The sequence below is a fragment of the Rhipicephalus microplus genome, chromosome 2, assembly GCF_043290135.1.
Source record: "Rhipicephalus microplus isolate Deutch F79 chromosome 2, USDA_Rmic, whole genome shotgun sequence".
NCBI lineage: Eukaryota > Metazoa > Arthropoda > Arachnida > Ixodida > Ixodidae > Rhipicephalus > Rhipicephalus microplus.
In genome coordinates this window covers 119,092,299-119,164,387 of record NC_134701.1, presented here as the reverse complement: position 1 = coordinate 119,164,387, position 72,089 = coordinate 119,092,299, and positions in this window count along the sequence as shown.

Below are 72,089 nucleotides of genomic sequence, written 5' to 3'. Positions count from 1 at the left end.
TCCCACTGACGCAGCAAACTGCATTTCACTACCTTGAATAAGGTAAGGTGAGAAGACCTCAAAAAGATGGAGTGGAAAACAAGTAAAATAAAGCCTAATAGCAAAAGGAGAAAAAGCTTATGATTTTTTGTTTACCATGTTTTCTGGCATGCGTAAATCGCAGTGGCGCAATCTCCTGTAAAATATACCTTCAGGATTGTCAATATCTCTTGCTCTTCATAAAAATACTAATGCATAGTGGGAAAGTACTTCTATGAAGTCTTCTTCCTATATTAAAATATTAATTGAAGTAATATTCCGGAAAAAAGGATTGACTCATTTGCCAGTTATTTGTATTTACTGCGATAATTGATTGATTGATATGTGGGGTTTAACGTCCCAAAACCACTATATGATTATGAGAGACGCCGTAGTGGAGGGCTCCGGAAATTTAGACCACCTGGGGTTCTTAAACGTGCACCCAAATCTGAGCACACGGGCCTGCAACATTTCCGCCTCCATCGGAAATGCAGCCGCCGCAGCCGGGATTCGAACCCGCGCCCTGCGGGTCAGCAGCCGAGTACCTTAGCCACTAGACCACCGCGGCGGGGCTTACTGCGATAATTGGAATTTCTCACCAGTAATGATTATCCTTACAATCACTCGTACTAGGTTATTCAATTGAACTTTAGAGCCCTCCGGAAGCGTTACTATCGTCATCATTGTCGTGCATCTACTTAAACTGCGCGGCTCTTATAAGAACAATGGACGTGTTCATGAGTCATTTGCCTGGTTTTTCACCTTGCGCACTCTGTCCTTCCTAAACTTGTGAACGCATAAGCTCAGTGTCATCGTGAATGAGCAATATGCTTACATTTTTCAGGACCTGTTGCATGATGTGTTTGCAACCACCTCACTAGCACAGTTTTAGAACACAAGGTTAGCCTGATAAAAAAGCGTGATTTTCAGCTCTATTGAACTAGATATGAATTTGTGGCTGCAGCTTGGAACCATTCAAAAAAGCGAGTAAAAGTAGCGGGTCAGGGCATTATAGGTGAATTTCGATGCCTGCTCTTTGAATTCGCATTATATATAGTCAAACAAAATGCCGGCAGTCTAAACTCACATGGCGTGGTTTATCAGTGATAGAATGACGCCTTATTGTGTTCGGCATGAAAGTGACTGGTGTTCTCGCTTGTCTAGGGCAGTCCTTTTAAGTGAACTACAGGCCAGTATAACGCCCATTCAGTGTAAGGAGAATTCAAGGTACGGTTCCCTTGCTCAACTCCCGTTTCCATACTATCACGGTTCCCGATGCAAAAGGCTTTGCGCTGCCGCAGTAATTTTCTTTTGTGATTCGAAATAATAGATTCATGTTTCAGAGTTGTGTGGTGCTTCTCATTTATTTGAAAATAGTCGTTATAGGTCATTTTCTTCTTTGGAAGTGCCGTGTCACTGATTTGAAGTTTAGTATTTTTCTGCATGGTTTTTCCATGTGGAACAGCTTTCTGGGACAATATTCACTAAAGCAAGTTCTGCCAGCGATTTTCTCAAATATTCTTGTGACAAGAAACTGCTCAGGTAGTCAGAAGCAATGGATAGGTCTCTCGCCTGCTGCACTAACAGCGTCATTGCTCTGATTTTTAAAATTGTTGTTGTTGTGACTCAGAGGGTTCGCAAGATTCAGACACTCAATTGGGCAGTTGATTGCGAACATCAACGTCTAATTCGCTTCTCTCTTGTATACCGTTTCTTTGGATAGTCGCAGAGGGCCTCCCCATTCAAGCGATGCATTCTGTGATGGGTAGAAAAGCATAGCCTGCGTCTCCTACGGAGCGAAAGCAACATAACCACATGCATCATATGCAAATAGATATAGTCTATCTATCTGTCTATCTATCTATATATCTATCTTTCTATCTATCTATCTATCTATCTATCTATCTATCTATCTATCTATCTATCTATCTATCTATCTATCCAAAACTTCGTAGTGGCCATGGTTGCCATAGGAAGGCATGACTGTATGATAAGCACGATTGTTTGGTCATGGCATAAAAAACGCAAAATTATTGGTGTATACGCAACGAATTTCTTTCCCACCATCAAGTGGGGCACATATCCATATCCCAGGACCCGCGAAATGTGGGCGTACAAAATGGCAACAACCACGATGCCCGACAAATGCGAAAAACATGGCTGATCTCTCTTTTTAGGAATCAATATAATACGAAAACGAAGTGTGTCCTCACAGAGGTAGCCAGAAATTAGAGACCATTACTTTTTGACATGTCGACGATTCACTACAGCTCGTAGATGCAAATACAAAATCCTTTAAGAACTATTGGAGTTAATTTATTCATGCCCGTGATTCTGTCCTTTGGAGCCTCTATTTCTGCGTTTGCCAGTGCTAAACAGTGCATCATTAGCTGAATGAAACGGAAAGACTAACAAATGAATATTATTATTTTTGTCAACATGCGCATAACGTCTCCCTTTTTATTTTTTAAGCTGGCTTCTGATCTAGCTTATCATCCATTACTAATACAAGAAGTTTATAGTATGTACAGATCAGTGATCATCAAAAATACATGCTAAAAGTTGTAGCATCTTCAATTTGTTAGGTCATTTACTCTAAAATACAATAATACTTTATAGGACCCCTCAATTATTGACCGATTCCCAACAGTGGGTATGAGCCACAAGTGAAGGGCAACAAGAACAAAAAGAAGGTAGTTGAGTTTGTTGTGCATTGTCTAGCCACAAGGTCGATGGGATGAATGCTACAGTAATAAATTGCAATGTTACCTGAAGCATGGAAAGCGGCTCAAAACTTGCAGTGGACATGCGACATATGGGACGAGCGCTGACAAACAGCTGTCGGAATTCTCGCTTCATGTGTGATCAGCGTGTTTCTTTGGCAAACGCGGCCCCAGTAGCGAGGAAATGAACGTTCGTGCTCTCTTTCACTACTGTAACTTCCAAGTCAATTTGCCGTGGAAGCACAGCTGGTACAAAACACCCGAATTCTGATATAAGCGCATGCGCCAGTGAGCTATCACGCTATGAAACTATATTAGCACTTTGACCACGTCATGTAGAGGTGCTCGCACACAGAGACGCGCGGGGGATACGGAACATTAACCTTTGGAGTGCTAGCGCTAAACGCGCGCCCCTCGAGCTACCTCACTTCAGATTACTAAAACTCGCTGAAGTTTCGGAGCTCTGAGGACCGCCAGCCGTAGACGGTGTATATTGCCACGTTCCATTTCCCAAGTTTTCGTTATCGTCCCAAACCACCACACGATTCTAAGCGCAAACCGCGATGCAGTTTTCGAGAAGGTTTCGATAAGATCACGCCCACTGTGCGACTGGTACAGATTGTTCTGGAACCTACGCCACCGCCAGCGATAACGCTAGAACATTCGATGGCAAGAGTATAAATGCCGACGCGCTTCGCCGCTTGTCAGTTGTTGACCGAAGGCCGACGCTCCGTTCGCCGCTATCAGTCCAAGACTGCTATCTGTGCGAGACTGCTGCTGTAGTTGGACTTTCCGTTTACCGGACACAGGTTCGCCCAAATAAACAGTTAAATCCCAACACGAAGGCTGCTGTCTTCGGCCAAGTTACGACCCCGTGACATATGGTGGAGGTGCTGCTTCGTTCATGTACCGGACGCCCCCGTCAAGCCGTGAACCCAGCCCACGTCGCGGCGAAGAAACCGACGCCAACCAAGAGCAGCGAACAAGCCGCTGACAGCAAGGTCTCCCACCGGAGTACAAGCTTCTACAAGACAAGGCGCGGAAAGCCAAGGCCATGACCTCTACTGCAGCGACTATGACAACCGGAGCGACCTAGCCCGCGATTGTCATTCATCAACCCAGGGAACCACCAACGTTTCATGGGTAATCGTTGAAGACTCGGAAACCTGGCTAGAAGCATACGACCGTGTGGCCGCCCTCAACCACTGGGATCAAAGAAAAGATCTGTCGTGTGTACTTCTACCTGGAATACACCGCAAGGACCTGGCTAGAGAATCGGGAGTCCACGCTCTGAACGTGGGATGTCTTCTGCGGCGCATTTCTGCAAACGTTCGCGAGCGTCGCTCGCAAAGAGAGGGCCGCTGCTCTACTAGAGAACCGGGTTCAGCAACCAAACGAAAAGGTTGAAATTTTTACAGAAGAGATGACCCGCCTATTTCGTCACGCTGACCCAGACATGCCTGAGGAGAAGAAAGTTCGTTTCCTCATGCGAGGGGTCAAACAGGAGCTCTTCGCGGGACTAATTAGGAATCCACCGAACACCGTCCAAGAATTTGTATCCGAGGCGACCACCATCGAAAAAAACCCTGGACATGCACACCAGACAGTATAATCGTCGCCTGACTCCAGAATGCGCTGCTGCTCAAGCCAGTGACTCCGACAACCTGCGTGAAACGATCCGAGCAATCGTGCGGGAAGAGCTGCGCAAACTGTTGCCTTCGGCGCAACCTCAAGTGGATTCGATCGCCGACATTTTGCGAGAAGAAGTTCGGCAATCGCTTCGAATTCCCCAAACACCGCTGCCCGAGCCAGAAACTATGAGCTACGCCACTGCAGTGCGCCACAACGCTCCTCCCCGTCCACGCCGAAACGCCGCCCCACCGCACTTCCGTCGCCAGACACCACCGCCGCCACCACCCCCACCAACGACCTACCGTTCGCAAGCGGGCCAGCGCAGTGCGCCGAAGAAAACGGACGTTTGGCACACCCCTGACCACCACCCACTGTGCTACCACTGCGGCGAGGCCGGGCACACTGACTGCCGTTGCCAGTACCGACAGATGGTACTGCGTGGCTTCGCCGTCGATGCACCACGTCCGCCGCCAAGGGAACGGCCACGTGACATCGCCGACTACCTGACAGGAACTCAATGGACACCACAAAGTCCTTCCCCTTCGCCGTCGCCCAGCCGCCGCATGTCGCCGCACCCCCGGCAGTACTCCGGCCCAACGCGGGGCCGGTCTCCTACCCCGTATCCGGGAAACTAAGGGCAGCAACCGGTGGAGGCGCGGTTGCTGTGCGACGAACTACCGAAGATCTTCCGACGACGACGACGGCGTGACGGAGCTTTCCGAACACAACGCCAACCAGGCAAAGCCCTGACGGCGAAAGCTCACTTACCGAAGGTGGCCTGACGACGCAACATGGAAGCAGCGGAACAAGCCGATGCAGCCGTGACCCGACGCCACGCCCTAACTGTAATGCGAGACGGCGAACTAGCGTCCTCGATGTTCTTATGGACGGCCACAGTGTGACCGCTCTCGTCGATACTGGAGCTGACTATTCTGTCATCAGTGGGTCGTTCGCCGCGAAGTTAAAGAAAGTTAGAACAGCTTGAAAAGGCCCTGAAATCCGCACAGCTGGAGGTCATCTCGTAACGCCTGCAGGAATCTGCACAGCGAGAGTCACCATTAACGGCCGTATTTATCCTACAGACTTCGTAGTCCTACAGCGTTGCTCGAGAGATGTCAACCTTGGCATGGACTTCTTATGCCTCCATGGTGCTGTCATCAACCTAAAAACAAAGTCGATAACGTTGTCCACAGAAGAAGCACTATCGCCGCGCACGCCGTCAGGACACCATGCCTTGAATGCGCTGGAAGAACAAGTCACCATTCCGCCTCGATCAAGCGTCATTATTTCAGTCAGCGCTCCTGAATCACCTGACTTGGAAGGCGTCGTTGAAGGCAGTCAGCATCTGTTGGTCACCCGAAATATTTGCGTCGCAAGAGGAATTGCAGAGCTGCGGGGAGGCAAAGCAACGGTTATGCTCACGAATTTCCGCAATGAGTACAAACATGTGAACAAAGGAACAACGGTCGCCTACATCGAAGAAATTGTCGAAGCCACCAGTGCTTTCGCCCTCGCCGATTCTGCGGAACCTGCTCAGAGGAACCAAGCCCCTCCCATAGCTTTCGACGTCAATCCCAGACTTCCGAACGGTAAGCAAGAACAGCTCAAGGCCCTGCTCCTGCAATACGAAGATTGCTTTTCGTCGTCATCGAAAATTCGGCAGACCCCAATCGCAAAACATCGCATCATAACCGAAGAAAATGCCAGACCATTCCGTCAGAGTCCGTACAGGGTTTTGACGCGAGAACGTGAGGCAATGAGAGACAAGTTGATGAAATGCTGCGGGATGACATTATCCAGCCGTCCAAGAGCCCATGGGCATCCCCCGTGGTGTTAGTGAAGAAAAAGGATGGGACCCTGATTTTCTGCGCCGATTATCGCCGCCTAAACAAAATCACAAGATAGGACGTGTATTCTCTCCCACGAATAGACGACGCACTTGATCGGCTCCGTAACGCCAAGTACTTTTCGTCAATGAACCTCAAGACTGGCTATTGGCAAATCGAAGTCGACGAAAGAGACCGAGAGAAGACGGCGTTTATAACACCGGACGGCCTCTTCGAGTTTAAGGTGATGCCCTTCGGCCTTTGCTCAGCGCCTGCAACTTTTCAATGCGTTATGGATACAGTACTGGCAGGATTGAATGCAGACTTGCCTTGTGTACTTGGACGACGTCGTCGTGTTTTCTTCGAGTTTCGACGAGCATCTTCGGCGCCTTGAAGCTGTACTTCAAGCCATCAAGACGTTCGGACTCACACTGAAGCCAGAAAAGTGCGGATTTGCGTATGAGGAGCTCTTGTTTCTGGGGCACGTTATCAGCAAGTCTGAAGTTCGTCCCGATCCACGGAAAACAGCCGCCACCGCCGACTTCCCGCCGCCCACTGACAAGAAGGCCGTGCGCGATTTCTGGGCCTGTGTGCCTATTATAGGCGGTTTGTGAAAAACTTTGCCCGCATCGCCGATCCTCTCACTAACCTTACCAAGGCCGACGTGAAATTCAAGTGTGAAACGCCACAGGAACATGCTTTCCAGGAGCTTAAACATCGCCTCCAGACGCCTCCGTTTTTGCCCATTTCGACGAATTCGCCAAGACAGAAATACATACTGACTCAAGCAGCGTTGGTCTTGGCGCCGTTCTTGTGCAGAGGGCTGACGGACTTGAAAGGGTTATTAGTTACGCTAGCCGATCGCTATCCAAAGCAGAAGCAAATTACTCCACAACAGAAAAGGAGTGCCTCGCCATCCTATGGGCTACGTCCAAATTTCGCCCCTACATCTACGGCAGACCCTTCAAAGTTGTGAGCGACTACCACACCTTGTGTTGGCTAGCCACCTTGAAGGACACTTCAGGTCGCCTCGCACGATGGAGCCTGAGACTTCAAGAATATGTCATTACTGTCATTTACAAGTCCGGCAAAAAACACTCCGACGCCGACTGTCTCTCTCGTGCGCCCGTCGACCAACCGCTACCCGACGACCCGGATGACGACTACTTCTTGGGAACGATAACTACAGACGATTTCGCTGAATGACAGCGGGCCGACCCGGAACTTAAAGCCCTAATAGAATACCTTGAAGGCAGGACCGCCGAAGTCCCGAAGGTATTCAAGCGCGCACTTGCGTCGTTCTTCCTACGAAACGGTCTTCTACAAAAGAAAAACTTTTCACCGCTTCGAGCTAAGTACCTCCTTGTGGTGCCTTCAGCACTGCGACCAGAACTCCTGCACGCCATGCACGACGATCCGACGGCAGGGCACCTCGGTGTTTCTCGCACGCTCTCGAGGATACAAGAAAGGTACTACTTGCCACGTCTTACCACCAACGTCACTCGTTATGTGAGGACATGTCGGGACTGTCAGCGACGCAAGACACCGCCGACAAGGCCAGCGGAACTTCTGCAGCCAATTGATCCACCTTGCCGACCTCTCCAGCAGATTGGTATGGACCTACTAGGGCCGTTCCCGACGTCGGGTTTCGGAAACAAGTGGATCGTGGTAGCTACCGACTACCTCACCCGCTACGCCGAGACAAAAGCCCTGTCAAAAGGCAGTGCATCCGAGGTAGCTAAGTTCTTCGTCGAAAATATCGTCCTACGTACGGCGCCCCGGAGGTCCTTATCACCGACACAGGAACGGCATTCACTGCCGACTTAACTCAAGCGATCTTGGCATACAGCCAAACAAACCACCGCCGGACGACAGCATACCACCCACAGACCAACGGCCTCACCGAGCGGCTTAACAAGACGATCGCCGACATGCTGTCAATGTACGTCGATGTCGAACACAAGACGTGGGACGCCATTCTTCCGTATGTGACCTTCGCATACAACACGTCGGTGCAGGAGACGACGCAGATATCTCCATACAAATTAGTCTACGGAAGGAGCCCGGCAGCGACGCTCGATGTCATGTTACCCAACGTCACCGACGAAGAAAGCCTCGATGTGAGCGAGTACCTTCAACGTGCCGAAGAAGCCCGACAACTTGCGCGTCTCCGTATCAAGAATCAACAGACGACAGACAGCCACCGTTACAACCTTCGACGACGCTTCGTGGAATAGCAGCCCGGTGAACGTGTTTGGGTGTGGACGCCGATACGCCGACGTGGACTAAGTGAAAAGCTTCTGCGACGCTACTTCGGACCGTACAGGGTGGTTCGACGTCTCGGCCCACTCGATTACGAGGTTGTCCCCGACGGCATCACGAACTCTCAACGACGCCGATCGCGACCTGAAGTCGTGCATGTCGCGCGCCTCAAGCCGTTTCATGCGCGTTAACAAACTAAAACAGTGTTTTTTGGTATTATTGTTTCATCGTAATTCATTCATTGTACTTTCTTGCATTACTATTGTACTTTCATCTTTAGTTAAAGAATCAGGACGATGCCTTTTTTCAGAGGGCAGCAATGCCACGTTCCATTTCCCAAGTTTTCGTTATCGTCCCAAACCACCACATGATTCTCAGCGCAAACCGCGCCTGCAGTTTTCGAGAAGGTTCCGGACTGTAGTAGATCATTTCGATAAGATCACGCCCACTGTGCGACTGGTACAGATTGTTCTGGAACCTACACCACCGCCAGCGATAACGTTAGAACATTCGATGGCAAGAGTATAAATGCCGACGCGCTTCGCCGCTTGTCAGTTGTTGACCGAAGGCCGACGCTCCGTTCGCCGCTATCAGTCCGAGACTGCTATCTGTGCGAGACTGCTGCTGTAGTTGGACTTTCCGTTTACCGAGCCCAGGTTCGCCCAAATAAACAGTTAAATCCCAACACGAAGGCTCCTATTTTCGGCTACGTCACGACCCCATGACAATATAGGTGACCGTTAATATATGGCTCGTCGTTATTGCATTGCAGAAACGTTGCTCTGTGGTTAGCGTCACACGCTGAGGGTCGCTAGTTGGATGCCTCACTGCCGAAGTTCTCCGTCTCCTTTTTTCTCTTACAATCTGCAAGTGAATAGTTCACAACAACATATCCGGGACGTAAATACGTCACGGAGCCGTCGTGGACCCCGTATTAAGAGAGGTGTGTTAAAGTGAAAAATAAAGGATCAGAGAAACAATTATGCTCAGGCGTTCTTTGGGACGAACAAGTATGCCACATTGACGCCACCCGAGGTCTTAAAACTACTCTGGAGAAAGATTTTACGCAGTAGTAATGTCGGTCAAGCGTCAATCCACCTCCTTAATTTTCCTCTGCTTCCCTTGGCAGTTCTGGTAGGGCTAGGTAGGAGAAAAGCCAACTGCTATCACCAGCCTCCAAGACGAGTCGACGTGTCTAGAACTTTCCACTAGGGGAAAATGTCATGCACCGTGCCATCAAGAGAAAGTCAGATTGTGGTCGCAGGGCTGCTTTCAGGACTTTGATAACAGTTGAAAACAAAACAATGTATATGTATGGCTACGACTGAGCAAGCTATGTTGAGGCATTGCGCACCCTCGGAGCAATTCACTAACGAGTGTCACGTATCTTAATCACATGACATCCTAATCTCAATTTAGATGTAACGGGCACTTCTTTTCAGATGTAGGGGGATCGTGACTGAAGAAAAATACTTGTTTACGCTACATTATACCTTCAGCTGCCATTAAAGTCAGTGTACTGGGCGTGCCAGGTTTAAGGACTCAATACGGGCACGACTGTTTAAAACAGTTCATTCAACCTGTAACGCAGTAATAAGTTAAAAAAATGCAGCATATAAAGCTACCCGGAGGCTGCTTTGGAAGCAACCGACTCCCACAAGGCGTGGGACCTTCCAAATTGACTATTTGAATGGCACGTTGTGAAAAAAAAGTGCAGATCTCACGTACTGCGGGAATGGGTATATGCGTAGCAATAATGAGGGACGTTGATATTTATTTATATGTCACTTTAATATCACCACAAAGTTACCAGGTGCATCAATGTAGTACAAAGCAAGCAAAAGTACAAATGGTTTGCGCACTCAGGTATAGGGATAAGATGCAGGTATGTTTTTTTTACTCGCGTAACAAGGGCATCACTAACTCTCGCAATATCGCCCCAAGCAGTGGTAGGCATGCAAAATAAGCCGTACACGACAGCCAGGTCATGATTATTATGTTTGCGCCTGGCATTTGTGTTCGTCGTCAATTCACGTCACGTAATAACAAATTTGGTATATGTGAAGCCAGTGAAGTGGCCGTGAGCGCACTAACAGCGTAGCATGTAGTCATATTTTACATAACATGCAAGTCATATTTACATGTTAGGACGTTAAATTTCCATTGTCATCGATTCACGTCACGTAACACCAACTTTGGTGTATGTGAAGCCAGCGAAACGGCCATGAACACACTATGAGTGTAGGAAGTAGTCTCAAGTTTAACATGACATGCATGTCATGATTGTCATGTCAGGACGTGATATTTTCATTGTGGGCCGTTTGCGTCACGTAATACCAAACTCGGTGTTTGTAAAGCAAGCGAAACAGCCATGAGCGTGCTATGAGCGTAGGATGTATTCACGTTTTACGTGACACCCAGGTCATTATTAGCATGTTTGGACGTGTCATTTACCTTCGTGGTCTGTTCACGTGACGTAACACCTAATTTGCTGTATGTGGAGCGAGTGAAACGGCCACGAACGCTTCATAAGCGCATGGCGTGTAGTCATGAATTATATGACATGCATGTCTTGATTCTACGTTAGCGCCTGCCACTTATGTTCGCCATGCAGTCATGTCGTACAATACCAGTTTGCAATACCTCATGTGAACGAAACCACTTCAAGGGCAGCTAGATCATGGCACATAAATGATGACATTCATGGGATACATATCATGATTTTCGTGTTATAACTACTAACTTATGCTCGTCATACACTCATGTTGTGCCATAACATTTTGGTATAGATTGCATTATTGAAGCAGCCAGGAGAGCAAAAAGTCGTAGGCGGCAAGATAGATAGATAGATAGATTCATAAATAGAATGATAGATAGATAGACAGATAGATAGATAGATAGATAGATAGATAGATAGAAAGATAAAGAGAGAGATAGATAGATAGATAGATAGATAGATAGATAGATAGATAGATAGATAGATAGATAGATAGATATGCTCAAGGTCGCCTAAGTTCGCTAAGAAATGCCACGTATTTAAAATGTGATTTCATTAGCTCTATAGCTTTTCATTTATGCCTAGGAGACTGTGAAGAAACAGTAATTTCAGCACTGTTTTTCGCCTCGTCCTCAATCTCTCCTTCCGGCCGACTTGACCGAAGGGTCGTAAAAGTTTCCGTCTTTTCCGTAGAGCGTGAGTTCATGCAGGCAATCTCTGTATGGAATACAACATGTGTAATGTAAGTTTCTAGGTCCAAGTACAAAGACATGCTGGGTAATTTTGAAAGACACTTGGTTGTTTCGCAGAAGGGTAAACTGCGGCAGGGCTTTGTCTTCGCAGGGGCGAGGAGGGGAGACGGCAAGGGGAGCAGCAGCGGCCTAACTCTAGCCTTGTGTCTGTGGTGGTTCCTGTGAAGAAACAGTGATTGCTGATCGTTTCTTCGCACAGAGCTGCAACTGACGATATTTCATTCTGCGGAGAGGGTCCACCCTTTTGCAGCTACTCTCGCACAATAGCTCAGATAATTTCACACAACTCGTTAGAGTCCATGGTGAGAACGGATACTGGTCTCAGAGTGAGGAGTGGTTTTACTAACCTGCGCGTATTTCTAGCATCTTCTGTGTCGTCGTTGCCTCCGACATGAATTCCAGGACTATGATGGATTCCTCATAATTTCAGCAGAGCATGACTCCTCCCATACCTTGATTGGCTGTTCGCATAATAAAGTGGACCTTTTCCTGGCATGACGGGGCCTGCATGATTCAACAGCCTGGTAGTCTCTTTCGTGGAGCACGACACGTTTTCTTTCGGCATCAGCACGTGGTCCTCGAGCAGTGCCTCGGTGCTTACCTTGCAGACGATGCTCCGTAAAATGGCGATAACCGTGTCCGAAAAGTGCCCCCCGTCATCAGGGTTTACTTTTGGTACTCCAACCAGGTTCAAACAACGTCTTGCAAGGCTTGGCTCAGTACTTCTAGGGGGCTTATGCATAATGAGCATAGCAGAACGTCTACCAGGCGCCACGTGATGACAGAAGTTGACGTGTTTGAGGAGAAACTTCAGTTATTTGAGCCTGTGCCGTCTAAATAGTACCTCAAACTACAGAAATTCGAACTGCACACTGATGGTGGCAAAAATGGTGTTAGCCATTGGTAATATGGTCTGCAATAAAACATTGCACGATTTGTAGAAGTGGCGTTGATGCTTGTGAAAGTTTCCGAAAAATAGTCTATTCACCTTCTGTACGTATTCTTTATAGAAAAAGCTTGGGACAATCTTGAAGCTTCTGAAGCATGGCGGTGAGATCTGTGCCGGGCGTTGCTGACAGTCTTTACGGAAGAAGTCCGAATACAGAAAAATAAACGCACATAGTCATGCAACTAAGACTTTGTGTGTGTTATCAAACACCATGATATTTAGTAAAGCCATTTTTCGCAAACTCGCATGACCATAACTTTTTAGCACATACCACATTTTTTTTCCTGCAGTGGGCATTTAGTGCTCATAATAGAGACGACTTCTACCTATCTCTTTCGAACATACGTATGTTTTGATGTGATGAAGACCCAACTTTGAAAACATGGAGGCGTTTTTGCGTGAAGTTCTTCATTCAGGACCTGCGAATTTTTTCAATTTGACTGGAGTTCATTGTAATGTATTTCAATTATTTTAAGTTGCCTTCAGCACTGGCCATGACAAAGAAACTGGACTATTCATGTCAATGATGATGGTGGGGAGCGAACGGTGAGATGATTCCGTGTTTACGTTTCAGCTATTGGTGACAAAGTTGTCCTAGAACGAGTGCAAAGTGTGACTCGTCTCTTGTTCAACAATTGAAATCGTAGTGCGAACATTTGAAACGCTAAATTGTACATTCATTCTTTGCAACACAATGCATCGTGGCTACCACACACTGTACGATTTCTCCAGAGTTGAATGACATAAATATATCTTGGTAAGCTTGTTTGGTAAGCTTGGCAAATCCGATACTCTGGATTCGACCCCAGGCGCCCACTTGCACACAGAGAGTCAGAATATCATTACACGTCCGCAAGGCTGCCAAAAAAGTTGCGGCTAAAACTCAACGTGTTCTTCGCATACATAACTTATTGTCATAAGTCATCAGCCAGCGCAAACCTTTATTGGGATACAGTCATCCGACAAGACACTTTTGTGTTACATTTCACTTGCTTTGTTCCGTAAAATGTTGGCGTTGCATGGCACGGAAATAACCTTCTACCTTCAGCGAGAGCATCACAGGGAGAGTTGTTGCAGCAACGTAAACAGTTTATAAATATTCCAGGGATACATCTATACGTAAAATTTAACTAATTCGCGCCGTATCTTCGTAGAAAAATATTTTCATGTCACCTTGAAGGTGAATGTCCTCTTTCAAGAAGATATGTATCGGGCGCCAGTATTTTCATGTGATAAGCTTTTTTGAAATAAAGCAATCGGCGTGTTCAGCGACGAAGCTAATAAACCACTTCTGTAGGCCGTATTTTAGGAAAGCATCGGCAAAAATGCCTTGAAGTGCTCTCGTCGTTTTCATTTTCAAATGTAATCAAAGCCGTATAGTTTCCATTGTCTTGCAGCGTTGTGAAACAATAGCGCAAGTGTATACTCTACTGAAATGTACACTATAGTGAAAGTATCATGAAAGTTTGACTTTCGTCCAGGTATTCGACTGCTCGAGCATTTTTCCAAAAGGAAGAAATTTATAAATTGATGAAAATTCACTCCATACGTATACATTCCTCCTATCGTTTATGCCTTGCATTTTATATACATTTCACAAATTTATGTCTGCAAGAGTGGTTCTCTTGATGTTACTTTTAGAGCTTTGATATAACAAAAAGTAAATAGCATTTACAAAAAGTGCATCTACATTAGAACAGTTGTTAGCATTTTCGTGTGTCATGTTTACATTTTGCACGAAATCTTTTAAAGACGGACAGCTGATCGCCTCCATGATTATAGACTTGTCATGACCATTTGAATAAGGTTTGGTGCTTTACAACGAGAACTTAGTCTTTTGAGTAACTCGCATTGCTACTTAGCAAAATCAATTATGACCAAGCCCTCGACTTAGAATTGTGCAGCCGATTATGTACTTGGTAGCTGTCGACGATCACACGCCTTTCGACATTCATTAGCATGATGGTTTAGTTGCTTTAGTCAAGCGCCAGAAATTTTTGCAGGAGGGTCACGGTTGTATCACTTCTAATGCATACGGAGAACCATCAAAACTAACAAAAACTATTTTCTCAGCTTTTTTCAAAAATCTTCTTCATTAGCAACCATTATAACAGATCGCAAAAAACAGTTGAATTCTGCAATTTTTTGTCAATAATAAGCGTAAAAGAAGAATGACGACACAGGTTTCAAACGTGGATCATTTTCAAGCACTAGGCGTAGACTTTACTATAACTAGAATAACCTAAAGGCATTTACTCAGAATGCGCGTTTTTACCGCATTACGATAAAAAACAAAGACGGATGCGCGAATGTTGCAGACAACACTAATTCTAATTGACAAAGCCAGATAACGGAAACAAACACACTTTTGTCCTAGTTCGTGAGCCGCCTTGCATCGAGCGACGCCATTGGTTAGAACGACTTCAGGAGGCGCGGAAGAGCAAGAACCTAATAAGCCTCCAGCCCACTTCTAAAACGAAAAAATACTAGTCTTCTTGTGACATAATAATCCTGCACACTCTCCACTGTGCAGTGCCACAGTACTCCCATAAAGTGCGAAGGAATTACTTGATCCTAATTGCAATGAGCTCTTCTTAAAGTTTACTTTGCCCTAAGAATGATAATATTTCACTGTCATTAGCGTAAATCTGCGTGGTAAAAGTTAGAAATATTCTGCTTTTGCCTCAAACTATGTTGAAGTTGCTCGGTTTTCTGATGCTTTTGTTTTTGTTTCATTTTTATAAAACTGCTCCCCTCAATCACTTTACCATAGGGGCCCACATTTATTGTTACCAAAGTGGACTGCTTGTTATCAGTTCTAGAGTTTACACAGAATGACGGCAAGTTTAATAAGTAGAATCAAACGTTTTAGTGAATAATAGTAAGAGAAAGAAAACGAAAGCGGGCACTTTGAAGGACTGATATGTACTAAATTTTTCAATGTATCATGCGTTGGTAATTATCGAGCGCAATACCCTTGTTTTTGTTAATCACACATTATCATATACTGGAAGGCACGTGTGGAAACATATTCATGCCTAAATATAATGAATCTCTTTAATGAATATTGCTGTAAATAGGTAGATATTGTTGTCAGTTATTGGCTACATAGCCGGTGCATGTGCCTTCAAAATGTTTGACATGCCGGTTAACTATTGCAAGAAGTTCTGTAGAAGAGGAATCACCATTAGGTTAGCTTAGTGTCCCACTGCTTATTAAGATGTTTTGTCGTATTTTTTTCTGGCAATGTGATTTTCCAAAACACCTTACGACTATGAGAGACTTTGCAAGAAAGGGCTCCCGAAATTTAGACCACTTTGGTTTCTTTCACGCGCACGCAAATCTGAACCCATAGGCGTACAGCATTTTCGCCTCCATTCAAAATGCAGCCGCCACAGGTGGTATTTCAACCCGCCATCTTTGGGTCAGTAGCCGAGTACCTTAGCACGGCTTCGGCGTCACTAACCGTATATCGTATATGTATACTTAGCCATATAAGTGAAAACACAAGAAAAAAGTCGGCCCCGTGTATGCATGTTATCTGCATATGTCGTTGAAAGAGGATATTCTTGCCTGCGGAGAGAGTGAACAAAACATTTATTTGATGTTCTGTGCAAGAAATTGGTGAATGGTATTCCGGAGGCTCTGCGTTATAATGCCGCGAGCATGCAGCGGATGCAAACGAGCGCATCAACTCACGTCATACGTGAGACATGAGCGCTATCTGGCACTTTTCTTGAAAAACGTGGTGCATGGCTATGAGACGGGTGTGCGCGCCCGTCTCAGAGGTTATAAGGTGTCGATCGCAAGGTGACGGGTAGGTACCACCACCGTCTCGTCTTAGCAAAGCGTTGGAAACACTTGCCTTTTCGTGCAAGCGTTGCATCATTAGGGCAGCGTGATAAGCGCTACGGTCTTTAGAATTATGTGTGCCTTTTCTAGTAAAAGACGCACCTACAGAATATCTACGTGTTGTGATGGTGCCTCAGATATGCGCATTATTGCTTTTTAATTGACAATCGCATAAGTATGAACGCTGAATCTTGAGCAACATCGGTGTGTGCTGCGGATGGGGTCGGCTGTTTGGAGTATCGGCTCGTTCATTCAGAGTACCCGATACCTTTAAGCGTGGACAGACCGACAGACAGACAGACAGACAGACACACAGACCAAAATTTTTGCGTCAAAGGTCCGCAAGAGGACTATCATCATTAAAAAAAATAATACAGAAAAAAACACCTGCCCGTGCAAGCGAATGTGGGACTCCGCAGGCGTGAGTGCGAGGCGTTAAACACTGAGTCACCGAGGAGCTCGTCTTTGAAATTTCAAATGGCAAGCTATTTATATCTACCACTTACCGCTGATGACGGGCATCGTGGGGGGGGGGAGGGCTCTCGTGTTTTCAGCTTTACCTGCAAGATGAGGCAATCAGCTCACGTCGCCACATTGTCACGACGCGGCGGCGCATGCTCTCATCTCCACGCGTACTTTGCCCTGCTGAAAAAAGGTGGTTTCACGCTCACTCACCGCTTTTATCTTACGGTGAGGAGGGTCGTAAGTCTTGGCTGGAGAGTTGCTTGTTGGGCAAGTTGGTACAGATTTAGTTTACTACAAGAGCTACAAAACGTTGAAATCGTAAGAAGCAGAGCCATGCTCCGTTTTTTACGATTTCGACTTTTTTTGGCTTTTGTAGTTTACTAAGTCTTGGCTGGCTTTGGGCGTTGAATGGAAAAGTTGTGTTGTATTTACCAGGTGCAGAAAGGTCACAACGATTGTTACACGGTCTCCGTTTCTGAAAAAGGCGTGCTACTCAGACACGCCGAAGTAACAATAGAGACGATTACTTGCGTTCATCTGTACCTGTGAGTACGTTCTGTGCGTAATTTGTGCTTGAAAATTGCGGGGCATGTTTTGATCTACCTGCCCCTCTACGTGTGACCTTCCAATTTGTTCTATCGCATTCCTTGCTTGGCCTTCCACTTGTTCTCGTTATTGACGTGCCCTCATAGCTTAGCAGAGGTACCTATGTACCTGAAGCAGCTGACAGTTAGAACGTTTTAAAACCCCAGGAAGTGTTTAAAAAGTTTGCGTTGTTATTGGTTTCAATAGTTATTTGGTTTTGGGGTCTTTGAAGTGGTGTGTTGCAAACAATAGGGAACGCTTGCCCATGTGCGACCAAGTAAGCAAGGTTGCATTTATACCACCAATTTCTGTTCGGACCAGCGTCAGTGCAACATATGCTGCTAAGGTTAACGGAATTTTGTTCGTCAAGTTGAATTCAATTTTCCATCCTGTAAACGCACATGTAAAATGATATAAAGAAAAATTGAGTGAAAGTGACAACGTAACATTGTTGACAAAGATGTACCAAGCACAGAATTGCAACTCCTAATCGGAACGTTGCGTTACACAGCCTTGTTGGAAATAATTATGTGACCTAAAGGTAAATTTGATTATGCGACTTAAAGTGAGGCATTTCTTATATCAGGCAATGAAAACATATGAGTGACATAAAAGAGACACGTGGTGACTCGAAACTAATGCTTCAACGTATATAAAAACTTGTACATATAATGCATTTACCAGGTGCTTGTTTTGTTTTATTGTTAACAATGTTAGGAAATGCAGGATTATATTGACAAAATGTTTTTTGTGTGAAATGACGCTTTCGTATGCGCACTCGCAGCTCGTAGGGCCTCTTCTGAATTATTCTCCAAAGCGATGACCACCCGATGGCATTATTTTACCGTTTGCCTTATACCATGTGATTGACACTTCCTTATTTTGAGAGCACAGCCTTTGTTGCGTAGCCACTGCTTCCCTTACTGGTTCTTGCCGTTTATCCTTGTCGTGTGGTCCACGATCCACACGACAGTTTTTTTTGCGACCCCGGTCAATGTCACATAGAAAAATAAGTCAGGGTTGATCAATTTTCCGGACGGGGCCTCTAACAACACCCAGTTTTGACATGCGTCTTGTGCCGGGTAGACGTGTGCATAAGTGGTCAAGGCGGTCGAGATATGAGGATTACTAAGCCTGACGAAACCTGTTGGTGGAGTGCTGGTGCTTCTTTTGGCAAGTGCATTAGGATGAACGTGTTTTTCTGTGTCTGTGAAGTGCTGCGAGGTGATGTGAAGTGGTCCGTTTACTGATTGCTCATGTAGCATACACCTGCAAGCTCTCCCGACGGGTCAATGCTGCATATCTAGCTGCCAACGATATTGACAATGTGCCGAAGGTTCCATTGTTTTCTTTAGCGTGTTCCCCGCGATTCGAAGGTATGTGTGTTTCCATACTACTTGATTTTGAGTTATTTTGATGGCACCACTTTTAGCACGTTCAGTTCTTTCTGTGACTTGGTGTCATATACGCTCCAGAACTCTTCGTGGAAGTCTTGGCCTTGAACACTTTTTCAGGTTAACGGCGCTGGCGTTCATCCGCGCAATAAGGCATGGCCCTAAGATAGTTTTATAGGAACTGCATAGATTTTGCATTTTTGAGGAGCGCATTTGCCAAGACATGGTTTGCTTGACTGGAACTGATGACAAAATGAAGATGATGCAGCTTCACGCTCCGCTCTGTCAGCCGCGTTTTAGGTTCCGCTGCTCGCACTGCAAACACAGTTTAATAAAGAAATAACCACTGCATGGAAATGCGTTATCTCAGTACAGGCATTATTCCTTCAGGTTAGGTAAACATTTCACTATTTGCGCATAGCAACCCGCACTTATCGTAATACCTCCGGTCCCTTTTTTAAATGACGGAAAGAGGGAGAGTGCATGGTTTGGTCTATCTGTAACGTATACTACGTATAATTTCTTACCGCTGCTGTGGTCATTTCTTTGCGATGTTATAATTTTGTACCAGTACCTTCAGCACGTTCACCTAATTTATTGTCTTTCAAATATGTGCTGCTGTTGTTTACCTGAATACGAATGCCTATGCACATCTAAATAAATTTCCTCTTTTGTAGCTTCTCAATAAGGCGCATTTGCAGCAGAAAGCCTGTGATAAAGCATGCTATTAAATCTTTTCTTACGTGTGTGAGCTTCATTTCAAACCGACACCACTTGAGGATGACTACCAAGTATACCGATCCACGAACATGCACCACAGAACAAACGCACTCATTCAGAAGAAAAGACTAGAGAAGTTTAGCAAATAAGAGGAACACTTAGTGCATCTTCTTTACTGTGTGTGTTTGTGTTTGTGTGTGTGTGTGTGCGTTTGTGTGTGTGTGTGTGTGTGTGTGTAAATAAAACTTAATAATAGGATCTACGTTACTTATTTCTCCTTTTTGTTGGGTAAGCAAACTTTACTCCTATAAATTGGTCACGTATTTGATAGCGCACAATAATTTCCTACGTCCAGTAATAAATGCTTTCATGTAAATGACCAAAGAATTTCAAGCAAAATACAATTGTTAAGCAAGTGACAATTCAGGCACAAAGGGTTTAAATAAGCTGTTGCATACATGTAAAGCTCGCTGTGAACGCCATCTTTTTGTAGCTGATATGTACCTGATATGTACCTGATATGTACCTGATATGTAGGTGGCATTACCCGGATGTCTTCCTTCTCATGTGTAAGTCACCACAACCACCACATTACCGTCAATGTCGATATGAGCCATTTTTTAGAGAACCACTTTCACGATTCGGAATAAGCAGCAATTAACACCGCGGAACACAAGCTCATCGGTTCTTTTTGAACGGCATGCTACGCAGACAATGTAGGCTACTTGGTTTTGCTTTGCAATTTTCGACGAGACAGGTGGACCCTGCCATCCGTGCCATCCAAGCACACTAGTCGCAGAAGCTGAGATGAACCATTGTATTTTGCAAGTTTAATTTCAAATAATGAGTGGCTCAACCAATGTGTTGCTTTTCGTAAGTGTTGAACCAGCAGACGTTCCATATATTCTAAAGGAAAATCACGTTCTATATGCGGCGCAACATAAATCATGCCGAGCGAAAGCAGCTCCTCGAAAGTTTCAATAGCATTTAGGCACCGCTGCCCAACAGGAGGGCTGGTTGGTCGCTGTGGTGACTCCTGTGTTCAACCACGGAAGCATGCCGTATTCCTTGGTTCATAGAGGCCAATGTCTCTTACTTCTGGCGCCTACCGGGTGATTGAGGGAATGGTGCTCTCCATCACCTTGCAGTGAATAATGCCTTAAATGCAGTACTTTCCAGAGCAGCTAAATAGGTTCAGGCACCATCGCTGCACAGGTGGCTTCGTCTCCGATGTGGTGGCTACCCCCGAGCAAGCCAAAACCACGGGATGTGTGGTCACGTTGGTGCTTTTGAACGTCGTAACTTAGCGTGACGGACTTCTCCACAAGGTTTATGGGGCCTCTCCGGACCAGCTCATGCTCAAGAGAAGATTTTAAAAAGATTCAGCTACGCCTTTCTGACTGATAAAACCATGCAGGTGCGTGTTGCGTAGGAGCTAAGCGGGCCAAGGAATCTCCTGCTTGGTGTTCCACACGGGCCGGTGCTAAGTCGATTCCTGTTTACTCTGGCTCTCGCAAAGCTTTTCCGTATCACTCCCTGTGAACTATCGCTTCCTTAATTGCTGTTCCAGTTATGCCGCCGATGTAGTGCTCTGGACCCTGGAACTGAGGAAGTCCGAACCTCCCTTCAGTGCTCGATGCAGTGGATGCTGGACGCAATGGTAGATGTTTTTGCAACATTGTTGTCATTGTCCTTACAGCGTAGACGGAAACCGTGCTGGTTCACCCACTGTCACCTGCTCGGCGCTACACCAAGCAGCCGAAGCTCGCCGGGCACGCACTATCCTGGAAAGAGGTGGTCAACTACCTAGTACTCACTAAATACCACCGGCTCACGTGGATTCCTGTGGTCAATGCAGCAACATAAAAGCTGCGCGGAGTGCATGGATTTCTGATCAGCGTGATTGTGGCCGCTCTACAAAGTCGGCACTCTACTTGAAATGAGCCGCATCTACGCCCGCACTGCTGCATGCCCTAACATTGGTCAATACTATACCATCCAGAAAGGAGCAGCTAGAGACTGCATAAAAATTCAATCACAAATATCATGGGGCTTCTAGAGCACTCACTTATCACCGCAACACTGGCAGACAGTGAAGATTGGCCTGTTTTTTCGGAGGATGCGCAAACAAGCCCCGAAGATTGGAGACCACCTTCAACGTGCTCCGGATGGAAGAGATGTGCTGTTGAGACTCCACAGCCTACCCTCATTGCAGATGAGGTGCCTTTTTCAGCTCTTAGAGCTGATGATAATTCACCCGCCTTTGGCAGTCACCAGCCTCCACCGCATCGTCGTACACCGGGTGCCCATTTGTAGATTGGTAGTTTGACCCAATGCGGACGCCGGCTGTTGCACTGGAACTTGCCGCTGCTTACAAGTACCACTAATAGCTCAATGAAAGGCTCGTGAAGTTTACTGACGGGTCAGGGCTGAGTTACGGCTCTGGTGCTGCAGTCAGCATCCTCCCCGCTAGGCCTAAAAGCCGACAATGCCAACACTCATTCTGGGTTAGCTCCATCGTGGCAGAGATAGAGGTCTTCACCTAGTTGCTGGCGTCCTTGCTGAGGATCTTTCTGAGCAACGAGTGATAGTCATTTGGGACTTCAAGCGACCGCTTCAGTTCCTCGTGAACGACCTTCCATCTGGGCTTTGTGCATATTTTTCCAGATCCAAGCTGTCCACATTTCCTGCTGCTAGAATTTAAAATTTGTTCCATCGGATGCCAGCACGCGTTGGAGTTTCAGGAAATGAGCAAGCGGACATTCTCGCTACAATCACCTACCACACTAGGGTGCTGCTTGCATGAGATGTTGCGGACTCTGAATGTTTTGAGGCAGTAGTTGAAGCAACTGCTCACAAGCCTCCATTTTGTAGCCAGAGTGTCCAAGCATCTCCCAGACAGCGGCATCGCTGAACAGGAGCACACCACTATGCTTCGCCTAAATACGAGGTGCTTGTGGACAGCGGCACGCTTGTACGCCAAGGAACGCTCCCCCTCACCAGTTTGCAAATGTTGCAGTGACACTAAAACAATTGAGCACCTTTACTGTGCTTGCTCAGCGTTGGCGCAAGAATGTTTCAGACTTACTACTGCCTATAGGCAACAGTGACTCCCTGTGACTACCACTGACAACTTCCGGTTTCCTTCGCTTTTGAACCTCCATGCTCTCCGCAACTGGAGGCAACTGCAATGACCAACTACCGTAAGGCGTCTGCAACATGATGGACCCTTACTTCTCCTTTGGTCTCCCCAAGGAATGCAGGAGACCCCTGCTGCATATCCTTGTACATTTTTACTGTTTTATTTATTCTGGTTTTACCATTATTTAACAGTTCCTCTTCAATTAGGATGCGCGTCGCTAACTATTGAGCACCAGAATTAAGCATCCATTTTATAATCGACACTACTGCTCAAGTGTATAGGACTTTACAGCGCCTACACCAACCTAATTTGGTGTTTCTGCTTAAACAGAAGCCTAATAATTTATAGTCGATCACTATTTGCCCTAATGTTGTTATTTTGGTGGCATTTTTGAATCGTTAATCATGTTACCAGGCCACACCACCTTTTCCTCAATCTATTGGTTTACATCTAGCTCTACAGTCAAACCAACACAAAGGAAACAACCGCAATAGCAGAAATGAAGTGAGACGAACCGGCCAGAATACAAAGGCGCGCTGATATAGTGCAAGCGGTGGCGAATACGAGACAGCTGCGAGCCTTAAAAAAGGACAGTGAAAAGCTTATTAGGAAAATCCCGATGTAAACCGACAACTTTTTTTCGGTTTTTGTAGCCTAAATTGTAAGGTATTCACCAAAAGTGCAGAAATGGGCTCTACACGGTTTGACTCGGTCAGTAGGAGGCATCCATTATTGCTACTTTTTTATTTGTCTGCTTATCTGCTCCTGCCCTGCCATTCTCCGGTATGTCGAAAAGAAAGACAACCAGGGACATCTTGATTCGACAGTGAACTCGTGACTTTCTGTGCTACCGCATATAGGCAGAGATATGTTTTGCTAACAATGCTGACAAAGAAAAACTGGAGGACTGATGCCCTCTTCAGCATAAACAATAGCAGTTCTGGTTTTCCTTTCGTAGGCGCAGTCTTCTGTGAAATCCTTAAAATATATGTGAATATTTATAGTGTCTGTCATTGTGGTTTTAGGTAACTAAAATGTTGTGGCCGCCCATCTTAAGCTCGTATATCATGCTTTTTGTACTCAAAAAACCCGGCTTGCAATACAGGCATATCATTTTGCGATGGTGAAAAAATGAGCTCTTCTTGTGGTGACACAAAGTTCTAATAAATTTTTGTTACGTACTCTGTTACTAGCATTAATTGCAGTATAATTTACTAGTAACTTCAACATTGTCTAACACAAGCCTTTTATTGTCGAAAGTCAGGTCTCTATTGAATTCTCGCTTTGTCCGTTTTATAATTTACAACTGCAGTACGGTTTATAAAATGGTGCTGTCACTGCTTCATCCGCAAGCAATAGCAATGAAATCAGTACGCTATAGTGTGATAAAACGAAGCGTGCACCAAAGTTACAAGAACTTTTGTTCGATGCTCTGCCCTTCCATGGTGGCCTAGTGGCTAAGGTACTCGGCTGCTGACCCGTAGGTTGTGGCATCGAATCCCGGCTGCGGCGGCTGCAATTCCAATCGAGGCAGAAATGCTTTAGGCCCATGTGCTCAGATTTCGGTGCACGTTAAAAAACCCCAGATAGTCAAAAATTTCGGAGCCCTCCACTACGGTGCCTCTCATGATCATATTGTTAAACCCCACATATCTATCAATCAATCCACGTTCTACGCCATGCATTGCTCACAGGTAATTCGCATGTGGCGCAAGATAAACAGTCGGCAGTGAGAACACAACAAAAAATTTCTGCCAGCTACCAAGTCATTTTCATTGTTTTAAATATACATTGCTACTCGACAAAACTCCGTCCGGTTCTTTTTTATACGACATGTTCGCGGACAAGTAAACACAACCTGTAGTATGTAGAACGCCTTCCCTCACCCTCCAAATCAAAATTTGTTGGGTAACTGCTTTATATCTCAGTTTTATTCCGGAAGGCCAACCAGGATCAATGTGTTTTCTTTAGTATCAAGCGTGTTTTTCATTATTCGTGTTTTTATTACCAATCTAATGTCGGCCATGTTGTTTAATATACGATCCCCGTGTTTTAACGAGCAAAGCTGGCAACGTGCAGGAGTGGTCTGAAATATGAAGGAACACGCTTCTGCTTTGAAACTAGCAGTGGCGCCACGTATGAGATGTGGCGAGAAAATGAAGGAACTATAAATTCAAAGAAAAAGGCCAAACAAAGAATAATGAAGGGGAGCTAGGGAGCTCTCGACAGAGAAATATTAAGGCTGAGTAGCTCCTGATTATAAGCTCAGTTGGAGAGATTCAGAGACGTGTACAAACACGAACAGTGCGGAATACTCATTCCATGTGTGCGCTGAAAAGCACCGATTTCTAGAGATAGTTTGAGTGCCGTATAAAATGTTTCAATGTGAAAATTATCTCAGAATAGTTTATGTGGCTGAAAAAAAATATGTTGCATAAACCACTACACACAGGGAATGAGGTATAGTATTGAAAATAACGAAGCGTACTCCTTCCAATAGTTAGCAAAAAATGTAGATTATTTTCTATAAGATGTCGGAGCGTCACCATCTTGAGCTGTCAAATGGAAGATTGTTTTTGTTTGTGTATTGCGACGTGTATTAGCGCCTGATAAGGCCATAAAACAACTTTTTCAACTCCAACTTTCTCGGGCGCACGTCCATTGCAGAGCACCACCTCAAAACCAAGGACACTTCCATTGTACGCCACCGACCATACCTTGTGGTTACCGCAGAGCACGAAATCATCAAGTGCAACGCCACTGACATGCTGAAAGGTATTATCATTTGGCTATCGTCAAGTTCTTGGTTGTCGCCCGTTGTGCTGGTCCAGAAGAAGGACGACTCGGTACAATGTTGCGTCGATTACCGTTCAATAACTAGGAGCCCATGCAAAGATGGATAATTGTAGCCAGGAATAGACAATGCCCTAGACTCTGTCTAGGTCAATAAATATTTCTCAAACCGCATTATCCGCTCAGGCAATTGGTAAATACCTATGCATGAATCGGACAAGGACAAGACGGCCTTTTGATGGCCTCTATGAGTTCAATTTATTTTCCTTCGGTTTGTGCAATGCCACGCAAGGTTGGAGCGTATCATTGACACCGTCTGTCGTTACCTTAAGGGGATAACCTGCTTATGTTATCTGGATGACATAGTAATTTTTATTCCAATTTACCACAGCATCTTGAGCAGCTCGACAAAGTTTCCACTTGTATTTCTAACGCTGCGCTGCAACTCTATACCAAAACATCAATTTGCTTAAAAGAACACTATAATGTTAGGCCATATAGTAAAGATGGCGATCGACCATATCCCGAAAAGATGAAGCCTTTAACGCGCTTTCCTCGGCCGCACAGTCAAAAGCAGCGATAAAGTTGTCTGGGCCTTGCGTCTTATTTCCGCCACTTTATTCGCGGCTTCGCCTTCACTGCGTCACCACTAAACAAGCTGCTGACGTCGGGAAAAACTTCGCTTCGACAATTGATTGTGACTCCACTTTTAACACCCTAAAGGCAGCGCTTACAAGTGACCCCGTCCTCTATCACTTCTCCGAGCACGCCCTTATCTGCCTGCACACCGGTGCTAGTGGCCGTTACACCGTTGCTGTTTTAGTACAGCATGATAAAACTGGTCGCGAAAGAGTAGTCACCAATTCTAGATACGCACTCACGGATACTGAACAGAAATACTCGTTTGACGAACAAGAATACCTGGCTGTAATTGGAAGCATACAGAAAATTCTGGCCATAGCTTCACAGATGCTATTTTGCTGTAACAAACAACCACCGTTCGTTATGCTGGTTATCATCGCTAAAGCATTTTTCCGGACGCCTCAGCCACTGGGTGTTTGGCTAAAACAATACACATTGACGTCGTCTACAAATCTATGAAAAAAGCACCGAGATGCCAGCGCCCTTTCTTGTCGCCCTTGCTCACTACCCTCTACGCCGAGAAAGCCTCTTTATTTCTCGTCACATGATAAAAAGGCATCGTAAGGGGACGGAAACTCCCTATACCTCTCATGTATTCGCTCTCGCATGCTGATACGCAGTGACAGCGGCGCTTTTAGCACTGGTGGTGGCCGCACATCTTGCTGGAAATAACTCATGAACAGAAAATTAATTTGATGACGTCACTTCTGAGGTCACCAAATGAGGGAAAGAATGAAAAATTAAGAGGAGGAGGATTGCCGCGGAAGCCCTCCTTTCCCACTTCGCATACGAGCGGAAGACGCTCATGCTTTCTTTCAGGTGTACAGGCCGCTTAGGTGACGCGGCCATTCGTAAAATTTTTATATTCTTTTCCAATTTCGTTCGTGTGTTCTGAAAAGGCGGAAGTTAAGCTGACTGATGTCCAAGTACAAGGCGGAACTTCATTGGCACAAGTGAAATGAACTTTTTTTACACACGTTTTGTATAAAAAAAGACATGCACGTAGTCTGAAAGTGTCAATCTATAAAATCAGATTTAACTTAGATCTGACATACGGATTTAATGAGGAAACTTTGAACCAAGAATATGCAAAAATTATCAACAATCGCGAGTACAACAGTTCGTATTTGACTAAATCACTTTTGTTATGACGGCGAAGGCAGTTTTCTCACAAGAAAAGGGTACCAAACGAGACAGAAGTTCAGAGGCACAGAGAGGCTAGTAGCTATCAGAAGTTTTTCGAGAAAAAACGTCACTGGAAACAGTGTTTCGGCAAGTTCACCTGTCCTCGTTAAGGCAATGGCGTTGCCGCGACGAAGAAAAGTTCACTTGACTAAACGTTGGTTCCTCCGACACTCTCTGTAATAATAATTTGAAGCATCTAGTCTACCACGTGATTTGAGTAACTGTATTAGAAGTAAAGACCCACAAATTTTCATAAAGCGGCTGCAAGAATTTCAAAAGCAGGAAGCAGCCTCTAATTACTTGACATCATTTGAACTACACGCCAAAAGGAAAGGAGCTTAAACTTATGTAGCTGCCCCGCCGTGGGGGTCTAATGGCGGTCTACTTGGCTGCTGATCCGCAAGTTGCGGGATCGAATCCTGGCTGCGGCAGCTGCATTTCTCATGAAGGTGAAAATGTAGGCCCATGTGCTGAGATTTGGGTGCACGTTAAAGAGCCCCAGGGGTTCAAAATTTCCGGAGCTCTTCACTACTACATCTTTCATAATCATATGGTAGTTTTCAGACGTTAAACCCCACATACCAACCGAACTCATGTAGCTGAGCCGACTCGAATTGAAGCCTTTCAATCAACGCATTTTCTGGACAGAGGCTTGGCTGCCGTCTTCACCTGTTATTCAAGTGACACTGCACTTTTCCCAGTCTAGTCAGACTTGCGGAGAACTGAGTTTACTGATATAATCTCATGCAAAATCAATACCTGCTCCAATAATTGTTCCAAGTTCTTGTGTTCACCCGTAGCCTATAGGAAGCGCTGAGAAATTTTCGCGGAACTAGAAATTACCGGGTAAGCACACTTTAGAGCCGTGGAAAACTTGTGTTGCCCGATTTAGCCATCTTTGAGAAATGTGTGGTTCCCTTGTTTGGCGTAGCTCACTGCGGCATCCGTTCTCTGCACACCACCACTTGCTGTCTTTACCTTTCGCGTTGTTGCATTTCACGTCAACCGAGCAATATAACCGAGCGCGATTTCACTTCTGATATCGCTGAGCGAATGGCGAGAAGGAAAGGAGGCAAGCACAAAGACAACGTTTGCTAAGAATTATGGTTACACTATGCTAAGAACACAAGCGAATCACAACCTGCGCTTCATCTGATTTAAAATTCACAAAATATGGAATACGAGAACACATATAAACAAAAGAAAAGTTCCTTACAAGGGTATATGCACTTTTATTTTAAAAACTTGAGAAAGCCAATAATTGCGACATTTCACATGAACGTCACTCTGTTCAACCGGATCTTAGGATGCCCGGCAACCACTACGAGAGAGCATTTTTTTTGAACCCGAAACTAGCTTCGAGTTTCCACGTCCACTGACGTTCCCGGAACTGACGCTTGCTGGCCCACTCTCTTCTAATCGCTACACTTTGTTGCCTCATGTCAAAAGCAAGATTCATACTCGAAGTGCACTTTTCAAGGCCTCAGCGGCAAGGCTACAGCACCTATTGCCATGTTGCACAAACAGCTGAGGTGATTCGAGATTGAAAACAACGTGCTACACTGATAATTTTATAATAACCATGAACATCGTTGAGTTTTCGCTCTTCCACATTCGCATCAGCTGGGCAATTGGGATGTACGAAAACGTACAGCCGCATTAGGAGCCGCTTCTTCTGGCCTGGTCTCTCCACCTCCTATAAGCAAAGTACGTCTATTCTTGCGCACTCTGGCTATGGCGAAAGTGACCAACTTCACCTGCTGCTGGCTTGTTACAACCGCTTCCATGTCCCGAGAAACCTTTTGCTGTTGTTGGAATATACCTAGTCACACCTCTTTCAGTAACATCTGCTGGATAGTGATGGATCGTGAGAGCTAGTGAGCACATCACGCCGTACGCGGAGACGGCTCCTCTACGCTGCAAGTGAGTGTCTGACGTGGCAGTCTTGTTTCTCGAAGCCATTGTCGTGCGTGTCTTCCTAAGAGATCGTGGCAATACTTACCTGTTCACAGTAATAAAAATTGCTCAAAAATTGTTGCATAGATCACAGGACAACATCAGCATATCATCCTCAGGCCACTGATATCACGTAGCGCTGAAACGATAACCATGTATATGGGGCCGGCTCAAGACAACTGGGACATAATTTCACCATTTGTGAGGTTCGCTCATAACATCGCCACCCAACGCACCACTGCGTGCTCACCCTTTTTTAACAATCTCAATCGACGCTTCCTTCTTCCACCCTTCGACCAACACTTCTACGACCGCGCCAGAACAGTTTGTTTGGAAACTTGAAAATTGTCGCGAGCTTCCTCGGCTCAGTACAGATGCCAGTTAACATGATCGAGAGCAGTGGTATGATATCTGGCATGGTGACGTCTCTTTTTGGCCTGGTGAAAATTTATCCTTTGTACGTCTACTCAAATTCAAGGCCTGTGTGAAAAGGTCCAGTCGCAAATCCTTGGTGCCTACATATTTACTGAACAAACGTCCCCTGTGGACTATCGTATCACTCCCGTTAATGTTTCTCGCGACCATCGTTGCCGTGCTTCGGAAATCGTCCACGCTTCGTGTCTAAAGCTTTTCGTGCGACGTCTCTCACAATTCTAAGTTGCGGCCTGGCTAGACGCTTCATCGCGTGGGGTATTGATTGTGAGCCCTATGCATATTATTGAACTTCTCGCTTGTATATACTCATTATCACCACTTGGCTTCAAGCAGAGGGGCTCTGGCTTGAGTGTGAATTGCTGAGGCCTGAAGGTTGTCTCAGTCTACATGGGTGTTTGTGTGTGTCTGAGCAATTATTTGTATTTCCACCTTGAATGCAGCCACTGAATACAGCCAGAGCTATGCCGCCCGCAACATTCTTGTGGCGACCGCAACATAGCAGCAAGTAACCATATTTAGGTATGCTTAACAGGTGCAGCACAAATTTTACGTCATTGAAGGGTATATAGTTTCAACATACCTTGGTGGTAACTAATGGAATATACGCAATCTTCTTCACGGAGTTCCGCTCAACCAGCACTCATAGCCACTCCTACGTTTACTTGGCCTCATTTTCACTGTGTGTGCTGAGATGGCACATCGCGTGACAATGTCACGTGCAAAAGAAGGCTGATGGGATTCGCCTGCCATATTGCGTTGACTATGAGTAGGTAGCGTGCCCGCCGTTACTTTCAAAAAGGCAAAATGTCCGAGCCTTCAATGTGCATGGGTGCAGTTATCGAGTCACGCTATTGTCTTTTTTTATGAATGTTATTCAGGAAGGCTCAATTTTATTTTCTCAGCATGTCCGTAAATTCTATCACGCAAAGCATCTGGAAACCCTTGCATGCCGGATTTGCGTTTTTTTCTGTTAAAATTTTTTTGAAAAAAGACAATAGTGTTGATGGCGTCATATTGCCGTAAGCTCACAGTTATGCATGAACGGTTCAACTAGAATCGATACTGCTGTGTTGGTGCGTATGATAACTTTTTTCTTAATAATTGCAGCATCATACAGCGACGTTGAGTGCAGGTTGTAATTGGCAAATATACGACGTTACATTTCTCGAACATACCAATAAGGAGGCCCTATCGGAAAAAAAAACGAATGGTGGACATGGTGTAAACCACCACCCACCATTATAGTGGATTAATGTAGAAGGTGAATGGTGGGAAACGTCCACCATGGCACATGGTGGGATATGGTGGGTGCTGCAGTGCCGGAAACGCTTGAGCGCGAAATGGTGTCAGAATCGCCGTGACGAGCTTCCACAAAAAATAAAAAAGGATTGTATAAAAAACGGTGTACAAAAACACCCTTCCCCCCAAAAAAAGACAAGTGGCCACGGAGGATCGTACGTGCAACCTGCGGATTCCCATTTGGAGACACTAACCACTTCGCCATACCAACATGAGGTCGGTTGTGTGTTAAATAGTTAGTTGAGATACGAACTTACGGTTCAACTTCAGTTATGTTTGTCGTGTACAAGACATAGACGAGATCTTCACCTGCTACTAAAATTGCACATTTATTAAACACAAGCGATTGCTGCCTTTAACGATTGCCACTGTTTTAATGGCACCAGTGCTATTTTGTCTTACGATTCACAACCGCAAGAAAAAAAAAACCAAGTGGACTGGGGAAGAGCAACAGTTTACCGGCGGGGTCTGCCAAGTTTATATCCGTTTCACGCTCGTTCTAAAGGGCGACATCTGCTCACGCTTTATGACGCTTCTAGGCTCATTCCATAGATACGCCTGCCTAATTTATTTGATTGAGTATTGGGATGTTTTTCGTGCAACGTAGAGGGAGGTCGTGCCAGCGCATTGCTGTACCTCTTTCGCTATAGCAACAACTACATAACAGCTTGGCAAAAACGAATGCAGTGTGCCGGAAACATTACGCTATCATATTTCTTACTCAAGCATACGAATTGCCACGTCTGAGTTCTCGCATAAAAGATAGAGAAGTGCCGGTGAGTGCGACTGGCGGCTGTCGGTGAGAAGAAACGTACGTTCTCTGGGAGTGCATGAATCACGTCGCATCGATGTTTGTTGCTTGTTGAGCGGACACCATACACAACGAAAAATGCTTTATTTAGGTTAATTGATGCCATGACTGCACTGTATTGTGATTCTTGATCGTCGAAATTGTGTATTATGAAACCCAGAAGCACGGATACCACAATTGTATGGGCTCGGTCGATAGGCCTAACCTTTGGTGGAAATCATGGTAGTAGAACATGTAGTGTACAGATCCCAGCTTGGTACACTATATATAATCCCTATATTATAAGCCCATTCATCATCTGCTTTCTGCTGCCCAGCATTATCGCAATTGTGGGCAGAGCTTCTCATTTTGGTACACCATGTGGCCCACCATAACAAGCAGCACCAATCATTTGCTTTGTGCTTCCCAGCATTATCGCAATGATGGGCAGAGTGTCCCATGATTGCCCACTATCTAGCCTCTACTTTCCACCATCATTAACACTTTACCCATCTTCTGTACACCATACCACCCTGTATGCCCCGGCATATCCACCATAATTTCGACTACGTCCCACCATATCCATCATGATTTCCCCCATGCCCACTATTATTTCCACAACGCCCACCATGTTTTCCAGTATCCTCCATGGCAATTTTTTCGATAGGGGGCTGTCTTAAACAGTGGCAAAGTCAGCGACACAAAGTTAACCCCGCCCAGAAATTTCTCAATTTCGCATTTCATATACACTCGCAAGCAAACAAACAGACACATGGAATCATCTATAAAGCACACTTCGGCTTGAACCACTTCAATTAAACAAAAAGCTCACTATTCTATTGTCACAAAACTGAATTGCCTGCCTAAATTCTCTATTCCCAATGGAAGCCAAATTTTCCTGCGATCCCTTTAGTAATAAACTGCGCGATTTCCCATAAACATGAAGATTCAAGAAAATTAAGCTGCATCAATTTAACTTAGGTGCGATCGAAAAAATAGAAAAATATTGATAATATTTCAGCAAATATTAGAGCAAGAGAAATGTTATCTTGCCTAACTTGGCCACGCGTGCAGAAAAGACGGAAGCATTGCGACAACAGTACCATGCTGTTACTGGTGAACTTTCTCCTGACATATTCAAGCTACGCCTTTCACTGAGTTCTCAGAAATATTTAGCAATAAATAAATATCCAGCCCCATGTTATTCCTGTGCGGTCTACGGGAACGGAACTTGCCCGTCAGTCAGTCAGTCAGTCAAGAACTTTAATATATGGTCCTGAGGAGTTTAAGCCACCAGGGTGCCCACGTGGGACATCCTAGCAGCCGCTACCGTAGGCGACGCCCGAGTCGGGGCGGGAACGTGGTGGCGTTCCGCCAGTTCTTGGGCCCTCTGGACTGCCTTAAGTTGGTTTCGGAGATTGGGGCTCCTGAGTGCCTCCTCCCAGTCGGACTCACTGGTGAGAGGTCCCTGAGGTAACGTAGCAGCTGTATTTCTTATGCGCAGACCAGCATTCCTCATGTTCGGACATGGCCGGGATATAACAAAGACAAGACCAGTGTTCTTCCTTGGCTTCATTGTCAGTTGTTTTTACCAGGCTGAGTCTCACAAAGAAGAATTATCTTATTGGGTGTAACTGTGTAACAAAGTCGTTTCATGTTCTTGTCTCGAAAGAACAGACGAATGGCATGCGCGTTGTCTGAAAAGTAGATATTTCATAGGCGCACTTGTTATTATGCGTATAGAACAAGAGAACAAGAAAATCTATAAAATAAACTAAGAAAATACATCTACCTTCATTATTTCTGAATGCACCATAACTGGAGACTATTTACAGACCGATAGACCGGCGGTTTACCTATACAATAAATTGTGCCTAATGTAAAAGTGGAAATTCTTGCATGAAGCCATCATATTTTAGTTTGGCTTCTCACCTTTTTTTCACCAAGTGTTAACATGGTTAAAACATTTCTACTTCAAAACAAGTGCTCAAACTCTCTACAAATAACGATGACTCCAGAGGCGTGGTAGATTGTGTTAACACACTCTGTGTGAATGAATTGTGGTTTCTAAGAATAAAGCTTGTTGCGGCAGCGTATAGTTACAGGACGCAGTTTTGTCGTGCATTCAGCTTCAGTACGAACGTGTCGGTATTAGAGCACTGCACGGGCAGATATTCCTGGCCCAACAGTGGCCTGGCCCGTCAACTTCATGCTCCAGTCCGCCTAGGTGTGAATGGTCTGGGCCCTACCCAGCACGACCCTGCCCGGCCCATTTCAGTCAGTTTTGCCTTGAACATAAACGAGGCACAGCCCACCTTTCGGTTATTGTGAAGATATCTTCTGCAGACAAAAGATATTCTAGGGAGTGCTTTGGAAATACTTTATTGTTACGACTTCTTCTGGTGTAGTTTATATCTTTTCGGTTATGTGAGCCCGCATCACTTTTAGGAAATACTTTCAAGGTATCTTAAACTATATTTGTAGTCATAACTGGCTGTCTCATGTACTTAGTGCTACCTACACAATCTGATTTTTGCATTTTAAAAAATTGCTACAACATATACCTACACAAGGTGGGAAAAATGGCAGTTACTTATAGTTTGAGTCTACATAAATTGCAAGCGAGCCGTGGCTCGCATGCAGGAGGCCGACACCACGGGCACATTTTTTTACGCCATGCAATAAAAAATCACTGCGTATCTATGGAGTGAGTGATGATCAGTGGGGCGAAGCCTTCGTCTATCCGTGCGTTTGTCCGTGCACTCGTTGGCCTGTCTTTTCACGTAACCGTTCACCCGTCCATCCGTCCATCCGGCTGTCTGTGCATGCGTGCTTTCGTCCGTTCTTCAGTGCATCCATCCATGCATCCGTCCGTGGAACTTTCCATCCGTCCTTCCATCCATGCGTGCATACGCGCGTTCGTCCATGCGTGTGTGCAAGAATGCATTCGTTTGTTCGTCTATCTGTCTGTGTCTGTCTGTTTGTCTGTGTGACCATCCGTACATGAGCCCGTCCCATTGCACGCAGTTCTATTGGACCAACGCCATCTAAGAAATGAGTCGAGAAATGGTGAAGAGACAGCGTCATCTATTCTACTAGTCAGTACGATCTGGCGGTTACTCATGACGCAGGACAAGGTTAGACTAAGACGATCTTTGCTCCTAAAACAACATGCTCTAGCGGTTTCTAGGAGATATACACCATGCTGGGCCGTGTTCCAAAATTAAAACTGCCATGTTTTATTTGTTGTTTGTATTCTTTATTTGAATTGTTTTATTTCTGCGTGCGCCTGTACTAAGACCTCATTGTTGTTCCCGGTCATGTTAAAGAAATAATTGATTGGGGATTATTGTTATCATTATTATTATTAATATAACGAGTGGCATGCGGGCGTATACATGGAGTCCACGATGGCAATAATACGGAAGTGAATGATGTCTTATATTTTAGATTGATGGCTGTGAATATTTATGTTGAATTACTTCGGTCCCAGTATCCACGTGCCCATTATTACTCCTGAAGAATTAACCATTTTTATGTGAAACTCAACTGCTTTGTTTAATTGCAATAAAGTGCAGCACTGTGTGCGCACTACTTCCAACGTCACTGGTGCGTGAAAACGAATTTTTAGACAGCATTTTTTGTCTCCCATGTATATTGTGTATTAGTATAAATCCCATGGTATAAAATAAACCTACTTTGGAGTACACTTCTTGTTTTCAATCCGCAGAAGATGCCAAAACATGCCATTCGTTGAAGAACGAATCATTTTAAAGCCTGCGTTGTAGATGAACGTTAACAAAACACCGAAGTGTTATACAGTTGCTACACGTATAATCTATCTTTATACTTCTGGAATATTTTTCTTGTATACTCCTTATTTGAAGTTGATTACTCATACCGTGAAATACTGTGGTGCAGTAACTATTCTTCCATTTCTGAAAACTCTTAACTATACATGTAAGTTATGTCAAATGAACGGGTGGCAAATCAAGAGTTGTGCGTGGCCTGCAGCTCGTCAAACGGAAAACGCACTGAACCATTCGGGAAGTGGTTTTGCGCGCTATACTCTTTGCATTGTGCCCAACAACCACATCCCTAAATTAGACCATGACTCCTGCAGAGAGCTTTCGAGTTAAACCTTGGCTATAGATTTGAACTCAATCGAGGCGATCTCTGTGAGAATACTTGAACAGATCAAGCAGTGGTGCCCTAATTAAAGCAGCGGGCACTCATTGACAACGCACTCCACCTCACGTTCAGAAGCTCTTTCCGAATTTCCCGCCCTTTCATTCAAAGTTCAGCCGGTGAGTGGGATGAACACGTCTGTACGACTGCTTCAAAGATCTCATTAGTCATCTCTTTTTTTCCAGTCGTATTTTTACTTCTGAAGAGCACGCTACATTCAAGATATTGGGTAGCGTTTCCCAAATGCATATGTTTCGTGCACACACTCGTTGCTTTGGCTACTGCTTGAACTAGTTCAAATTCGTGTTACACCTTTTTTCCTGTACGAGAATTGTTTGTGAATGGTCCTAGACACAGCAACTTTTGAGCAAGTATGCAAAGATATATCTCACCTCGAATAAAATTTTGCTACTATGGTTTAACAACTATATACAGTAACGACTCTGCATGCAGAAAAACAATGTTTATCGCATTGTTTTAGTGTAGGAGAACGGTGCGATGCATATGCAAAGAAATAAAGTGGCGATTTAAGGATTTGTTTTATTTGTTAGATACAATACCCATAATAACCAACAGATAATGACGCCAAGGAAAGTATACGGGATGCCAGTAGTGCTGGTATTACGAATTTGAAGAAAGTGGACGAAAGAATAGCTCTGTCCGATCAGGGACCGAACCTGCGTCCGAGAATTTACTAAATGAGCTACAGCGGCAGTGATCCTAGCATCTCGTTTATTGGGTATATGCTTGCACTAAAACTGAGAGTGATTGTCGGTGCCCCTGGCAGCCATAACGGCAAGTGCGGTACCCTCTTTTTCTGCCTAATGACGTTACGTAGCACTTAATTCTATCACGGGCTGGCTGCCGAGCAGTGCTCCTTCACACACAAAATGAAGGTATAAAGTTCGCGAGATCGAGGTCCTGGCAAGGAATGAACGGAATTGGTGAAAATCTAACGGCTCGTTTTTTTTTCATTAGACAAAATATTTGCGAAAACTCCCAGACCGTGATGCCACTTGACTTTGTGCTGACAAAAAAGTATATATACTGGATTTTATAAGTGGTAATTGTAACGTAATTTGAAGAAACAAAAGTTGACGAAAAGCTGCTTTCCAAAAGCAAGGACCGAGCTGCAACGGTGAAACAACGTGTCAGACGCTCTATCAACTAAGGCACTGCAGCGGTCATCCCCTTGGGAACTTTATATGAATTAGAGGGTACGACAAATACCGTGACTTCATTTGCTTTTTTGTCTATAGCTTTGGTGCCATTATTATAATATCGATGACGTATTGCAATACAATGTCATATGCGTGAAAATTATGAATTACTTTTTATGATCTACTTCTCTAGAACGACATTCTTTGTAGCGCAGAGCCATGGAGAATAAGGGCAATGTGGCTTTGTGGGCGGTGGAGGAGGACAGGAAAAACGGAAGGACTGGGAGGTAAGTGGGTGTACTTTATACTTAGCTTCTCACCAGCCACAGATAAAGAGGCTTTACGCCGACCAAGAGCACTGCGAGAGAAAAACGTAGGATACAGAAGACACATTTGCAAAGCCCGCAGTGAGTGACCATGTCGCAGCGAGTAGCGAGGCGGCATCTGGTGTTCTTGACCGAGTGGTCGCGAGTTCGGTTCCCGCGTAGACGGAACTTTTTGACGAATCGGTTGGTGTGCACCTTTTGACATCATTTTCGTGATGGCAATATGTCACTGAAGTTTCCGCAGAGTCCGTCATAAAACACTATGGTGTTAAGAGAAACGTGCTGTACACTCATCATCTTGACAATGACAGGCCTTGACTAAAACACACAATATAAATGCACTGAAAAATCAGGTAAAGGAGGCAAAGAGATTACTATCGTCGTAGGAGTATTTGTGTATTAGCTGTATGGATCGGGCGTGTAATGCTAAGGCGACAGATTTACAACCTGTCGGAGTGAAAGTGCCTTTCCGGCCACATTACTTTCTTCACTGTTGAATCACAGTTACTAGAATTAGTTACAACAAAAGCACTACAATAACGACCTCCACGTCTATACTGGCACTGTTATGACTTGCCTTTTATTGAGGTTTTATGAAAAAACAAGAATTAAAGTACTATTTCTTTGTTAGGAAAATAGTTTTATATTACAGGTTACACCCCAAGCATTGGCTCATTCTCACTGACATAAGTGCAGGCTCTGCATCAGCAGGTATTGAATTTCTAGATTCTTCTTTTTATGTCCCGCATATATTCATACGATAAATTAAAGGTCGTGATTTAATAAAAAGAACCAATAGCCTCATGTGTTGCCATTTCTATTGCTTAGTAACATTCATTTTTTAAGCTAATGCTTTCCGATTTCAGTATGCGAGTGTCTGCAAAGACTGAAAACATTATGGAGGTCTCATCAGAGGACCAAAATAATTGTTATGCAGGCCTAATGTCATTAACATGGTTCGTTTAACATAGAACATTTACTACGATGTCCGCTGGAGCATCATTTGGCCTCGGCAAGTGTGAGGCCCACGGGACTGCTTTATTCTATTCTATAGTAAAGTACCCAGCATGCATTCTCTTTAACGATTTTTTCTAAACACACACGGCATTCAAGTTGTGATATTCTCACTTCTCTAATGTCTGTGCGTTACGTATGATTGTTGTCGATGTAACACCGTATATTACAGTTTTATTTTACATTCGCTGTTCCCACTAATCATATTGCAGTTGCCATAACGGTGTCCTTCGTTTTATTTTCCACGACACCTTGTGAGTCTTGACTTGCTTGGTCCTGTTGTCAACATTTTACTGTTACCTATATGCTACATCCTATCAACTTTTTCACGGTGTTATGTCTGTAGCTGCGCCGTCAATGTGACCATATCTCCGTCATTAACGCTGCTACGGTGTTTTTAATTCGACACAGCCGTCATATATGCCAGCAGTGCTCGTCCGTCTTCTTGTGCATACAAACTTCTTGAGATAGGATTGCCTACGTTATATATATCACTTACAAACCGCATTTCTGTAGTCTACCACTCTTCATGTCGTAGTTTTTAGGTCGAAGCCTCTTATAGCGGCATTCGGTTATCCCTCGTAGCCGTTGTATTGTGTAACAAGTATAACATTTTGACCTCTAAGGTTGTGCTGGTGAGAGATTTCTTTTGTGCGTTGTTGAACAATAAAAATTAGTGCTCTATGTACATGCCAATGGCTGCTAATTGGGAATGAGAGACAGGAGCATTAGACTTTTAGTTAACGCGCACGCTGCACTCTCCATTAGCAGCCATTGGCATGTACATTGAGCACTATCTGACAAGAGAGGGTTGGTACGTTATACTCGCTGGGTGTAACCTTCTTAGTTTTAGAAAGGATTTGCGAGCGTTTAGCCGCAGTGCCATGAATACAATGAAATAGTATATACCATTAACTAGAGGTGGTTAAAGGTGCGAAGTAGATACGAAGCACAAGCCGTAAGAAAGTAAAAGCAAAATTCTCCTGTCTCTCATTTCCCATTAGCAGCCATTGGCATGTACAATGAGCGCTATCTGACAGGAAGAGGTTGCTACGTTACACTCGCTGGGTGTAACCTCCTTGGTTTTAGGAAGATTTAGCGAGCGTTAGGCTGCAGTGCCTTGAATACAGTGAACCAGTATATACCATGAACTCGAGGTTGTTAAAGGTGGGAAGTAGACCCGAAGCGCAAGCCGTAAGAAAGTGTGCGTGTGCTACCTCTCATTTAGTGCTTGGAATGTCCGCTGGATGGCGGTGCTTTTATATGGGAAATATATAATGAAAAGATGCGAGATGGTGGTACTTGGAGAGTTGAATAGATGGACGAACGGACACACAGACAGAAGCATTGATGGACGCATGAACGGACGCAGGGGTGGATGCATAGACGAACGCAGGGATGGACGCACGAACCGACGCACGCACGGACGGGCGGATGGACGCATGGGCGGTCACACAGATGGATGCATGGACGGACGGAAGCAAGAACGAATGGACGGACGAATGCTTCACCCCACTTTCCATCATTCACTCCGTGGATATGCTGCCAATTTTTTAACGTTACCTATGAAGATAACAAGATCACTCCATTTTCTTACCTGATTGAGAAAATTTACCCACATTATTTTTATTGAATGATGTAGTAGCGCACCTGCGTATAAATTGTGAACCATATTGAAAACGTGAAACAATTTTTGTGAACACATTTAAATTATTGAATTTCAGAGCCTACTTAATATAACGCCTATATGTTCCTTCGGCTTGATTCCAGCAGTATGTAATGGTTCTGTCACCAGCTTGGCAGAGTATATATCTCTTCGTTTCTTTATTATTTATTGATAACAACTGCAAGATTGTCCAAGGAGACACGGCAAAAGGCTAACATTGCCTGACTGACCCGTGCCACCCATGCAACAACAACAACAACAACAACAACAACAACAACAACAACAACAACAACAACAACAGCAACAACAATAACAACAACAGCAGAAAAGACATTCACAAATAAAAACGGTTTATACAGTCATATAGCAAAAAAATAATATACACTCATATAGCAATAAAAAAGAGAAGAAAACAATTACAATTTTACCAAAAGAACTTTGCACGCACAATTCTTGAGCAGAAAAAGAAAATCGCATTATACTCACCTACACACACTCAAAAAAACTTGGAACGATTTGTAAGGGTCACAATCTACATTAGAGAAGAAAAAAGGAAAATTCAACACAATACATACATTCATACTGAACCATGGTATTCTTTCATTTGCATTAGTCCTCAGAAAATAATAATTCTTTTATGGTTTTTTGATACGCTTGATTCCTCATTCCGGATTTGAGGGGATCTATGGTAAAGGTATGGTAATTGAATAATAATTATGAATAATATTAGCTTGAATTAGTCGAATAAAAGCCTTTCAGTAGATGACCCTGCATTTAAAGTAGGCAATGGCTGTGTCTCAGTCAGGACACGTAGGGCATTTCGGGTGGGTGAGAGTTAAACCACCCGCTTTAGCCATTTCGCAGACAGGATTACTAGAGCGGCACGTCGCTGGCTTGTCTCTGTGGTCATTTGGTTCTAAACGCTCCGCTTGTTCTTCCATCTCCTTGAGAGAGAAAGGGAAGAGAGAGAAAGACTAGAGGCAAAGGAGGAGAGAGCGCCAATTCAGCATACCTGACTCCACTGCCTCAAAAGGAATCGATGGCGAGCCCTTCACAAACGGAGCCTCATCGTGTGAGCAGCGTAGTCAGCCGCTGTCGCGTAGAGTCTTCGTCCACTTTATGTCTGGCTATGCGGTGAGCATGTGTGAATTCGAGCAGATTGTGAAGGTGATTTGCACTGCCATAGTCAAGGCCCGATCACCATGACGTATGGTGGGACTTTGCTAGAGGCCATGCGTGCATTACTTCAGAATTCAACAGAAAATATCGTCTTTATGGAAATGCAGATATATTATTCGCATTTTGGTTTGTTTAATTCTTGTCTGCCTTCTGTCAGTAGTTTGAGGACAAGCAGCCAGTTATGTCTTTTCTAAGCTAGGATAGGAGCAAGTCTTTACACCGCACTTCATTCCCCTGACATGCTGATGATGGAGAACTCTTCAGCAGATCGATGGATCCAATAATTCTGCAATAAGAGCACAGACCAAAAACACGACACGTGGTTTCATGCCCATTTTTTAAAATATAGAGACAGTATTATGGAGGCATCACCGATTTTATAAAACTGCAGCCTATATATAAAATACAGAAGGTGTTCATAATTGGCAAGATGTATTATTTCGGCAGTTGATGCAGTTTTACTACGCTATTCCAAAAGCTGTTTCCTACGCGAGAACCAAACGAGACGGCAATGGCTATAAATCTTTCTTCCACGTTCACTTTTATTTGCTATAAACAGCACGTTTAGCACCAAAGAGGGTGTGTCTGCAAGACTATGCTCATGCACACTTCCCTCTAAGGAATTAGTTATGTGAAGAAAACCAACTGAAAAGTGCCACCTGTGACTCTCTCTCCTTAAGAGGACACCTCAACAGGTAAGAACAGAGATGGGGGTAATCAGCATGGAAGATATAGGATTGAACAGATACGATAAAATGGAAACAGAACACATTTTCTCTGCCTCCCTCAGCGCCCGCTGAAACCACCGCAACACGCAACCATCCGAAAAGCCACCGAGAAGGTGGAAGAACATATTTGCCGAAGAGTAATGGGCAGAAGTGGCTCATTAATAAAGGGCGAGCGTGAGAAGCATTCGCTTGAGAGCACGCTCGCCCAGACACAAAAATATTTGAGTTTGGAAGATTAACGGAAGCTAGTCCTGATGGGTCTTCATGTGTGTGCACCACTGGCCGACTATATCCTCGGTGCGGTAGTGTCATGCGCGGCAAGTATCCCGGAACATAATCCGTGAATCGGAGAGTCAATCAGCCGAAACATCGACCATTACACGTAAGGCCACAGCAAGTGCGGTCAACACTGCATCATTCCGCTCAGTGGTAGCAGTCAGCGCCTTTTTAGGAACGGGTGGAATTGGGGCCGAACTCGTTGAAGTTGGCATATTCGCAGGAGGTTGAAAGTTGAAAGTTGAAATTTATTTCACCACAACGATACACCATGATTTACACAAACAAGAAACAATTGTGGCATGGAAAGTAGGAAAAAAGCTGCGCTATAGCAGCTTGACTAGCCCCACCTCCCATTTGTACAAGGCAACAGAAACAATGGCACACCAAGCTCCATACGGTGCTCACGTATGATTGAAAGAAAAAAGAAAAGAAAATAACATTCTAGTGGTTGTTTATGAAGTACAGAATAGATGCACACTTGGGTGTTTACAAACAAACAATTTTTGGGAAAAAAGGCAACCAATATAAGACGCTATATTAGAAAGGGGTACACTTAAAATTTCATGCATTTACAAGTACTGGGTGTAATTTTTCTGGGTTTATAGCTCCTTATACAAACAGGTTTAATATATGACTACTTGAAAGGAGACGCAATTGCTGTTCTGTGAGCTTGTACTTATTTAGTATATGGGGAACAGAGTGCTTTAGCATTTGGAGTCCGTAATTTGTTCGCGGTCGGGGGATGTGCCAGTGTTCAGAACTCCGCATCGGACGCAACAAAATTTTCGGCTGTAAATGTGCTAAGCCTCTCAGTTTGCGCAATTCTTTCGAATTTCAGACCTCAAAGACAACAACAAGTTATGTTCATATGCCACACAAAATTTTAAAACTTTAAACTTGACAAATAAATGGGATGTGTGTTCTCTGTAACCTATATTTGCAACAGCCAGCAAAGCGCTTTTTTGAAGTGTATACAACTTTTGTTTTGATGTTTCAGTTCCAGAAGCCCATACCAACTGACAATAGCGTAGATGAGAACAAAAAAGCGTATTAAAGATAAGAAGTTTTTGGGGGAGCGGTAGAAACGACTGACACCTTCTCAGCACGCCAAGGGCTTTTCTTAGCTTAATACACAATTGTTCAGTGTGAGAATTCCAGAACATATGTTGATGAAAGATGACGCCCAAAGTTTTGACAGTCTCTGAAAGTTCGATATTGAAATTATTTAGCATCAGTTTTTGTGTGTACGTACATGTTATATTAGGTGGATGGCGGTCGTCGAAGTCTTTCAGCTACCTCCGGCGAGACTGTCGCGGAATGAGCGGTCTGGCTCCACCGCCTCACTGCCCCGCTGGTCGGTGTTGTCGACAGCGATTCTGGCGTATTCAAGCGCCTGGCGACGCGTCAAGAAACCATCTGGCGGCGCGAGGATGACGGCGGCCATGCGCTTAACCTGGAAGGACAGACTTTGTGGCTCGTTGGCTGCATGGTTGCCCTTGAAATTGAGACAGGATGGTTGTTCCGGAGTGCATAGGCCCTCGGGATGTTTTCCGTCACAACAAAGGCAGTTCTCATCACGTGAGCACGTCGTGGTGGCGGGGCCGTGGCAGACGAAGTCGGACCGGCCTTTGTAGCTTGAATATTGACACGTTCAGTGAGACGACGGTGCCCTCAGTGGTTTAGGTGATTCAGTGGCCTTGTCTGGCACAGGACACAATGGGCACGGCTGACACCAGGTTGGCCACGATGTCTTCAGCTTGAATGTACACGTCAACGCCATGAATAGTGCTGGTGCACGTGTTGGTGACGAGAAGTTTCGACTTCACGTCGATGTCCCAGACTCTGTGCACTTGTAACAGTGCTGAAGGGAAAGGTCTGCTGAGTGACCAATGTCAATGGCCACGATGTTGTGTCGGAAATTTACACGGACGCCCCGAGTGTTGGGAAATGTGTCAAGGAGAGCAGTGATATCTTCTCGCGACGCAGCGAGAAAGTTCAATTTCATTCCCACTGGTCTAAATAGGAAGATGCCGCCATGTTCATCCACTGTAAGAGGGCTGATCGCCGTGTTTCAGGCGCTGTGGTGGGGACCGGGATTATGGGAGGAGGAGAGGCAAATAATCAGAACGAAGGCTCTCCCTGCTGCCACCTATGTCGCGTGCGAGGGGGCAGGAGGCGATGAGGGTGGCGTGTGATGCTTTGAGGAGGAACTTGGGGCGGGCGAAGCTTTTGTCTCTGTTGATGTGGTTTGGGAAGGAGTGCTCAGTAGACTATGCTTTCTTTGCGCGCCTGCGGGTGAGCTTCGCTGGTAAGCGCAACAAGCGCCTAGCTTCTAGACCTTCGAAGCCTTAGGATTTGGCCTCCTTGGCTTCCAAATAGTGAGCAATGCACTCTTCTGCAATCACTGTAGGAGCGTGGTGTCCTGCTGGGCTCGGTATTGAAGGACCATTGGTAGCCCTGAAAAGGGCTGCGGGCACTTAGAAGAGAAGTCAGTAGGAAAAAAGGAACAAAGGAGCGAAAAAAACTACTGTCCTGTTCGGAATCTCAACTCCCTCTCAGAACATCGCCTGGTAGTAGTTTCTTGTTATAAGGCCGTCAGCTTTTGTTCGACGCAGATGGTAAACGTGCCCACGAAATCACCGGTTCTGTCATTAGAGCACGGAAGAACGGTTCTGTCAAAACGCGGAAAAACGAGCCCTTAAGTATACACTTCTTTCCCCTATTCATTACGAGGGTCTCGTACTAGCAGAGTTAGTGCCTTAGACTGTATACGAGGGACTATTGGTCAGCTGCCAACTCGTAATAAGTTGACGTGCCACGTGACGCCAGAAAGGCTCATAAAGAGTGGGCCACACTCGCCGCCATGGCTACTGAGGGCTCTGACTGACACTCTCACGTTTAAATTCATATATATATACCCTATAAAGTGGTTGGATTAAAGCCGCCGTAGTAGCTCAGTGGTAGAGCATCAAATGCGTTATACGAATATCGCAGGTTCGGTTGCTGCGCACGGCCAGTTATCTTTTCAATCACTCTTTTTCCTTCACAGTTTACATTACAATTTGGTCTAATACCTTCTCCTATACTTTCCTTGGCATTATTGTCTGTTAGATTCCATTATATTGTGTCAAAACACGGGAAAACGAGCCGTTAAGTGCACACTTCTTTTACACACACACACACACACACACACACATATATATATATATATATATATATATATATATATATATATACATATATATACAAATATATATATATATTTATATATATATATATATATATATATATATATATATATATATATATATATATATATATATATATTATAACGAAGAGCGCCGGGGCAGCTGTGGGCCGTGGGCTGAAAAACGAGGAAGAATAGGCAGAATAGAACAGCTTTCCCGACGAACGGTTGTTGTGTCTGTCTCGCTTATTACAACGGCGCAGCCGTTCAACGAACCTGTGTGCGACGATCTGCGTGAAGAAACCGTCATACGGAGCGGTCGCACTCTGCAGCAGCCCGCAGCTCCTGCTACCGTGGCCATGGCATCCGACCTGGCCACCGCGGGTACCGAAGCCAGCGCACTGCCTCCAGGCGTCCTTGCCAAACCACAAGGTGACTGCACTGGCTTGGCTTCGCAAACCACCTCCTTGCCCAGGGACGCCGTACACGCTCCCTTGGACTTCGCCTCAGGTACCATCCCTGGAGCAATGTCAGTACCGTCGCCAGAAGACAGGCGTAATTCCTCGCCTGTAGCCGCCGGCGATCTCTGCACGGTTCTGCAGGCCATCGCTACTTCAATCCAGCGTCTTGCAGACGCGACCGTCACCTTCTCAGCAGCCTGTGCACGCACCACGTTGCCTCGTCTGTCTATGGCAGTAATTCCTGACTTTACTGGCTTTGATCAAGACCCAACCGTCTGGCTGGATGAAATACATTCGTTGGCTCGTCGACATGCATGGACTGACGACGTGACGCTATCGCTAGCCGTAAGCCGACTGCCAGAGTCCGCCAAAGCGTGGCATCCATACGATGGCTGCAAGTAGAAATCCTGGAGTGACTGGACTACAGCCTTCGTCGCTGCCTTCCCACTACTTCCATCCGCATACGACGACCAATTCATGCGCATGCGATCGCGTCGGCAGAATCCCTCGGACGATGCCCGTAAATACGTCTACGATAAGCTCGGGCTTCTCGACAAATGTGGCATTACATGGATCTCTCCGGCTGCCCGCCAGTATGTCGTTGATGGCTTGGCTGACCCTACCCACGCTGCCATCTTATCTTGCCAGTCACCTGAAGCGTCACCCCAGGTTTTCGATCAAAGGGCAGCCGAACTTCAGCAAAACTCTCGTCATTGGCTTAGGTTGGACACATTACCGACTGTCCGTTCGACTTACACCTCCACACGACACGGATGCTTCAAGTGCGGTCGCATTGGCCACAACGCCAAGGAGTGTCCTCAATCTTTCCAGACCCGAATCCACTACCAAGCTTGTCAAACTCCTCGGATGTCCATTCATGTTGAGGGAATAGGTGACCTATCTGCTCTGGTGGATACCGGTGCGGAACGAACGGCGCTACACCGACGTCATGCTCCGGACACTATCCGACCGTGGACGCAACCTCCCCTCTGCGGACTTGGAGGAAGTGCTATGCCAGTCGGAATGCTCGACATTTTAGTCCGGACGGCAGCGGGCACTAAAGTTCTTCCAGCCATTCCCGTCTTTGAAGACCTCCCTGCCGACGTGATCCTTGGTGCTGACTTCTTGCTATCTGATGACATTGAGCTCACCCTACATCGCGGCCACGTCGAGCTCCGGTCTTCGACAGCTGGGACTACCACCACAACCACCCTGCCACCACCGACAGGTGAGCCGTCCACTCCGCCTACCTTATCTTCCATATTGGCTTGCCATCAGCCAGTATTCGCTAGCAATACAGCAGAACTGCCAGGCACTAATTTGCTGCTCCATCGCATACCAAGGGGAGATCATCCGCCAATATGCGTACCACTGCGACGATACGCTGAACGAGAACGGGCAGTGATCGCAGAACAAGTAGATGAAATGCTTGCCACGGGCATTATTAGGCCGTCATCGAGTCCGTGGGCAGCGCCAGTTGTCCTTGTTCGCAAGAAAAAACGAATCACTACGCTTCTGCGTGGACTACAGGCAGCTCAATAAGTGTACAATGTCTGACTCCTACCCTTTACCCCACATTGATGACGCTGTTGATACAGTACGTCACTGCAAGTTCTTTTCATCGCTTGATTTACGCGCAGGGTACTGGCAGAATAAATCACGGAGGAAGATCGATGTAAAATGGCCTTGCGCACACCTTTCGGTTTGTATGAATTCAGCCGCATGCCGTTTGGACTAAGAACGGCTCCTAGCACTTTTCAGCGTGCGATGAATTCAGTGCTCGGACCATTGAAAAAACAAGCCTGTGTGGTGTACTTAGACGACATCCTGGTCGTTAGCAGGACGGAGGATGAACACCTTCGCAATTTGGACGAAGTACTACACAGACTCTATGCAGCAGGGTTTCGTTTGAACAACGATAAATGCCAGTTTGGGGTGTCCACAATTTCGTACCTGGGACGTAATATATCTCCTGTCGGCATTCAGCCACTCCCGAAGCGAATAGCTGCCGTGTAGCAGTATCCTACACCAACCTGCTTGAAGCAGGTTCAGTCAATTCTGGGTGTGGCGTCGTATTTGCGAAGGTTTATTCCCCACTTCGCTTCGATCGCAGCTTCCTTGAGCGGTTTTCTTAAAAAAGACGCGCGGTTTGAATGGGGCGTCTCACAAGAAAATGCTTTTCGAGCTATAAAACAAAAGCTCTCTTGTCGCGCCATACTAAGTCACTTCAATGAAGACTGGTCCACTGAAGTGCACGTTGATGCCAGCCAAGTCGGCCTAGGAGCTGTGTTATTGCAGCGTGATCCAGATGGCGTGGAACAAGTGGTCGCTTATGCCAGCCGAAAACATTCAGACACCGAGCGCCACTATCACTCCAACGAGCTTGAATGTCTTGCAGTGGTATGGAGCGTCAATGATAAGTTGCGACATTATCCTTTCGGGCGTAAATTCACTGTTGTGGCTGATAACGCTGCTATAGCGTGGGTGTTCTCCAAGCAGCAACTAAAGTACAAATTTGCCCGGTGGATAATCACGCTGCAAGAATACGATTTTGATGTGCACCACCGCGCCGGGGGGCTAAACAACGTCGCCGATGCACTCTCATGGAACGCCCTTGACTGCGCGCAACAAACCAGGCAAACCCACATTTTTTCGCCCAGATGGATATATCCCGAGCCCAACAGGAGGATAAAGATTTCGCATCCATTATTGCATCTATCACTGACAATGGAAATCACAGTACTTTTGTGATGCGCAATGACGCATTGTACCGGCGTCACTGGCGAGCAGACCAATCCGAAGAACGTTACCTCCTGGTGATCCCGAAATCCCACAGGTCAGAAAAATTACGATCCATTCACGACTCCCCAGAAGGCGGACACACCGGCAAACGAGCCACACTCCGGAAACTACAAGAACGTTTTTGGTGGCCGAAGATGCAAAGTAGCATCCGTTCTTATGTCGCCAGTTGCAAAATTTGCCAGCAGTTTAGGCGACTGCCTGGGTGTCAACCTGGAGTACTAACACCAATCCAGATACTCGAAACAATTTTCCACACGATTGGCATTGATTACATGGGACCTCTACCCACCACCACTGCGGGAACTCGTTACGTCATTGTAGCAGTGGACTACCTGTCAAAATACGTGGAAGTGGAGGCCGTGCCATCTCTTCCATCCACTTACCTAATCGACTACCTCAACCACCGATTTGAATGGAGACATAACTTACCACAGAAGTTAATATCTGATCGGGCTACAACGTTTCGCAGCGGGGAACTGAAAAAGTACCTTTGTACGGCAGGCGTGCAGCACCACTTCGCATCCGCGTTTCATCCTCAAGCAAACGGCCTTACTGAGAGAACCAACCAGAGCATCCAGGCACGACTCGCTCCATATACGAAGGCAGGGAAAATAGGAGAGGCCGACTGGGACGTCCACCTTCCATCAGCCGCTTTTGCAATTAACACGGCACTGCAGACGTCTACCGGGGAAACGCCCTACGAAATCATTTACGGGAAACTACCACAGCTGAAAGCAGTCCTCAGTCTGGATGCTCCCGTTATAATTCCACGTGCCAACGATCGCAAAGCAGCCTGTCAGAAGATCCGAACTGAGGCGATCAAGAAAGCCACCCACGCCGAAGAAAATCAAAAGCGCCACAATGACAGACGCCGTAGACCCGCTCCTGCTTACAACATCGGTGACGAGGTCTGGGTGTAAAGGGGCGAGCGGGCCTGGCAAGAAGCTACTCTCTAAGTTCGATGGGCCATTCATAATTACTCAGCGTGTAGGAGAAAATACATGGCGTGTGAACACCTCCGATGCGAGCTTCACGCTCGATAAACGCAAAAGGAACAACTTTGTCGTACGTGTGTCGCCCTTGAAGAAAGCAGTCGGATGACTGCAGGTGCAATGAACTGTAATTTCTTTTTTTTTCGTTGTCAAGTCCGCAGCATGGCCGAATGTAACGAAGAGCGGCGCGGCAGCTGTGGGCCATGGGCTGAAAAGCGAGGAAGAAGAGGCAGAATAGAACAGCTTGCCCGACGAACGGATGTTGTGTCTGTCTCGCTTATTACAATATATATATATATATATATATATATATATATATATGACGCTGAAGACAAGATGGCTGTAGGATGAACCAATTATTTGTCCTCGTCTTCCTCCTTCTCTACTATTCCACCTCACCGTTCGCGTGTGGTTCATCACACGTTTCCTCCCTCCCCCGAGAGAGAGACGTAGATGCAGGGGCGGACGATATCGTTTAAGTCTCCCGACATGAACGATGTCTGTCTGGCAACCGAGTGGAGCCACGCTGTATTGATCTCGTATTAACAGCCAAAATCTTGCGTATGAAAGTATAGGGTCCTTCCATGATTGCGCTGAGTTTGCCGCGGTTCGGGTGCCAGGGTGCTTCATGTAAAAAAAGTCTCCCACTTGAGGCTCCAATGGAAGGAACTTCTTGTCATATATTATCTTGTTTTTCTTGTGATATGCCACTAAATTGTGGACTGAATTTGTACGAGCTCCCTGCAGACTTTCGGCAACGCCTGAAAGGAGATAGGTATATGATGGTGTGCCATACGTAAGAAAGCAGGGTGGGTAGCTTCAGACTTCGTGAGGTGTTCTATTGTACTCGTCGACAACGTCAGAGAGGAGACGCGGCCACAATTTTTGAGGTTCGCCGTTGATCTTGCATCGGAAGCGTGTAACGATCGTCTGCTGAGTGCGCTCGTTTAGGGCATTACACTGCGGGTATTGTGAGCTTGTTAAAAGCTGTTGAGTAATCTTGTGCTTGAGGAACTGCTTAAATTTGCCGGCAGTGAATCCTGTGCCGGGGTCAGAAAGGAACTTCCGAGGCTTTCCAGCAGCGAAGATACTCTTCAGGCAAAAGATGCACGTCTGGCAAGTCCCATTCTTGTGTGCGAAAGCCCAGACATAAGGGTGGCACGATCAACGGCTAAGTGAATGAATGTTTTAGATGAGCCATAGTTGCTAAAACCCCCGATAGTGTCCACGGCCAGAAGATCAAATGGTTGTTCCGCTGGTGGCAAGACTCCAAGGAACCAAAGCGTTTTGTCTTCAGTTTCTGACAGCGCTGGCGAGTATCAGAGTGTCGCATGTACACGCTCATGTCGGTTATAATGTCGGGCGAATAGTACTGTGGAGAAAAAAGCCGCAACGTCTTCTTTACCCCCCCATGACCGAAAGCTTCATGAGCTTTTTGGAGAAGAGAAGACAGGAGGGCAAAAGGCGCATAGACTTTTCGTATTCCTCTGCGTGTCACTATACTCAATCCGTTCTCAATGGCATGCTTTCCGGATGGTTGGTCGTTCTGATGCTCGCAGTTGCTCAGCAGATAAGAGTTGAACTATCGGGCTTCGAGATTGTGCATCAGCTTCAATGTTGTCAATGCCCATTTGGTGTATGATGTTCACGTCGTACATAAAGAGTTTCAAGGACCACCGGAACAGTCGGCCTCGTTGATTCTTGATGTTTTTAAGCCATTGCAACGCTTCGTGATTTGTGATAACAGTGAAAGGTTTCCCGTGTAGATAGCAATGCCGTTTTACAATGGCGTCAATAATAGCTAAACATTCGAGTTCTATGATGGCATAAGTAATTTCTTGTTTTAGTAACTTCCGTGAATAATATGCAGTTGGGTGTTTTTTACATTCATCAATAGCCTGCTTCAAGACGGCGCCGATACCCGTGTTGGGTGCATCGCAGTATAGCACACGAGGCTTAGCGGCATTGTAGATGGTAAGGATTGGCTCTTCTGTCACGAATTTCTTGAGCTGAGTGAAAGGCAGTTCACACTCCGAATCCCAGTTCCAGGCGGCGTCTTTGCTGAGCTGGCGTGTCAGTGGGTGAGCAGTTTGACTGACGTGGTCCATGTATCGAAAGTAAACATTAACAGTGCCGAGAAAACGCTGAACTCTTTAGGGCGTGAGGGTGTCGGAAACCGTAGAATTTCATCCACGTTGCTTCGCTTTGGAGTGGCGGTGCCATGCGAAACCTTGTGTCTAAGGTCTAATGGAGACTCGCGTGAATTGGCATTTCTTTATTGTCAGCTTGAACGCCTTCGCTTATGAAAGCGTTAAAACGCCTTCTAGATGCCTGAGATGGCCTGGAAACGTGTGAGAGCAGACAACAATGTAATCGAAGTCATTTGTGACGTTCTGCAAATGGTGTTTTGCCAATGTGAATTTGGCAGCCCGTTCGAAGGTGGCCGGAGCATTCCGAAGACCACAAGGCATGACGAGCCACTCGTAGTAGCCGGTACGTGTGACAAACGCTGTTTTCTGAATGTCATCAGGGTGAATCTTCACGTGCCAGTAACCTGACGTTATGTCTAACGTCGAGAAGTACGTAGATGTCCCCAGAGATTTGAGAACGTCGTCGACGCGAGAAATGGGATGATAATCAGGCACCGTCAATTCGTTTATCTTGCGGTAGTCGATGCAGAAGCGCGTGCGACTTTCCCCTTTTTTCTCTGCCAGAAGTGCCGGTGCAGCGTGTGGGGAGGTAGATAGTAGTACGACACTTTGCTTGATAAGGTCGTTGAGCTGTCTGTTCATTTCAACGCTGTCGGTCTCTGAGCATCGATAGGGAGCTCTGTACGAATGGGAATATTGTTGGGGAGGTGAGTGCGTTGCATTTCCCCATTGATGCACTCAATGTCTGTCTGTGGCTTGGAAAATATGCCGTCGTACTTGTGGATAAGCTACTTCAATGCCAACTGTTGAGCTTCATTTAAATGTAGTACATGGCAAACTTCAACACCCTGCAAAGACGCGCCCATGTTAGCCATGGTATGGTTTTGTATACAAGATTCGCGGATGTCAGTCTCTTGGTATAGAGTCATGGTGTCAAGGTCCAGCGACAAGTTAAAGAGGCAGGCACTATCTAAGCCAAGAAGTTGCTTTTCATGCCTTGTAGAACATGAGCCTGAATTGCTCTTGTCACTTTTCTTACCTGTACTTTTAGATTTACCCGACCCAAAGGTTTGGTAGATGATGTGACTTGTTGAACTGAGATGCATGAATTACTCATTATTTGCAACTGAAGCGCCTTCAGCACTGCTTCGCTGATACAGGTAATCGTAGCTCCGGTGTCAAGTGTAGCGCTGACAGGGTACCCATTATTGAGGGCATCAAACTAAAATACATGAACTCTGGGTCACCCTCCTCGTTTCCCTGGTCCGTGGAGAGGGCAGGGCGGAAATGCTTGCGCGTCGTGGCCATTCATTATGCCAGTGCATCTGTTGGGGTAATCCATTCATAGCGCAGTGTTTGCACTCACGCACGGGTGTTCGTACCGGGGTATTACGTGGACGCTGCCTAGTGCTGTCTCTTGCTACGTTAACCTGTGTATTTAGAGCTGGTGGAAGGTGCAGTAACTTCATTCTCTGCATAGTTTAGTCTACACCAAGTGCAGCTGAAATCCATGCCACTGGTGTGGACGAGGTAAGCCCAGCAATCGCCATTTCGATATGCGCAGGAAGGCCATCGATGAGCGCTGATATAATGCGCGCGTACTTTAGGTAGGCGAGGCGTCCGAGAGACATTTTTTCATTATAGTATTCTTTCAGGCTCTGGCCTGGTCTCAACCGCCAATGAAAAAATTGGCGGAAAGGGTTCATGACGCCGCTCGTAAAGCGTTCCTTCATGCGTTCAGATAAGTTCTCCCAAGAAGCGTCAGTATCAGAAACCTCGGTGAGAACCCATCGGAAAGCCTCACCTTCAAGGTAATCGGAGAAGTAGCAGAGCTTGTCTCGCTCCGTCCATGCTGCGGCCGCAGTCCTCACCTCGAAGAGCCGGAGCCACTTGTCGAAAGGGACGTCCTCAGACGCTCCCGAGTACTTCGAGATGTTTATGACTCTCTTGGATGTCACCATGATGAGGGGCACAGTAGATCCTGTCGACTAGTGCGACGCAGGAGGCGTGATGGCTATACGAAGAACCATTTATCTGTCTTCATCTTCCTCCTTTTCCACTATTCCACAGGACGGTTCTCGTTTGACTCGACACACACACACACACACACACACACACACACACACACACACACACACACATCTATATATATATATATATATATATATATATTTATATATATATATATATATACATACACTGAAAGCAATTATTCATTGGGCCAGTTAGTCTTCGTAAAGGTATGGGATATGGCACAACGGGGAGCATTGTCAACAAGGATAAATATATTTATTCCTCAACAGTTTCGGGTGGGGTCCTCCCTTCGTCAGGGGATGAGTTATACTAACATAAACGTTCAAACTTCTTTGATGCCGCATCCCTCACCTTCGAAGATGTTTGCGAGAGAAAGAGAGAATTAAAAAAAAAGAAACAAACAAAAAAGAAACAAAACATTGAACGCTGAGAACAAAATCAGACTGTGCACATCCAAATGTCGGTGTAAGTCCATATCTGGTTCTTATCCTGTGCTGGAGAGTTCTCGACGCGTGTCGGGCCACTCAAGATTGTAGCCGCGGTGGTGGAAGGGGCCCCCGACGGCGCGCGTAAGGAATGTTTCCCCTTAAAGGGTCAGTCGGCTCTTTACCTTTCATCTTCACCCGTTTCCCTTCAATGGCCATCAAGCGGTAGGTGAGCGTAAACACTTTGTCTGTACATGTGAGAAAAAATATAATAAAAAGAAAAAAATAGGAAAGGACAGTGTACACGCACGAGTCAGTAAGTAAAACAAGCATGGTCTCCAGCTATGAATGTTCGTCACCAATTTCCTCCTGGCTTACTTCTCAGAGGCAGGAGAGTCTTCCGGTGTCCTCGTTGATGCCGGCTACTAATGTTCTAAATTTGAAAATAAAATATGCCTCACGCTGTTCGCGCTCGCGCCTGTTTGAGAAACGGGACTGTGAAAGAGTTACGCTGATATTTTCAAGACTATGGTTTGGCAGGCGCAGATGCCGAGATAAAGATGGCTTCGGCAGTGAAGTGGCATGGTACCGGTGATTATGAACCGCAGCCGAAATGGCATGTCTGTTTGGCCGATATATTTTGTCCGCGTTTGTTGCAATGTAGCATGTATATTACGTTACTGGAGTCACAATTAAGGCTTTCGGTTATGCAGAATTTGAAATCTGACAAGTTCGCTTTTGATTCACGTGTTGTGACCATCTGCGGGCATACCCTGCTGCGAGCTTTTCCGCAGAGATGACACCTTGACGGAATTTCGGGGTGGTTTGTTTTTGCTCTGACAAGGAAGTCCTTCAGATTTTTATCCCTGTGGTTTACCACATGAGGTGGCTCCTCGAAAATTGAAGTTAGTCGTTTGCTTTGCCTGATTATGTTGAAATGGCGGAAAAGTATGTTGTTGATTTGTGGCACTGATGAGGAATAAGTTAGCAGAAGGTTCGTTCGGAAAATCGCTTTAGATACTCTGTTTGGCCGCTTAATTATATCATTCCGGTTCACGTTGCGGGCCCGTAGTATGGCATCGTCAACAAAGTCTTCAGGATAGTTTTGTTTCAATAAAGAATGATCTAGATGTTCTACGTATCTTTCAAATTCCTGCATATCGGTGCATATTCATCGGTGCCGGTAGGCCTGAGAATATGGAATACCCGTTTTGCAATGCTTTGGTGGCTGCTGTTGAATTGTAGGTACATTTGACGGTCTGTAGGCTTTTTGTAAAGGTGTATTGATAAGCGGTCATTTTTTACCATGACAGTGACGTCCAAGAAGTTAATGCTAGCTTTGGAAATTTTGTGCGTGAATTTAATGATGGGTGGAACTTCAAATACTCCATGAAGTAGAAAAGACTTCCCTCATCGTGGTTGCATATCATAAAATTATCGTCTAAGTATCTTCTGTAGTAGAAAGGTTTCAAGGTACGTCCCTCAATGACTGGGGTTTCAAATGAAGCCATGAAGGTGCTCGCAAAGTTTGGGGCCATTCTAGTGCCCATTGCAGTACCACTACCCTAAAGGAAGTGCTTGCCATTGAACACGAAATGGTTAAAATTTAGTACATGTTCAAGATGTGTAAGCAGTGCCTCGCCACTCAAGCCAGTTGATGAGTCAAATTTTACATATTCAGAAACCACAGCCGTTATTCGGTCATGATGGTGTGTGTTGGTGTACAGTGAGCAGACGTTCATAGTCACCGGGAAACTACCCCCTGGGATGTTGAGGTTTCGCAGATTAAGTGGTTTGTGTCTTTTAGGTAATACAGAAAATTTGGGGGGATATCTTTTATTGAGGAATTGATGAATTCTGATATATTCTCTGATGACGTGGTGTTACTGGATGCTAACGGACGTCCCGGATTGCCTGCCTTGTGTATTTTGGGGAGGAAATAGAATCGAGCGAGAACAGAATCGGGCGGTAACATTGCTTTTAAAATTTTACCGGTGATTTTCTCGTCGCTGTGGAGATTATTTTGGATTCCTTTTCTCTCACTTTCGAATTCGACAGTCGGGTCCGTTGGAAGTTTTCTGTAGAATATTGTGTCTGAGAGTAGAGTTGTCGTTCCCCTTCCTTTAAGCAGTCCGACGTGTTTGAAATTACTACGTAGCCACCTATATCAGCATGTTTGATGGTAATTTCAGCGTTTTTTCGTAGTTCATCGAGTACCCTTCGTTCTGACTTTGATAGGTTGTTTCGAGATGGCCGATTTTTTTCATACGCTTTTATGATACCATTTTGATCTTTGATATATACATATCAAGGTGTTTGTCCCTATGCTCTCCTGTACATTATGATTTGTCACCACTATCTATTCTCGTTCGTACAGTCCTTCCGAACATCAAAGTATTCATGGAGGCGGACATTACACGCAATGTTATCGAGGTCTTGGTACAGTTCAAATTCATTGAATCTACCAGATGATGGACAAAAGATTAAGCCTCTCGACAAAAGTTGTAGCTGAGCGGGTGTAAGTGTTGTACTGGACATATTGAGGACATTTTTCTCATAAGTTTTTCACTGCTCTCGGCTATCATGTGGCACAGGAGTGTGAGAGTCATAATCGAGAGTCAGTTTGTTTTGATTAGGATTACACTGTACTTTCGAGCTCCCATTTTCTTCCTCAAAGTTAGGTTGTGCTACGGGTGGTCCCTGGCGTTCTTGTAGGGTCTCATTCCCATTTTCCTGTTGCAGAGCAGTGGAACTTTTGCAGTACCAATAAAAATTTCTATCTTTTACTATTGAAATTTCGCCTCTCTTTTTTAGTTCATATCTTTCCAGTTCTCTTGCCTCATGCTCTCCGAGATTAGATACTAATTTCTGCGTGGCCTGCGCGACACTGCATTCGACGGCCTTACGCTCACTATGGTCCGCAATGCCCCGAGTCAGTTGCAATCAAGGACGCTTCTAGTAATATTTTTCCCACTTCCCCCTTTCTGCTTCACTTAGTGTAGACATTGAGTGGTTACAGTCTAGGCGGAGGCCCTTAGGTGCAATTTGGGGAGATAGATATTTGGTTAGTGGTTACGAATGTTTTTCGTAGTGCACCCGTTTTTTAATGATTTTCCAAATCGATAGATATGACTGGGACCATTCGTGTTTCAGACTGCCCGTACCCTTTGTTTCCCCGTGTCAATTAGAAGCCGCCGCCTTAGTCTTCGCCGCGTTTGTCCACCTGGTGTTGTAGGGCCTCGCTGGTGGGAGTGGTGACGTCGTCACTGCTGGGGCCTTGGATGGCCCTGTGTCTCCTTCGGCTCCCTGTTGTTGAGTGGGCTTGGCACTGGAGTTGGCCGCGCAAGCGGTTGCCACCGATCTCCATGCCTCTGACGTGCACCGCAGCTGTACCCTGCTGTGCTGTGCCAGCAGCGCGATTCTATCGAAGCTCGCTTGTAAGCCTTCAGCAGCCAGGAAGCGGCGCAGCGAAACTGTTGAAAAGCCATGTTCTACGTAATATACGCTTGCTCTCGGCCGCCACCACGGCGACAATCTTCGGTGGCCCGGCACACGGCGAGATTTGGCCAGCACAGGATGAGAACAAGGTGTGGACTTACATCGACTTTGGCAGTGCCCAGTCTGGTTTTGTGCTCAGCGTTCATAGTCTTTTGTTTCTTTTTTGTTTGTTTGCTTCTTTAGTTCTCTCTCACTCTCGCAAACATGTTTCAAGGCGAGAGGAACGCGGCAGCAACGAAGTTTGAACGTCTGTCTTTGTATGACTTATCCCCTGGCGAAGGGAGAACCCCTCCTGAAACTGTTAAGAAATAAATATATTTATCCTTTTTGACAACGCTCCCGTAGCTATATATATATAAATATATATATATATATATATATATATATATATATATATATATATGTATATATATATATATATATATATATATATAAAATAAGATCTAAACGACAATAATGCCAAGGAATGTATAGGGGAAGGTATTATAACCAATGTAATGTAAATAGAAAGATGGAAAAGTGGGTGAAAAAATAGGTTGCCGGAACAGGAATCCTACCTATGACCTTAGAATAACGCGTTCGATGCTCTACCACTGAGCTAATATGGCAGCTATTCCCCCAGCCACTTTATTGGGTTTATATGGGAATTTAAACGTGGGAGTGTTAGTCAGCGCCAGCTGTATCCATGGCAGCGAGTGTGGCCTATTCTTTTCATGAGCCTGTATGGCGTCACGCAGCACATGATCTTATTACGAATTGGCAGCTGACCAGTCGTCCCTTTTATATAACCTAATGGCACCAAGTGTGCCAGTAAGAGACCCTCGTTAATGAATAAGGGAAAGAAGTGTATACCTAAGGGGTCATTTTTCCGCGTTTTGACACAATAATAATGAGATCTAACAGAAAATAATGCCAAGGAACGCACAATGAGAGTTGTTGTTTTTGTTCACCCATTTATCGTGGCGCATACCAATTATGGGGTATTGGCCAAGATTCAAGTGGTTTTAAAAATTACTGTTCAGATTTGGAATAATGGAGGTATATTAGAAAGATAGCCGATAGCCTAGAAAAGTGTGGTGCTTAAGGTAATACATACAATTATTTACAAAAATCAATGTTTTCTTAGGATAGAGCAATAATCTAATTTTTAGACGTATTTAATTTTGTGCATATGTTAGAATAATAGAATAGGGTAATTAGTCAACCTATTACTTTTATCAATATAGTCCTGAACGGCCACGCATACTGTTGGATTAGAGAACCCAGAAATGGAAGTTCCAAAAGCCAAAATGACTGGCACAGATAAGTCCTTACTATAATCACGTAAGGGTATTTCTAAAAGGGTTTCTGGCAATGTGTTAAACCGCCTGCAGGTCAAAAATAAATGATCTATCGTTTTCAGCTCATCACAGAACCCACAAGGTGGCGAAGGCGTCTGAGCAGACCAGTGTCTATAGAAATTTAGATTTGGTACCCGGCAACGCAGTCTTGGGATGGCTACTTCTTGTTCACGAGCATGGCAGAAGTGTCTTCGCCAAGGATGTAATAAATGGAGATATTTTGTAGAGTTTTTAGAGCTGTACCTCTAAAGACTTCCATAAACGTACGTCTGCGGAATCGAGAAGCAGTCACATAGGCGGGTGATGGACAGTGCGGTAGAATCAGTTCGCTAATTGACGACTTAGCTAAGGAATTCGCTAATTAATTTAGAAATAAACCTTTATGTCCCGGCACCCAAACTAATCGTACTTTTCTCAAATGCAAATGCTCTAGTGCATGGAACGCCTTTGTTACTTGATTATCAGCACTAACAGAAAGTGCCGCACAGAGAGATAGAGAATCTGTTATTATAACAGCTGATGTAATTGCTGTATCTAACTTGCGTAAGGTGAGCACTACTGCCAAAAACTTAGCCACAAAAAACGGGCATGAAATCGGGTAGTCGAAGGGAATAAGTTCTATATAAAATCGGGCTGAAAATACCAGCTCCTGACTTTTCATCATATTGCGATGTGTCTGTAGCAATAATAACGTTCGTTTTATTACTGCTCAGGTGATCTTGTAGTAAACCATTCAAAATGTTATGGGGAAGTAATTTGGCACTATTAGGAAAAATGTCGTCAAATTGAATTTTCACAGGGTATGAATTATCTCGACCTAGCATGATGTCGCATATACGTACGTTTAGAGGCTACAGTAAATTTCGCACAAATATAATTTCTGGGGAGTGAAATCGCGGCCATCTAGCACCAAAAATGATTCCGGTGTGGAAATAAAGGCTGTTTCTGAATGTTGTAATGGTGATCCGTAAATTCTTATGAATGTATGAACAGTCGGAAGGCTAATTCTACAAAAAAGCGGAGGGACCCTTTATTTGGGATACAACACATTGTAAGCAACTGTTTTGGGCAAGCCGAGGCATAAGCACAAAGCTTTTTTTGCAGAAGAATTAGAGGCCGCAACATGGAAGCTGGAACAGATTCCACTTTTTCAGATTTCACATTTCATTTCACAGATTCCACTTGTGGTATATCTTCATGATGGTAAGACAGAGAGATGTGCACAGGGTATTGCAGCGAGAAAACAAGGAGGGCACATTTACTCGGATTAAGTAGTAAGGTGTTGCCATCGAGCCAGCTCTTTAATATATTAGGGTAAGCCTGCAGCCATTCAAATAGGCTTTGAATGTTATCTGCCATTGCAAACAAAGCGATATCATCTGCATAAACATAGGTTGTTGTATCCTGATTACGTGGGATGGTGCTCATTAGTAAATTAAATAGCACTGGGCAAAGCACTGAGCCTTGCGGTACTCCCCTCGTTTGTGTATGAATAGATGATGGTAACCCATCTTTAAAACAATAAAATTTTCTGTCTGCAAGAAAATTGTGATCCCAGGCTACTATGTATGATGGAAAGTCAAAGTATTCTAATCAATCTATCAAAATACAGGGCTCCACGGTATCATATACTTTAGCGATGTCTAAGGTAACTAAAGCTGTATATTTTTTATGCAGTCGAGCTGATTGAAGCCGACTTTCTAAATCAGCGTGGGCATTCCAAATTGAACATGTTATTCTACACGTATGCCTCATTTACTTTTTTGAGCAAGAATATAATTTTAGCAAGTTTTCATTCTTGAGGTATCCATGCGTTCCCTAAGGAATAATTCACTAGTTCTAGCAAAAGATTTGGCGATCCCTGGAGTAAACATTTTTACATAGAGTTCTTAATTCCATCTGGTCTGGGAGCTGTCCTCGGTAAGCATAATATTCTCTGACACAGTTCAGCGGAAGAAACTTCTTGAAATGCATGCAAGTTTACAAGCATGAGCCGAATAGCCAAACGATTAGCAGTGAGGCGGCGTTCTAGACCTTGAGCTACGTCTTCTAGAGAGGTGTTCATTTCTTGCGGCGTCAAAACACATAACTGCAACGTTAAAGGTGCTGGCAGTACATTTATTGTCCGAAGATAAGCGAACAAAGCACGCCTATTTTTTGGATTTAGAGAGATAATTGAAATGTATACTTTCGTATTCTTCTTTCGCGCGATTCACTATACGCTTAAGTACGCCAGCAAGGAATTGATAGTCCTTCCAGTTTATTGGGTTTTGATTATGAAGATTTTTCCAAGCGTCTTTTCGTCTTCTATAATCGCGCGTACACTCATCGTTCCACCAACAAGAGGAGCATCGTTTATTTGATGGAATAGAAAATTTGAAGCTTCTTCTAGATCCCTCCAGCTTCGAACCAATCGTAGATGCAAACTCCTTAGTACTGGCATTTCCAAGCTTAGAAATGGCCGAACACAGGCAGGCTTGAAATGTGCGTTTTGTCTGATCTAAAGTTATTGTTGGACAAGTAATATAAATAACTACAGGAAGATGGTCACTGTTAGTTGCCGAATCCAGAACAGCCCATGACAAAACCTTGATTGCACTGGAGCAAAAAGTTAAATCCAATAATGAGAAAGCCTGTCCTCGGACAAATGTTACATGACCTTTATTCAGACACGAGAGGTTGTGATGAATAGTCTAATCCCACTGTCACCTACCACAAGAATCTGTCCTTATACCCCAAGACAAATGATGCGAATTGAGGTCTCCTGTGAGTACAATTTCCTTCCTACACGTCACTAAAACACTGTCAAGATAACGCGTACTTTGCACACCGGAGGGGAAGTAACAACTTATAATTGAAAAAGGGTGGTATCCGGGGAGACACAAGTGTAATGCTAATATTTCACAATCCGACTCTAACATTCTGAAAGAAATTTTGACTCTATGGCGTAATTTACTTGATACAAGGATCATTGAGCCACCACCACGTGATGGGCGATATAAACGAAAAGAACGAAAACTGGCAAAATGAAAATTTTTATCTGATATAAGCCAGGTTTCTTGAAAAATTATATTATCAAGATAAAATTATTGCAAAAGTAATGTAAGTCTGTTGAGGCTGAGAATATAGAACGGCAGTTCCACTATAGTACCCTCAACTTGCCTGTTTTGTTGGTCGCGCCGCAGAGGCACGTGTCGCGCCCTTGTTAGCATCTTCACGCGAAATGGTTGATTCAATCCGTTTAGATTTGGATTTGAGATCGATGAAGATAGCGGATATGGTACGCTTATTTGTTGGTATATCGAGTTCCATATCTGTTGCAGCACTTGTGCTCGGCTGAGGCGTATGTCAGTCTAAGTGCGCCTGTGTTCCTGACTGCTTAGCCTTAATTGCCTGCAGATGCAGAAAGTTCGTCCAACACTACGTTGCGCAGCTGAGTGGCATCGCTGGTAATGTCCTATACTGCAGGTTATGTACTAGTCTGTACTATTTGCCCAATCTGACTGGAATGAATTTGCACCAAAGAGTCGGAAAGGTTAGATTTGAGTTTAATTATTGCCTTACTGACTACTTTTTTCACAGCAGTTTCAATAGCCTGCCATAGATTTGAGTCCATACTGGAAGTGTAGCGTGCTGTAATGCCAGAATATCCAAAAGCCCTGTCTCTAACTATGTCAATAGCTTCCCTTCGAGAACAGTGGCGGTAGTCAATAAATTCTAGGATTTTAACCTCCTGGAAACGAGTGGAACAGTCAGAGTTGTCAGCGCAGTGACTCCCCCAACAAAGACAACACTTTTGCGCTGTTGCGGTACACTTGCTTGAAGGATGGCTCTCTCCGCAGGTGCTTCAACGAACGTTAGATTTACATCTTCCCGCACTGTGGCCGAATCTTTTGCAGTTTTTGCAAGTTATAGAACCAATGGAATGTAAATAGGAAGAAGGGAAAGTGGGTGAAAAATTAACTTGCCGGGAGGAGGAATCGAACCTACGACCTTTGAATAACGCGTTCGATGCCCTACCACTAAACTATCACGGCTTCTATTCCCCCCGCCCCTTTATTGGGTTTATATGTGAATTTAAACGTGGGAGTGCCAGTCAGCGCCACCTGTGGCCATTGCGGCGAATGTGGCTCTCTCTTTTTATGAGCCTCTATGGGGGTGAACGTGCTATACATTAGAAAAACGTGCTATACACCCGACAATTATATTATAAAGCATGCCCCATTCTTTTTTCTGATGACTTAAAAATTTAGGTATTCGACAGTTAGCAGAGGCTGAGTACGTAGGGCCGGAAGGCAAACTTGACGCTGTGTGAAATAGGCGCAAAATGAAACAACTTCGAATCATAACGTTTATATTGTGCCGTTACGAGAGAAGGAGCAACAAAAAGACATGGTTCAAAACAGAAATACAAAGTAGACTCTCACGTTACAAGCGCAGCCACTTGCGACATGCCTTTAACTACATGTTACTAACGGGTCCATATACAAATAGAAAGCCTTGCCGCGTCATCAGTCACTAGGAAGCAACCTAGACACCTCAAGACAAGAAATGCTCAGCGGGCGCTTCAATGTCCGGCTGACTAGAAATACTGTTGTTCCCGTGGTGTTTTCTCTTGAATCATTCTTCCTTTACCGTCTATTTGCCAGCTAGTCGTCTTGAAGCTATCATGTGTCAGCATAGGTGATATAAAAATTTGGATTCCCTTAAGCTTAAAATTGAATGCCTTAGCAATGTCTTCTAGTTCATGCTGAGCTCAAAATCGCTTGTTCAGTGAAAATTTCGCCTACGGCTCAAATCTGTGCAATGGGTAGCATGCTTGAAACCAAGGGAAATTGGAAATTGTACGCGTGAAGTCTTTCCGTCTTCACTATGCACCCACTACGTGGGCTTAAGGGAAAAGGCGCAGTAAGGTGTGTGCCTTTTGTGACGGGTGGTCCCCTTTAAGCCATGAAGTATTATAATCACATCTTGTGCTGCCCGATTGCAATGTAAGCTCTTACCATGCATTATTACTCTGATATTGCATCTTGTATTGGGAAGCATGTATACAGGACTCGTGTGTTTGTGAAGTACGCAAGTTGCCATCATTGCAATTAAAAGCAGGGGAGTTATCTTCATTGAATTTCCAAGCAGACCCGTGGCTCTGTTTTAGAGCACCCACTTGCCACGTAAAGGACCCGGGTTTAATCCTGACTCTAACAACGGATATCTTAAAATTTGTTTTATATGCGCAGTTCTCGATATTCCGGTCACACATAAGATGATGGTTTTTCTCTCGCAACCAACGACATCAGCATCGGAAGTTTTGTTAAACGAGCTCTTAAGGCTATCGCGTTAAAATGTCTCCATTTCAAAGAGAGAAGTTGAACACCTATTTAGTTACACCATACAGTGAAATTTCTCTTAATTCATGCGTAACATTAAATGCTTCACGAAGAAGAAATCTAGAAAAAGTTGAGTATGTGTCTGTATTCTTGTAGCAATGACCCAAAAAAGCGAAAGCCGAGAAGCCATGCTGAATTGAGCTTTTTTCAGATGTGAAATTACAATATCTTCGTTTTTTGCAATAAATAGAGATGTCTGGGGTGTTATTATGCGAAGCACACTTCTGGCCAAAGGTTTGAAATTTGTTCTTGTAAACTTTCATTGGAATATTTTAAATTATGAAGAAGCTGCACTTCAGAACAGGCTTATATCATTCGCTGCCTATTAAACGACGTTGCTGGGTGGCTAATTCTAGTGAGAAATCCCAAAGGCACCGACGATATTTACGCATAAAGCGCACTTACACTAACACCAATAATAACGAACAAAATGACGGAAAGATCGGCCGTTCAACTTTAGCGAATGCTAGTCTGTTGAAGAACCGATCACAAGTAAAAGCTGCCTCGCCATGAGAAAGACAAACCGAGCACTTTGGCACGATAAGCTGTGGCAGGCATATCCCAAGAGACATATACTGCAGACACACTTTAGGAAAAACATTCCCGCTCCTTAACCACTCAGACGTGGGTGACTGATGATGGTGCAAGCTCCGGCATCACTTCAGCTTTATCGATTGCCGCTTGCTGTATCCGGCACCACATCATTCAATGCCCACTACTGATGCAACGCTCCTATCAGTGCCAAAAAAAAAACATGGCTAGACACGCACTGACAATATTCTTTTTGGAGTTCAAACAAATGGTAATACACTTCTTTTTTTTCGTGCCAATCACCGTGCTAATTTGTACGTAGCCCAACCATTAAAGGCTAAGGAATATGTGACGTTAGTTACAGTGTGGACCCTTCCGCTACAAACTCTCGTGAGTACGGCGTGGCCAATTCAATATTCATATTTTATTGTGTAGCCGTACTTAGGCTTCGTATTGTAGATTGTAGAACAATAAATTCTAGGGCTCTTGCAACGAAAACTACCATTAGCTCACTATCCAGAAGAGGGTGTCAGAATTTGTGCTCTGTCTTTACGAAACGATTTTGACCATGAACATCAATATCTACGTCAAGATGAAGGTCCCGCTTCCGGGAGAACACGACGTAGGTGCGTTTCTGAGCAATAAAAATTGGCAGATCCCACGTACAGTTAGAATCGATGATATGCGAAGCATAAATGAGAAATGTTGATATGCCAGTTATTTTTAAAATCAGCACAACGTTACGAAGTGGAGCTAAATGATGCCGTACATGACTTTCGTGTCATTATTATCATGTTTGAATGTGTCGTTTACCTTCGTCGTCTATTCATGCGCACGCTGTGAGTGTGGTATGTTGTCATGTTCATACATGAAACGCGTGTCAGGATTATCATGTTGGCACCAATCTTGTATTTCGTCATCCATTGACGTCACGTAACACCAAATTTGGTATACGTAAAGCTAGCAAAACGGCCTCGAGCGCATCATGAAGGGCCCATTATATTCCAATGTAGCCTTGACAGGCGCGCACGCTGGGCACTGCGACGCTACGTTAGCAAAACGCGAGCACTATATTGACACCAGGCGTGTCCAGCGTCAGTCGGTGCGGCCCGACGGCAGCCGGCGTGAAATGCGACATGCAACATTTCGCGCCGATGCCATAGAGTAACATTACTCTATGCTTATGCGTTACCCTGACAACACTGCGTCTCCCTCCTTTCGTGACGGAGGTACGCCGGGCGCGCTGAAACGCACATGCGTCAAGGCAACGCTGCGCGGCGTGCGCCTGCGAGTTTATGGCAGGACTGCCGCCTGGCGTGGCCACGCCGGCGTGACGCGGCGAAGTGAACGCCGGTGAGCACGCGCACCGCGTCATGCCGAATTGTGTTGGCGTCGTGACTGTGACATGTAGTCATGTTCTCACATAACATGCATTTCATGATTGTTATGTTTGCACCAGTCACATATCTTCCTCATCCATTTGCGTCACGTAATACCAAAATTGGCATATGTGAAACTCGCAAAACGGCCGAAAGCGTATCGTGAGTGTGGCGTGTAGTCAGCTTGTGACGTGACACGCATTTCATGATTATCATCTTTGCATGTGTCATTTTTCTATGTTGCCTGTTCGCGTCGCGTAATACCGAGTTTGGTACATGTGAAGCTAGCGAAACGGCCACGAGCATATCATGAGCGTAGCATGTAGTGATGTTGTTACATGACACGCATCTCATGTTTATCATTTTTGCACCAGTCACATACCTTCGTCATCCATTCACGTCCCGTAATACTAAATTTGGCATAAGTGAAGCTAGCGAAACGGCCGCCAGCGCATCATGAGCGTGGCATGTAGTCATGTTTTTACATGATGCGCATCTCAAGATTATCATGTTTGCACCAGTCAAATACCTTTGACACGCAGTCACGTACCGTAATACCAAGTTTGGTATATGTGAAGCTAGCGGAATGGCCGCGAGCACACCATGAGCGTGACATGTAGTCATGTTCTTGCATAATACGCATGTCATGATTTTAATGTTACGGTCTGTCTCCTGTGTTCACAATGCAATAACGCCATACCATACCAGTTTTGCAACATGTCATGTGAGCAAAACTACCTCAAGAACAGCAAGACTAAGAAATGTAAATCATGACATTCATGACACAAATGTCAGGATTTTGATGTTACAACTAGTAACATATGTTCCTCAAACAGTCATGTCATGCTATACCAAGTTTGGTATTGATACCATCGAAACGGCCAGGAGGGCTAAAAGTCGTAAGCGGCTAGAGAGAAAGATAAATAAATACGCTCAAAGTCGCTGAAGTTCGCTAAGAAATGATTCGCATTTAAAGTTGAAACCATTCCTTTCTGCCCAATTTGTGATCTTGTTCAGACCTAGCTGAACCTGCCCCGGGCACATTATCAGACTGCATGATTTAAAAGCAATTTTCTCATCATCGATATATCAGCGATACAACACATTTCATGCGTTGTAAAGACACAAGGAATTCATCTTGGTAATAAAAAAGAGTGCAACTAATTACACCAAATTTCAGCACTTACGTCTCCTGGACAAGCGTTTTAGACAGTGCATTACTCACCCGTACACAGAAAGTCTAGTTTGACATGTAGCTGACGAAGTCGTGACACTTTCTCATATCGAGGAACACAGACAGACAGAATTATTTGTGCGCGTAAGCGTCTAAGATGTGTGCATTGCTATGTACTAGATGGTCAATGGTGGGTCCTCCTCCTCAAAACTCACATTGGTACGAGTCAAGTAGACTGTTTTAGGAAGTGTATCAGGCACCTATTTACCATCGTCTACAAAAGCTTACAAAGACAACTTTTTAGCGCGATAAGCTTGTATCTCACCCCGAAGGATGGGTCCTTGCCTTATTTCAAAGTCGGAATGAGAATAGCCTCTTTTCAAGAAGCAGGCATCTTGCCTGTAAACCATAAATCATCGCAGAGAGAAATTACGATACTCTTTGTTTCTACAGGTAGGATCTTCAACATTTCACATGATACACGCTCAGAACATGGGGCGAATCCTGCTTCTCGGAGCTCTAAGATACGTTGACAGCAAAGAATGCGCAGGCCACGAATATGGGGGCACCACGCGTTTAGGCAAAAACTTGTTTTACTTAGGGACATCTGCGAGACACTCAAAAGTTAGGGCCCTTGCAAGTTCGCCCGCTTCTGGTGATCTAGTGGTTGTGGTGCTACTATGCTGACATGAAGTCAAGCGGTCCCGGTCATTGCAGGTGCATTACGATGGTGACACAGCGTTCCACGATTCTGTACGTCGATGTAGGAGCAGGATAAAGAACACCATATACGTGTTATCCAGTTGCTCAACTGGATAACACGTATTCTCTACTAGGGTTGCGTACTGCTCTATCACTAACCCGCGTAAGAACGGCAACCGGTCCCGACAACCTATCGTACAGTGTTCTGAAAAATCTAGAACCTAACGGCATGCCGGTTCTTCTACGGATATATAACGACATGTGGACGAAGGCGTACGTTCCAATGGGATGGAAGGTCACGAGAATCGTCCCTTTACTGAAGCCCGGTAAATCAACGCTTTCGCTTGACTTATTCCGACCAGTCAGCCTCACTAGCTGTGTATCTAAAGTAATAGAAAAAATGGTTGACAGAAGATTACAGTGGTGGATTGAGCTAACAACTCACTTCCAGAACAGATGGCTGGCTTCAGATGACGGCGATGCAGCAAGGACTGCGTCTTAGGCCTCGTTACATTTGTAGAACTTGAGATGAGCTGTGGAAGCATGGCTGTTGTGGCGTTCATAGATATTAAGATGGCGTTCGACTCTGTGAGCCACCTTTCTGTGCTGCATGGACTTACCTCACTAGGGGTTCATTGTCGTATCCTACAATGAATCGCCAACTTCCCATGTAACAGACAAATATACACTTCAGCCAATAACGCAGACAGCGATCGCTTCAACATGAGCAGAGGTGTACCCCAAGGAAGTATTCTAAATCCGCTTCTTTCAAGGCTGCAATGACAGGTCTTCCAGAAGTACTGCCCGAAGCCTTGAACATATCCATGCATGCAGACGACATATGCATATGGACGTCTCACAAATCACTGGAAGTGGTCGAACATCGGCTTCAACAAGGACTAGACGCAAAAAGTGATTACCTCAAAGAGCGAGGCATGCAGATTTCTCACGCCAAATCGGTAGTTCTGCCATTCACGAGAAAAAGACTGAAAAACTTGAAGCTTTTTGTGGATGGCCAGAGAATCGAAATCGCAAGAAAGCATAGCTTCCTTGGCGTTACCTTAGATAGCCAACTCAGATGGAGTCAGCATATCGCTGATCTAGAAAATAAAGTGAACAGCACCATAATTGTTATACGTCACATTGCGGGAACAAAATGGGGCGGTACATCAGCGTCTCTCCTCCACGTGCATTGTCCACTTATCCGACAGAAAGTTGCCTACTCTGCGCCAGTTCTCCACAACATCTCTCAGACTTCGCTACGCCGACTACAGCTGTTACAAGCACGAAGCTTACGCATATGTCTGAGGGTTCCACAGGCAACATCAAGTTCTTTGACACTGGCAGAGGCGAGAGAACCCAACTTTACAGTAATTAGAAATATGGAGACATGTCGGCATCTCTTTCGTCTAGTCACGCAACACCCTTCCCATTCGCTCATATCCAACATCGTGAACCGTGCTGGAGCGCAAATACACCATGTGTACCAACAGTACATTTCCCGGCTTCCTGTGTCGACACATTGGCCACTGGACCAAAACTACCCTCCATGGCTGCTTGAGCTACCAACTATTGAGACGTCAATAGAAGGACTTCGCAGCAAACATGAAGTGCCAACCGTTGCCACTCAGCAGTTGGCATCACATCATCTGTTTGACAGGCACCAAAGATACACTCACGTGTACACTGACGGCTCCGTCACCAAAGAGACAACGACATGAGCATTCATAATTCCGGCATTGCACGAAGAATATGCATGTGGGTCGGGCCACCTCTCTTCTTCAACAACGTCAGAGCTCGTAGCGATATTGCTAGCCATAATCTTTATTAAACTATCAACGACACCAAGAAAATGGGTGGTAATTACAGATTCTCTGGCAGCACTGGCATGTGTGGATAGTGCCACTTCAAAACAAATTTATGTGCGCATAGTATACGCTATACTAAAAGAGCTCTCAGATGCTACGAAGACAAATCATCGAGTGGCATTTCAGTGGGTTCCCAGTCACTGCGGAATTAAGGGAAATGAAATGGCAGATGAGTTGGCGAAAACCGCTCATAATTCTACGCAAACGTGCTTCATTTCGGTATCTCAATATGATGTAAATAGAATTTTAAGAACAACAAAACGTGAATTATCCCTGCCTACCTGGTTCACAGACAAAACAAAGGAATCGATTCTATATTCGGTTATCCTAATCTTGAATACCAACTCGATCGTGACCTCCAAAGACGTATCGACACACTCATTCATCGCCTACGACTCGGAACTGCTTACACAAAAAACTCCCTACTTCGTATTCATCGTGCAACATAGTCAACATGTTCATGCGGCCACGACGACGAGGATATCTGTCACGTTTTGCTCGACTGTCCGAAACACGACACACACCGAAGGCGACTAGAACAAGAACTGAATAGGTTAGATCCTGAGCGAACCTTCGGGTTGAATAAAATACTAGGACCATGGCCATCCAAAACATACGGCAAAGCAATGAAGGTTCTGCAACCATTTTTGGAAGAAACGAAGATTTGTGACGAATACTGAGTGGTCTACGTGTTTGTTCTGCCCAGATAGGAGCACTTTTGCTCTCACTCAAGTACGACTGTATAAATGCATATATGGTATTGTTTTTTTTTCATAATTTTATTTGTACCAATTAAGTGGAAAGGGGTAGCCATCGCCAAGTAACGGTGACAAAAACTCCTTCTTTGTTTTCTATTTCAATAAAAAAACACCATATTGTCAAAATTTATGGAGCCCCATATACTAACGTCTCTTATTATTGTCCTTGCTAATAACACGAGCTTTTGAGATGTAAAGACTAAACAATTATTATTACACATGTAACTTTTCAACAAACAATACTAATTGAAATAAATCGGCAAATCCCACGTACCTGGAAATCAACGTTATTCGAGTCATGCGGAGGGGCAGTGACCGTGTTGCAATTTTTTTATTAAACTACACATTGTGAAATCATGCCAAATATATGTACAAATGTTGCACGCACTGACATATGTTGAAGAGTTGCCAATATCGCCCCGCCGCGGTGGTCTAGTGGCTAAGGTACTCGGCTGCTGACCCGCAGGGCGCGGGTTCGAATCCCGGCTGCGGTTGCTGCATTTCCGATGGAGGCGGAAATGTTGTAGGCCCGTGTGCTCAGATTTCGGTGCACGTTAAAGAACCCCAGGTGGTCTAAATTTCCGGAGCCCTCCACTACGGCGTCTCTCATAATCATATAGTGGTTTTGGGACATTAAACCCCACATATCAATCAATGAATCAGAGTTGCCAGTGTTGGTATGACCAGCTGTCCAACTTGCACAACGACTGGAACATGCGTATTACCAACACCAGAAGCTGATGTGAAGCGCTGATGCTCGCAAAGGTGCTGGTCCTAGACACTGCTACATTAATCAACCTCAGCGCTTGGCACTTAACCACAATTCTCGTGAATCCGACGTGATGGCTGTATCAAAGGAGTACGTATGGGATGTTTATAAAATTTGGCAACCAGCATTGCAAGCAATATTGAACTTTCACGAAGATTGGCGTCTTTTTGAAAAG